Consider the following 68,449-nt stretch of genomic DNA (forward strand, 5'->3'; position numbering starts at 1 on the left):
AGGGTCAGATAGAGAGGGAGTCACAGACTGAAACAGGCTCCAGGCTCTGAGCTGGCAGTCAGCACAGAGCCCAACGCGGGGCTCGAACCCACGAACCGCGAGATCATGACCTAAGCGAAAGTCGGACGCTTAACCGACTAAGCCACCCAGGCGCCCCTAATGACGCTATTATTTTTAATTTAATGTTATGTATAGCATTTACCATGTGCCAGGCACCAATATAAGCACTTTGTAAATATTAACGCACTTAATCTTCATAGCAGTTCCATGAGATGGGTACTGTTATTGTCTTCATTTTACAGAGGAGGAAACTGAGACAAAGAGGTATTAAGTAACTTGCCCAAGGTTGCACACTAGTGCATGAGAGAGTCAGGGTTTGAAGCCAGAGAGTGGAGCTCTAGGTTCTGTGCCCTTATCCACTCCACTATGACCCAAGGAAAATGTGGGCCAGGGGAGGCTCCTTGTGTTCCACTTACCTTTGGGAACTTCTGCCACCTACAGATGCCCTGTTATAGATCATCTGTGGGGAGGAGGGGGCAGACTTTGCCTGCAAGACTGAGCCTTCTCCACTCCCCTGTCACGGGGTCTCGCTTCCACACCTGCTGGATGGGGCTGACTGCTGGGGAGGTTATTTGTCCTCTCCTGTCTCCCTGTTTGCTGTGTCCCCAGGAGCCAAAGATATCCATGCATGTTTCACATAAAGGGCCTCTGTTTACCCTACCAATGTCTCTGAGGCTGTTTTTGTGCCAAGCCCGAAGGCCCCCAGAGATGAAGCCCCCACAGCTCTCTCTTCATGAGTGTGTTTGTGGCCTGAGCTTGACCACTCCCTAGAGTTCCATTGAGAACCTCTCTTCAGACGCTACACACATTCTTGTGGCTTTAACGGGCATGCATATGCTGGCTCCAAAATCTGTATCTCCAGCCCCAGATTTTCTCCTGAGCTCCAGACCTCTGAATCCACTTCTAGAGGTACCCTCCAGAACATCCCCTCGTAGGGGTCCCGTAGATACCTTAAATTCAACATGTTCTGAACAAGATGCATCGTGTCCCCTTGGGAATCTGCTAAACTAGCTTCTGCTCCTGTTTCCTCTCCATGTAGGTTGCACCTAGTCATGTGTGCCATAACCCTGGTCTTGAATTTCATTCTAAAAGTGATGGGTCACACAATTTGTCAGGATAAGCTCCCTAAAAATACTAGAAGAAATACGGGCAAAATCCTTTATAACTCTAGGCCTTTCCAACTCCAACTCAAAATTCAGAAGCTATAAAGGATTAATATATTTGTTTACATGAAAAAAATTTGCATGGCAAAAAAAAGACCCACATCAAAGCAAAATCAAAAGACAATAAACTAGGAAAAATATTTGCAATTCTTATCATATACAGAGGGTAACCTATTTTTTCTCTCTACTGTTTAAAGAGTTCCTCATATTGATAAGAAAGACCAACAGTTCAATAAAAAAATGGGCAAAGAACATGACAGTCGCAAAAAAGAAAATGCATAAGGCCTTAAACATGTGCAGATGTTGAACTTCACACATAATGAGGGAAATGAAAAGACATACTGAAATACCATTTTTTTCTTTTATTGCATTAGCAATAACCCATGTCTGATCCCCCCCCCAAAAAACCCCACAAAACAAACAAGCAAACAAAACCATTCTTTTGGCAAGACTGTGAGGAAACAGGGACTTTCACTCATTGTTAGTAGGAATGCAAAATGATACAACCCAGACGATATTTATCAAAATTATAAATGTAGATATACTTTGTTTTTTTTTTAATATTTTTATTTATTTCTAGGGGAGAGAGAGAGAGAGTGTGAGCAGGGGAGAGTCAGAGAGAGAGGGAGTCACAGACTGAAACAGGCTCCAGGCTCCGAGCCAGCAGCCAGCATAGAGCCCGACGCAGGGCTCGAACCCACGAACCTCGAGATCATGACCTAAGCGAAAAGTCAGACGCCCAACTGACTAAGCCACCCAGACGCCCCTAAATGTAGATACACTTTGAATCAGCATTCTCAATTTTGAAAATCTATCGGAATATCTAGCTGTATCGGTTAGCTATTCCTTCTGAAGAAACCACCTTAATGTTCACTGGCATCAAACAACAATGATTTATTGCCTCTCCAGATTCTAAGGATGGTCAGGTGGTTTTTCTGCTGATCTTAGCTTAGATGACTCGAGTGGTGACTGTCAGCTGACACCACAACTGGGTCTGGATGGTCCGTGATGGCTGTCACACTAGTCTGAGACCTTAGCTCTAAAGGCTTGGTCAACTGGGATGGCTGAGCTGCTCTCTCCACATGATACTTCACCCTGAGCGTGTGTGTGTGTGTGTGTGTGTGTGTGTGTGTGTGTGTGTGTGTTCTAAGTAAGTTTTACACCCAACGTAGGGCTCGAACTCACAACCCTGAGATCAAGAGTTGCATGTTCTACTGACTGAGCCAGCCAGGCTTCCCCCATCCTGAGTTTCTTCATAGCATAGTGAAAATATGTGAGAGAGAGTAACAATAGAAGCTTCAGGGTGTCTTGAGGTCCTGTTCAGAAGTTGTGCAATATTCTGCCATATTCAGTTAGTCCAGGCAAGTCACAAGTCTGTGCCAACTGCAAAGAGGGAGAAATAGAATTATATTTCACTATGTCTACCATATATGAAATGACATATACATCAATGTTAGTCATTGGATATTGTTTGCAGGTGTGTCCATCAGTAAGTAAGCAGCTGTCAAAAAGGATGAGGATGCACATTATGTTCGTCAAATACCAAGGTGTAGAATGAGTATATCATGCTACTGTGGTATAAGAAAAAAAAAAAGTGTGTGTGTGTGCATGCGTGTGTGTGTTTATTTGTATCCTCAAAGAAATCCTGGAAAGTTGTGTAAGAAACTAATAAAAGTTGTTCCCTACAGATGTTTCCTGAGAACAAGGTGGTGAGCATCAGTGTCAAGAATAAGAATTTTCACTGTAAGCCTTTTATATTATTTACATTTTTTGAACCATATGAAAGTATTACCTCTTTAAAAAATTTTTTAAATGTTTATTTTTGAGAGGGAGAAAGGGAGGGCAGAGAGAGAGGGACGCAAAGAATCCAAAGCAGACTCCAAGCTCTGAGCTGTCAGCACAGAGTCCGATGTGGGGCTTGAACTCACAAACTGTGAGACAGTGACCTGAACTGAAGTAGGACACTTAACCAACTGAGCTGCCCAGGAGCCCCAAGTATTACCTATTTTAAATAATTGTATCAAAGAAAGAAGGTATCTTTGAATAATTTCAAACAGAGGAATATGTCTGTCTTAGCTTGGGCTGCTGTAACAAAACACCATAGACTGGCCAGCTTAAACAACAGACATTTATTTCTCACACTTCTGGAGGCTGGAAGTCCAAGATCAAGGTGCCAGCAGATTTGGCTCTTGGTGAAGAGTCTCTTCCTGCCTTGCTCCATCTTCAGCAGAGAAAAAAGAGGAAGCTCTGGTGTCTCTTCCTTTTCTTAAAAGGGCGCTAATCTGATCAGGGTCTCTACCCTTGTGACCTCATCTAAACCTAGTTACCTCCCGAAGGCCCTACTTCCTGATACCATTACAGTGGTGGTTATGGTTTCAACAAATAAACGGGGTGGAGGGGGGTGCAGACATTCAGCCTGTAGCAGAATACTATGATCAAACTTTCATTTTACAAGGGTCCTGCTGGTGGCCATGTTCAGGGCCACCACACATGGCTGTGCCTGTGGGCACTATGGGAGCTATCACATAAGAGAGGCACCAAATACATCATAGATATCAATATTTATTACAGTTGTCTGACAGATGGAGTAGAGTGTCATGAGGAAGGGACACCTTTTTCTACTTGCACACAGATGCAGTAAGGTTTGGCAATAGCCCTGGCTGTGTAAAGGTTGATTGGGAAATCAGGAATCACCTCCGGCCAAAAATAATGAGACCTGGAAGTGGGGATGGAACATCCGTTAAAGAGACAAAGTCTGTCAGACATGGTTGCAGATTGGAAAAAATGGTGAGGGAGTAGGAGAGTCCTAGCTCACTTCTGGATATCTGACTCTTGCTGTATGTGGAGGCAAGTTTCCTGGAATAAGAGAAAGTATTTAAGATAAATTGCCTTTATAAATCACAGCAACAGACTTTTAGGAAATGTAAAAAATACCATTTATAGACATATACAGTGCCTAAGTAAACCTTTTTTTAAAATGTTTTTTGTTTTTATTTTTTGTGGTTGTTTTTTTTTTTTTTTCTGAGAGAGAGAGACAGCGCGAGCAGGGGAAGGTCAGAGAGAGAGGGAGACACAGAATCCGAAACAGCCTCCAGGCTCTGAGCTGGCTGTTAGCACATAGCCTGATGCGGGACTCGAACCCATGAACCGCGAGATCATGACCTGAGCCGAAGTCGGACGCTCAACCGACTGAGCCACCTAGGCGCCCCCTTAGCAAACCTTTTTAAAATATGTTAATGTCTTCTGTAACAGAACATTTTAAATTTTATCAAAATATTTTTTAAAAATCCAAAACTAATGGATAGATATACCATGTAAATGAATAGGAAGACTCAATACTGTAATGACATCAGTTCTTCCAAAATATATCTACAAAGTCAGCACCGTGATCCAGTCTCTGCTGCGTGACGTTGACTCTGGTTTTGAAGGAAAGAAGGGCTGGCGTGACTCCCTGGGGAGCCAGATACTAACTGGCTAAGAGAATGTTTCGATAGTCCAGAATTTCTGCCTGGATTGGATCCCAGCTCTTGCCTCGAATAAATCACTTAAACTCTTTGTGCTTGAGTTTCCTTGTCTGCAAATAGAGATAATAGCAGTAGCCTCAGATGGTTGTTGTAAAGATGGAATAATACAAATAAAACACTTTAAAACAGAGCTTGGCACATGATAAGCACTATGTAAGAATTAGCTATTACTATCACTACTATTATCAATATTATGAACGTAATATTCACTTTACAGGTTCACGATGGTTTGAATGGGCAGTGGTAATAGGGCAAGGGATGTGCAACTAAACTCCAGGGGCCTAATCCATAAAACCTGAAAGTTGGATGTGAGGGATGGAAGAACAGGATAACAATGCTCTTTCACATCTGCCTGAACTGAGATTTACTTTTTCTTTTTGTTTGTTTATTTATTGTGAAAGAGACAGAGAGTGAGAGTGCAAGCGGGGGAGGGGTAGAGAGAAAGGGACAGAGATCCAATGCAGGCTCTGTGCTGACAGCAGAGAGCCCGATGCAGCGCTCAAACTCATGAACCACAAGATCATGACCTGAGCCAAAGTCAGACACTTAACCGACTGAGCCACTCAGCTGCCCCATGAGTTGAGATTTTTTAGTTACAAATGGCTCCCATGCTTGTTTTCTCGGTAAATCCTCACTGTGCCTGGGGGTTGAGTATTACAGCCCATTTTACAGATTTGGGACCTAGGTCTTAGAGAAATTACCTCCAGGGAAATAAGCAGGTTGATGTTTTTTTTTTTTTTTAAATATTTTTATTTATTTCTAGGAGAGAGAGAGAGAGACAGCGTGAGCAGGGGAGGGTCAGAGAGAGAGGGAGACACAGACTCTGAAAGAGGCTCCAGGCTCCGAGCTGGCAGTCAGCACAGAGCCTGACGCGGGGCTGGAACCCACGAACCGCGAGATCATGACCTAAGCGAAAGTCGGACGCTTTACCGACTAAGCCACCCAGGCGCCCCAGGTTGATGTTTATTTTGCTAGCACCACAGCATAGTCCTGACACAAAGGGTAGAGTCTCAATAAATACTTACTGGTTAATAGATGAAAGAGTCAAATGAATATTCATTCTTTTGTTGCTAAGCACAGCAGGTGTGATAGATAGGCCCTGTGCCAGGTACCATGGGGAGGCAGAGATTAATTAGATGGGGTCTTTAAACATGAGGCACTCAGAGTCCAGTGGGTTGATAAGCTATGTATAAATTTCTCCACCTGAAGTACCGAACCTTGTAGGACAGAAAGTAATCCAAGCCCACTGCAAAAATAAGCCTTTGTTGTGTTAATCACTGAGATTTGGGGGATGTTTGTTATGTAGCATAACCTAGCCTTGGCATTGCCGAGATACAGTGTTGTTCCCAAGCTTGACTAAAAATAAGAATCTTTAGAGGTAGTTGCTAAAAACACAGATTCCTGGGCCGCCACACAGATCCACTGAATCCGAATTTCCAGGAAGCGTCCTGGTAATCTGCATATTTAACAGGCTTTCCCTTCATCTTCAGAAGGGTCAAGAAAAACTGAGCAGCTAAAGTCGAAGGAAGGGTAGGAGTGGGTCTTGGGCATGTGAAAGGGAAGGGTGTTCCAGAGGTTAGGAGGAACATGAGAAAAGCATGAGGTGGGAAAATGCAGGAGATAGCTTGTGACTGGAATCAGGTATATGAGCCATGGTGGTATGTGCTGAAGTGGGAAGTCAGGTGAGGAAGTCTGGGCTTTATCTCACCAACAATGAGGAAGTAAGGAGGCCTTCTGATCAGCGGCTGGGCTGCTTATACTGATGCTTTAGAAAGGCCAGTCAGGCAGGGAGACTGCATAGGAGACTGGGGCATGGTGCAGGTGACCCACTTCACCTGGGGATACTGGGATGGCTTTAAGAATCACTGAACAGGGGCGCCTGGGTGGCTTAGTCGGTTAAGCGTCCGACTTTCGCTTAGGTCATGATCTCGCNGTCTGACTTCAGTTCAGGTCATGGTCTTGTGATTCTTGAGTTCAAGCCGTCTCGGGCTCTGTGCCGACATCTCAGAACAGATGGAGCCTGCTTTGGATTCTGTGTCTCCCCTTCTCTCTCTCTCTGCCCCTCCCCTGCTCATGCTCTGTCTCTTTCTCTCTCAGAAATAAACACTAAACATTTTTCTTTTAAATAAAAAAAAAAGAATCACTGAACAATAAGAGGAATTACAATTGTTGTCACATCATGCATTCCTGTGTCCATCTTTAGCGCCACAGCCAGATTTGAGATGAACACCTTTCACTCATTCATTTACTTAAATAGTTGGGCACCTTTTATGTGCTGGGTGCCATAGTGTCACTGGAGAGCCAGCAATGAACAAAACAAAAGTCCCTGCCTTCATGGAACTTTCTTTGTCTTTATGCCTGGGTAAGGGAGTGAAGGCATATACCATTCACTCATTCATTCATTCATTCAAATTTTTAGTGAACATCTGTTTTGCACCTGACCTTGGTGGCCAAGGAGAAGTAGACATGAGTCAGGCCCAGTCTAGTCTAGTGGGGAAGCTGACTCAGCCCACACCTCATGAGGTTGTTTGCCTAGACTGCTGGGAGAAGCTTGGAAGGATGGGAAGTCCGACTATTCAGGAAGAGACAAAACAGAGCACTGGGCAGAGGAAATGACACAGTGAAAGACTCCAGGGTGTCTGGGTGTGATTAAGGCTTGGGGTCTGTGGCCCAGGGAGGGAAGTGATAGGAGAGATGAGGTGAGGATGGTGGGATTCAAATGCCAGGGCAGCTACTGAGTGTAATCCGGGAGGCCATGGTGGGTAGTGGAGTTGTTGGTGCAGGAGATTGATATTATCACATTTATTTAGGGGACAATCACGCTAACACCTGAGGAGAAAACTGGACATGCAGGGAAGAGACTACAGGTGGGAAGACCAGAGAGGAGGTGTTAGGATGGTCCAGGTGAAAGCCAATGAGGGCCTAGACTGACCTGAGGGCGTGGGGGAAATGAGGAGGGAGAGGACCCAGGGGACAGCTCTGGGTTTGGCAGTTGAGGGAGAAGCTATAACATTGTGGTTTTACAAGAATAGGCTTTGTAATCAAAAGATGTATGCAAGAGCCCCAGCCCTGTCCTTTATAAACCTTGTGAACTTAGATCCATTATTTAATGTCTTGCCTCAGTTTCCTGATCTGTATACTTGGGATAATGGCAGTAGCAGCTACGTGGTTGGGAAGATTCTAGGAGCTACTAAGCATAGCACCTAGGACATAGTGGATGCTCAGAACACGGCAGCATTAAGAGGATAGGGGAAGGAACCAAGGTCAGGTTTTAGTCTGCTTCAAGTAACTGGCTGATGGAGGTGCCATCTCTGATGGAGAACACAGGAAGGGATGCTTTGGGAGGAGAAGGCAAGGCCACCACAGTCTTGGAAGTTCCATCAAAGCCCTGGCCTCACTCACTATAACACTATAGTTATGGATCTACTCATGTTTCTGATGACATTTTGCACCTCTGTGTCCTTGGTGCCCAGCTCAGTGCTCAGGCTTGTAGTAGGTGCTGCCTTTGAGGAGGAGGACCTGGCTTGCAGGTATAGATGTGAATACTGTAGGCAAGTAGGTGCAGCTGACCCTGGGAAGTGAGAGGGTAAAGAAAGAAGAGAAGAGAGCCCAGGGCAGGGCCCAGGGAACCCTGATGTAGAGGAGTTGTGAGGGAAAGAAAGGATCTGGAAGGAGGCTGGGAAACAATACTGGGGGCGTGGGGAGGGGGACTGGGCATGGAAGGGAGGAGGCAGGCTGGAAGCCAGGGAGGGGAGGATTTCAAGAAGAGAAAGGTCTAGGCAAATTATGAAAGAGCTCAAATGTCCATTGACTGATGAATGGATAGAGGAGACACACACACACACACACACACACACACACACACACACACACACACACAGAATGGGCTATTACTTGGTGATCAAAAAGAATGAAATCTTGTCATTTGCAACAATGTGGATGGAACACCAATGTATTGTGCTAAGCGAAATAAATCAGTCAGAGAAAGATAAATATATGATTTCACTCATATGGGGAATTTAGGAAACAAAACAGATGAACATAGGGGAAGGGAAGGAAAAATAAGATAAAAACAGAGAGGGAGGGAAACCATAAGAGACTCTGAAGTACAGAAAACAAACCAAGGGTTGCTGGAGGCGAGAAGGGTGGAGGGATGGGCTAAATGGGTGATGGGCATTAAGGAGGGCACTTGTTGGGATGAGCACTGGGTGATATATGTAAGTGATGAATCAATAAATTCTACTCCTGTTACCTAACTTCGATTTAAATTAAAAGAGAGAGAGAGGTCATCAGGGTCATATGTCACTGAAAGATCATGAAGGGTAAGGCCTCTGACCAGTGTTCGATGGATTTGGCATCAAGGAGGTCATCAAGTAACATGGCAAAAGCAGGTTCAAGGCCTGTCAGGGAGCAAAGCCCCATTGCAGGGGTGGAGCAGTTGATGTGATGTTAAAATATGGAGATGTGGGGGGCGCCTGGTGGCTCAGTTGGTTAAGCTTCGGACTTCGGCTCAGGTTATGATCACACGGTTTGTGGTGGGTTAGAGCCCCGCGTCGGGCTCTGTGCTGATGGCTAGCTCAGAGCCTGGAGCCTGCTTCAGATTCTGTGTCTCCCTCTCTCTCTGACCCTCCCCTGCTCACGCTGTCTCTCTCTCTCTCTCAGAAATAAATAAAACATTAAAAAAAATTTTTTTAAAATATGGAGATGGGGAGAGGAGAGGTAGGCATCAAGGAGAAGGACCCAGGGTATTTGGACCCTGAGGTGTACCCTCATTCCCCTCCCAATAAGGACGAATTTCGATTTCAACAGTCAGAGCCATGTAAAGATAGGCCAAGAATTCTGGTAAGGTAGTGAGCCCCCTGTCCTTGGAGGTAGACAAGCAGAGCTCTGAGATCCACCGCTGCCCAGAGATTGTCACAGAGCCGGCAAGGCTGTGCAAAATAAACCCCAAAACAAACAAGTCCCTGTCCTTCCAGCCTTGGCTGATTCCTTGCATCACAAAAGCCACCTAGAGGGTCAGTTTTGCTATTTCTAGTGTCCAAAGGACCTCCTGCAGGGACACACACACAGAGAGGGTCGTGCACACGCTCACACAGATACTCACAGACACCAAACATAAAATCTATCTATATCTCCCGTGTAAAGGGATCCACAGCTCCCCTCCCCGGGTTATTTATTCCCTTAATTCATTCCTTTACCCCCTTTCTGCCGNGGGAGGTGCTGGGACATGGGGGCAAATGATGGGGCCGGAGGTTGGTGGCAGGGGCACCCCAGTATCTAGGAGGCACCTGATGTCTCCAATGAACCTGCATTTTGGGGACAGCGGCTGGAAGAGGTTGGAGGCCATTAAGACTCAAGGGGGCAGGAGAGATTTCAGGGGCCTTGGATACCCACATTCCCAGGAGAGCCCTGGGGTCGAATCTGGGGATGGGAGAGAGTGATGAACATCAGGAGAGAATTGGAGGGTACTGTCACCCCCTGAGCAGATTTGCGGGATTAGAAAGATGGGGGCGGTTACTGGGCCAGGCTGAGTCTAGCGGACCCAGATTTGGGGGGTGCTATGGGGAAGGACACAGGTTGGGACAGAGATGCCAACACCTGGCAGTGAATGAAGTGGATGCTTGTGTGTGCACGCGTGTGTTGCCGCCTGTGGGGAGGGGGCGCCCCTCCGAGACAAGGAGGGAAGTGGTGGCCTCAGGAGACAGCCAGAGGGCCAAGGCTGAGGTGGGGTGACCCCAGAGGTGGGAGATGGGGCTGCAGAGGAGGGGGGGAGGAGGCTCCGGGCACAGGGCACGGAACTGGGTTGTGTGACACGGACTGCTCTGCTGGGGGGAATTGGGGCATTCTGAACAGTCAGGGGCAGGTTGATGTGGGCCCCTGGTCTGCAGGCCTGAAGAGGCCCAGCTCCAGGAGTCTGGCCAGGCAGTTTGTGTTTGGGTGTCAGGGGGAGGAGGGCAGCACTGATGTCCGCAGTGAAGGCTGCCGTTTGGAGGGACTGAGGAGTGGGGGCTTGATGAGAATGGTTTCTAGGGTAGGAAGAATGTTGGGGGATTTGTAGAAATGACCTGGGGGTCGAGGAGGCAGAGCTGACAGCCTGCTGTGTGCTCAGGGCCTGTGGTGTGATGTTCCTAAAGTACTAGCCCCCGGCCATGATGTATGCTGATGCGCTGGGTCTTTTTCAGGAGGAGCCTGTTGGTGGTTCCCTGCTCCCAGGGTTATTACCCCATTTGACAGATGAGGAAACTGAGGCTTGGAGGTAGCAGGAACTTGTCCAAGGTCACCAAGCAAATGGGTGGGAAGATCAGACTGGAATCTGGGTTTCCAGTCTGGCAAGTTGACATGTGTCTCTGGTTTTTTTGGTCTTTGAAACAGAAGTCTCAACACTGGGGGTAAAAAGCTCTGTCTTTGGAGAGCCCCCTGGATATGCGGGTGGGAAACCAGATTGCAGAAAGACCAGAGGAAGGGGCTTGAAGATAAGTGACTATTGTCTCTGGGGAAAGACGGGTTGGCAAATGAGAGGGAAGGAGAGAGTGGTGGTTGAATAGGGAATTTTGAAGGTTTCTTTATTAAACTTACACTGAATATAAGGGTCAGGCATCCAGAAAATGGCAATAATAAAAATAACCAACCCCCTAGTGCCAGATCTTGTTTTGAGTGTTTTATTCATATTTACTCATTTTGATCCTCACCTCACCCCTGATCTGATCCCATTTTATAGACAAGGAAATTGAGGCCCAGAGAGATTAAGCATCAGGGATCAGGGATATGGATCATGGTCACATAGGCAGGAAAGGGCAGGCAAGCAGCTGGCTCTGAACTCGATGGTACCCTAAACTCCTCTTCTCTCACCGCGCAGTTTTCAAAGCAGGTTGCCATCTGTAATCCCGTTAGACCCTCAGTGACCTCCTGGTAAGGTATGTAGGCTGAGAAACTACCTCATTGTAAAGGTGAGGACACTGATACCCGGAGTGGTTAAATAACTTGCCCAAGGTCACACAGCCATCAAGCGAGGAATGTGAATTTGAACCCAGGTCCTTTGCTGCCAAGACAATTCTATCACTCCCGAACCCAGAGAAATGGAAAGCAGTTGAGGTGAGGTAGTGGTGAAATTGTGGTATAATTAGAGAGAGGGAGGGAAACTCCAAGTTAAGGATGGAAGGGGAGACAGGGCATGGAGTCCTCTTCCGAGTGGGTGCGGGAGCCCCTGCCCAGAGGCCTGGAGGCCTGTCTGCTGGGGCTGCAGGGGGTGAGCAGTGGGGGGTGGGGTGGGAGGTGGTATGGAGGGGTAAAGGGAGCTGGGTAAGGGCTGGTGGCTCTGGTATTAGTCACAGCTCAGAGAAACTGGAGATTTGGGAGGGGGTGGGTGGGGTGGAGAGAAGCCGCCAGATGTAAGGAGTGCAAGGGTCTCCCCACCAGAGTTGAGAGAGAGGAGACTGGGAAGCAGGAGAGACCGAGCAGGGTGTGGGAGGCCCGGTTAAGAGGTCTCTGAGATGTCGAGAGTGATGGGGGGCAGTGGTGGGAAGGGATCTCAGCTCAGGGGACCTGATCATCTTCCCAACAATACGTTCGAGTTCCCCAGGGGCTCTCAGATTTGTGTATCAAATACCCAGCGAGGGCAGAGACTTGGGAGTCAGACTGCCTGGGTTCAAATCCTAGCTTTGCTACTTCCTGTGTCACCTTGGGTTAAGTTTCTTAACCTCTCTGGTCCTCGGTTTCTTCGTGTTTGAATTGGGAGTAACAGTAGTACCTGTTCACAGGATTGTCCCAAGGATTGAAATTAGGTAATATCAGAAAGTACCAAGAAGGGGCCTGAGCACAGCAGTGCTCTGTGAGTGTTTGTTATTCCACAGTTAACTTGCTTATTTCCCTTGAACTTCATAGCAGCTCCCTGAAATGGGCAGGATGTGACACCGAATTTATTTTGGAATAGATTGAGGGCCAGAGAGGCAACTGGACCAAGGTCATACAGCTGGTAATGGCAGAGCTAGTGTTGAACCAGGGTTTTCTGCTTTCCAGTTCACCAAGCACCTTTGGGCATGAGTTCGGAGGCGCTGGGCTGGAGTGGAGGCTGCGGTGGGGAGTTAATCGGCTGGATTGTTGTCCCAGGGTCCAAGGAGCAGGGCCAGGGCCAGGGCTCAAGAGGAGAGAATGAGAGCAAGTGGTTGGAGAGGAGGACTGAGGAGAGAGAGAAGCCTGTGGGGTTGCATGGTGGACTGNTGGGGGCTGTTAAAGGACAAGTCACACATTCTACGGGCAGGGACTGACTCATCTGTGTAGCACTCAGGTATGGGATAGGCACAGTGAGGGTAGACCTGAAATAAGGAGAGAGCAGCCCAATGTGAGAGGGCAGGGACCAGGAGAACCCCGGTGATGGACCACCGCCCCCCAGCTGCACAGGGCACATTTCTGCTGTGCAAACACAGCAAGTTCACCGCTGCTTCAGGGCCTTTGCACTTGCTGTTCCCTCTGCTGGCCCCCCTGTTTTGAACCCTCTTCCCTCTGCCTGGACCGCTATTCCCTCTGACCTGAATCCTGTGTCATCAAATGTCACCCACCCCCGGAAAGGGCCTCCCTGACCATCCTGTAAAAAGTCACCCCGATAGCCGTTTCTCCCTCACACCGGGTTCATCTCCCTCCTTCCCGTTAATACAGTCTGAAATCGGCTTGTTCATTCTTCGTCTCCCCCCAGTGGAACGTCAGCTCCTTGGAGGCAGGCCCTTCTTCCTGTCTGGTCCACCACTGTGTTCCCAGCAGCAGCCAGAGGACTTGGCTCAGCTCATACATAGCTGCTAGGTGAATGAATGACTCAGTGGGGCACAGAGAGGATCAGGAAGGGAGTAGGTGGGTAAGGAGGGGAGGGCAGAGCGGCGAGGTTGGGGTGGGAGGGCGGAGAGGCCCAGTCAGGGAGACAGATGGACAGGAGCGGGGGTGCGGTGGAGAGAGGCTGCTGCCTCTAGATCAAATGATGCCTGCACCCCTGAGGAGCGCGTGTGAGCCTGTGTGTGCGGTGCGCATGGGTACGTGTGTGTGTTTATGCACACACACGCACACACTCCCTGGCTTTTCTGTCACCCAACACCAGGCTCTTTCTGCCTCTGTGCTAGTCACCTTCTTACCATCTGTCTCTGGTCTCTGACCTGCTGGCTCACTGTCCCCCTCCTTCCATCCACGCATCTGTATGCGTTGTCTCCCCACGCCAACATACACGAGGGCCCTTGTATCTCTGATGGGGAAAGACTGAAGCCAGAGACTTGGATCTGATGCTCCTCATTCCCAAGGCAGTTCCAGAAGGTGCCCAGGACCTCTGCACTCTGTCACTTAATCCCTTCAAGCACTTAAGGAACTGGTAAGTAGGAAGAGCAGAGAGCTCGAGTTCAAATCCATCTGCCACTCTGTCACCACTCCATACAGCACCCGCTGGATAATCTAGAGCAAGTCACTTAATCTCCCCGTGCCTCAGTTTCCTCATCTGTCAAATGGGTATAAGAAGAGTATCTACTTCATGGAGTGGTTATAAGAGACACTTAAAGCTCTTTTAACAAGGCCCAGTTCGTTGCAATCAGTGCATATGTGTTAGATTTCTTATCTTTATCTTGCATACAAGGAAACTGAAGCTTGAATTGTCCGTAAAGTCGATCGAGTGCATGCGATCATCTTCTTCTGGGTGATCTCATCTGCCCGTAGCCTGCATTCTTTTAGGCTGGCCAACTTCATCCAGAAATGGAAACTGTGTTCATTAGTAAACATGCACGTTGCAGAGCAGGGAGGGCCCTCAGTCTCCAGCCTGCCCTTTTTGTAGATGAACTGGGGCTCAGAGAAGGGCTGAGATTTGCTTAGGATCACAGAACAGGGCAAGGGACGATAGAGCTCCTGGCTTCCTGTCTGGGCTCTTCCTGCAGCCTGGCCTCCTACTGGGTTTCTCTCCCGGCCACAGGAGTTCAGCAGTACTGGGGACGCAGCAGAGCAGGACAGAGGGGACAGAGCACCAGCAGTTCAGGCCCCACGTCTGGCCTTATTGGCTGTGAAGCCTTAGGCAGTTCAGGCCACCTCTCTGAGACTGTTTCCTCATCTGCAACATGGGAGGGGCAGCAGATAATAGCCGACCCTCAGGAAACACTGCTTCTCTCTGGCAGCATTAGGCATTTTGCCTGCCTGGTCTCATTGCCTCACCTGCCCAGCATTTGGAGTAGACGTTATTGCTATTCGGCGAATGCAGAGGCTGAAGCTCAGAAGGCGGAAATCATGTGGCCCTGCAGCTGCTAACCTGGGCAAGTTCTTTAGCCTCTCTGGTGCCTCGGTTTCCCCATCTATAAAAGGGGGCCATAATAATATCTACCTCAGGAGGCTTTTGTAAGAATTAAATAGACAAATGTACACAAAGGGCACAGAACGGTGCCCAGCTCATTATAACACGCTGTGTAAATGTTTGCCATAACTATAGTTATGCTAGCCAATGGTCCGTATAGACTTTAAATAAAGATTAAATGAGATGACAAGAATATAAGACCTATATAGAAGGTGTTACTATAAGATAATCTTTTCCTAGGATTTCAGGCACAGAGCCTCACCCAGATTGGGTCTTGGCAGGCGCTGACCAGAGAGAGAAAATCGGTGGTGGCAGAGTTGGTGGAAGGAGGTGGCCTGGTCTCAAGCCTTGGAAGGGGCTGTGGGGAAGGTGTATCTTAGCTGCCGATGATTTCCAGCCTGTTCAGGCTGGGTGCCCTTGGGCAAGTCACTTCCCTTCTCCCCCTCTGACCTCCCATTCCCTCATCTGTGAAATGGGGACAATGATATTTGCTCAGCCTTTCTTTCAGGGCTGTGTGGTGAGGATCAAAAGGGATTATAGATGTAAAAGTGTTTGTATACTGTAGAGGATTATTAGCTCTCAGCTCTCTGTAATTATTATACCACGGAAGTCATCCTTGGGCCTCTAGCTTTCTTCCTCTCTCAAGGACAAGCAAACAGGCAGCCAGGGATGCCCTAGGGCAGAATCTAAGGGAACTGGTTCTGGGAACAACAAGGGAGAGGGAAATTAGACTTTAGAAAATCTAAAGTCAGTATGGGGAAGAGACAGAGAACAGGAGAAAGTTCCCAGGCACCTGAGCCAGAGAGATGCCTCATGACCGGTGGGCAGCTGGGCAGAGGGCCGAAGTCACAGAAGTGGCAGAGGAATGGCTTTGGCTGTAGGGGAAGGAGACCTTGAGGGGCAGCTGGCTTGAGGACACAGTATCAGGGGAAGCCAGGGGGCGGTCCTCAGAGATGAGCTGAGCACCCCAGAGCCTCTTCGGGCCAAAGTTTATCGGGACAGCCCTGGTCTGGTGGAGACGTGAGAAGCCTGAAGTCCTAAAAGAGTCCCCGAGCCCAGCCTGGTGTTACCCCTCCTTCTGAGGGCATCTATGGGCAGAGACAGAGGAGCTTCCCTTTCCCAGTGGATGTTCGGGATTGTCTGGAAATTAAATGTAAGTGCTGAACACATTTTCTGACATGGGGTGGGGCCCAGCGTCTGTGGGGAGAATCCCTTGAGTTCCATTTGGGCAGGAAGCTGGGGTGGCATCGAGAGCGTGCAGCTGGAGGGCTCCTCCCGGTGCTGTTGGGGCTCTGCTGATTCCGAGTTCACTTGGCTGCCTAGATTGCATCTAGGTCCCATCTGGCTCTGTCTAGGTTCGATCCGAGCTGTCTGGGATCTGTCTGCACCGAGTCTAGTTCGGTCGGAGCCTGTCTGGTTTCTGTCAGGTCCTGTCTGGGATCTGCACGGACCCTGTTGAGATTCCGTGTGAGCCCTCATCCTTAGATCCCAACAGGCTCTACCCCAGGTGGACACTTTCGGATCCTGTCTTGATTTCATTCAGGCTCTGGTAGTCAGGTTCTGTCCTCTTTCAGCTAGGTTCTTTCTGGAAGTCAGGGTGAACTCTGTTTAAATTTCTACCGGGACCCATTAGGGCTCTGCATGTAATTAAGCTTGACAGGCTCAGCGTTTGTCCTGAGACTTCTGTCCCAAGCAGAGAAGAGTCTCAAGCCCAGAGTGTGCAGCGCTGGGGAGCCCACTCTGTCCCAGCCCTGAATGAGCGCGCAGACCTGAGGCTCCGAGAGGCACAGAGGGCCCTCCCCGATGTCCCTGGGGTGCCACACGTGACAGCAGGCAGCTTTGCTGTGGGGCCGTGTGTGGGTGAACGTCAGCATGTCAGTGTCTCTCCGTGTGGGTGTCGGTGGGCCTATTTCTGTGTGCCTTGTGTGTCAGCCCTTCTGTCCGTGTCACTGGTCTGTCTGGCGGTGGCGGTGGCGGTGGCGGTGTGGGTGGGTAAATCCCTTTGTGTCTCTGAGCCCTGGGGGTGGAGGGCTGAGCAGCTGCAGGTTGCAACTGGGAAATCCAAGCAAGTGAGAGTAGGTGGGTGTGAAGTTGGGAGAGGCTGGATGAAAGAAGTGAATACGCTCGAGGGGCAGAGCAGCTGAGGGGGTGAGAGCAGGCAGCCGGAGGAAGACGCGGGGGGTGGGGGGGGGGTGCTGCCTGTGGCTCTCCTCCAGCCCTCCCTGGGCTTGACGGCTTGCTCAACTTGGTGCCCGCAGCTGGCAGTGAAGTGACCTTGCACAGGGGACGTGGCTGGCTGGGTAGACGCTGGAGGGAAAGAGAAGGGGAGCAAAGTAAGGCCTGGGCAGGAGCGGCCGGGGGGATAGTGGACGGGGTCAGGATCCTGGGCCTCCATTCCAGGCCCCTTCTGGGAGCCCAGAGCCAATTGTAGCAAGGCTGACATCTAGCCGGCTCACGTGATACGGGTTCATAGCAGCTGTCCTGAGTGTCACCCACCTCCAGGGTGACTGGGCCAATTCTACCCTTGAGAGGGTGCCTTTTGCTAATTCCCTCCACCCTGTCCTTTGAGCTGTCAGCTACCTGGCTTCCTGGACCCCGTGGCACAAGAGAACCAGTGTTTCGTTCTGATTGCTTGGTGCCCTTGTGTGTGACCTGCATATGACCTGCCCCCTGCGTCTGACCTCTCCTAAGACCTCTGCTCTGAGCCTAGAGCTGGGAGCATCCGACTCGGGGTAGGGACTGTTCATGGATTCTGCCTCTCTTGCCTCCCAGGCGAAAGACAGTGATGATGAAGAGGAGGTGGTCCATGTGGATCGGGACCACTTCATGGATGAGTTCTTTGAACAGGTAACTGAGCTTCCGATGCTCTCAGAGCCGGAAGCTGGCCCCCAGCCCACAACTTCCTTCGCCCTGTTCCCGTCGCTGCTCTCCACTTCTGCGTCCCCTTGGCCCTTAAATCTGGCCCGTTTACCTGAACCCTGACTAAGCGCCCGGGGCCCCTTGTCTGGCTCAGCAGCTTGGCTGGGTATAGCTGATTTGCTGCCACAGGTGGAAGAGATCCGGGGCTGCATTGAGAAGCTGTCAGAGGATGTGGAACAAGTGAAAAAACAGCACAGTGCCATACTGGCCGCCCCCAACCCAGATGAGAGTGAGTGCTGCTTCTGGGTGGCTGTGAGGGGGATGGGGCTAGACAGTAGGGGAGTCAGGTGGGGGGTCTGGGCTCCTGTCCATACATGTCATCCTTTCTGGCTCTCCCTTCAGAGACCAAACAGGAGCTGGAAGACCTCACTGCAGACATCAAGAAGACGGCCAACAAGGTTCGGTCCAAGTTGAAAGGTGAGGAATACAATCCCCAGACTAAGGAGAAAAACAACTGTGTCCTCATTGGACCAAACATGCCTTTCTATAAGGAATGCCTCCAAATTTCCAGGACCCAGATTCCTAAACAGTGAGAAAGCACAAAACCCCAGATTTCCCTCCTTGGTCCAGATTCTTTGGAGAAAGAAACATGAGAAGGAAATGAGGGAGAGGGGGGTTTTTGGTCCAAGTTACGTCTGCGCTCTGCTGGATCCATCAGCATGAAGGTCCACCAGAAAATACCGTCTTCTGAGTGGCTTTAGTTTCATTAAATCCTTATTTCTCCAGAACAGGTGCCGGGCCTAGCGCTAAGCACCCAGTAGGTGGGCTCAGCAAATGCTTCTGAATTGGTATCGTCGGCTCAGGACAGATTGGACTGTGTGGCTGACATCAGGAGCTGGCAAGCTTTCAGGAGGGACCTGCCAAATGCTTATGTATTCGCTCTAATTTAAGGACTTGGGTGCTGGTAATAACCACCTTCCCTCAAAGCATTGTGGGTTGGGAACCTCCTTGTCTGCTGGTGCCAGGGGAATAGCAGTGTTACCGTGAGGTGGTAATTCAGCATCAGAAAACATTTGTTAGGCACCTACTTTGTCTGAGGCACATTGCTGGGCTTTGGGGAAGAGGTGCCTTATCAGATGCCTGGCCTTGAGCGTACTAACATTTGTCCAGAGAGATGAGAACGGAGACTCCATGCCTTTCCGGAGTCAGTAGGAGATCATGTGTAAGCCTCCAGTGCTGATCTGTGAAAATAAGCCCTTTACACTTATGTGCTGGAAAGGACAATGACCCAAACTGGGAGCACATTAAGTACAAATCCAGACAGACGGAGTTCAGCTTCCATCATCAACTCATTCCTCCCGTCAGCTTTCTCATTGGTGCAGTAAGAAAAACAGAAGCAATTTCAAAACAGGCTTTTGTTTTTGTTTGTTTGTTTGTTTTTGGTAGCAATTTTTTTTTTCCTAAATGAAATCTTACAGAGAATTCCCGTATATACAACATGTAAAAGTCACGCTGTTCTGGATTCACTGTGGTTGGGAGACCAGGGCCCTACCTGCCTCGCTTCCCCCTTTACTCCTGGCAACAGTCCTTGAAGTTCTTTCTCAGAAGCAGGGTTCCACGGAACACCGTTTATTATTTTTTTTAAATGCTTTATTTCTGAGAGAGAGAGAGAGACAGTGTGAGCAGGGGAGGGTCACAGAGAGAGGGAGACACAGAATCTGAAACAGTCTCCAGGCTCTGAGCTGGCAAGTCAGCACAGAGCCCGATGCGGGGCTCGAACCCACGAACCGTGAGATCATGACCTGTGCCGAAGTTGGAGGCTTAACCGACGAGCCACCCAGGCGCCCCTCGCAGAACACTGTTTAAAAATCCCTGGGCTCAAAGATTTCTTTGGGCCCGTTGAGCTCTGACCAAGAGGTGGGTTCCATAGATCATGAATCCAGGAACAGACCAAGAAAGAACCCAGGAAAAGTAGCAGTGATGTAGAGAAGCTGACCTTCCAGACCTCTAGAAAAAGAGAGAAAATTTTCTTCTTCTCCCTCTTTCTCGAGCTATTTGGTGGCATGAGCTCGGGCTATGTGTGTGACCTTGAGTGAGTTGAACCCCAGTTTCTAGGGTGAAACAGGGACTGAATTTCTAGGATTGTTGTAAGAAGTCAATGAGATCCTGTAAGAGACCCCTTACTTCAGGGTTTGGCTCCAGCCCCAAGTCTGACAATAAGATCCCAAGTATGGGCCAGAGGGTCTGACATCTGACATCCCAGAGGGTCTGACATCCTTGAACACACGGTGTGTGTTCTGTGCTTTTCCAGCAGCAGGTGGGCCAGAGGTGTCACTCGGTCACTGTACCCACCATTGCTGGCAGGGGAGCATTGGGGTTGCTATTCAGCCCCATATCTCCCCCGCTGCCAGCAGAACAGAGAAGTGATGTTCTCAAGAATGGCCTTGGAGGCCCTTCCAGGTCTGGAGGGCCTGGTGATTCATCCCTGCTGCATTTTCAGAGCACTGTAGATCTTATCACACACAAGCTCTTTTTTAGAAAATCTGAATGATAGATGTCAGAAGTGCATGATCCAGAAGCAGGAATCCCGGCTAATCTGTGCACTTTTCCAGAACATCCTTTAGAAGTGGGAATTCTCAAAGTAGGGATCACCTTGCAGGGCTGGGGGAGAGCTATTTTCCATTGGAACATCCCTCCCTCACCCTAGGATTTTGGAAGAAAAGGGCGGCCACTAGAACCTGACCCACCTGGAAGTGCCTGCCTTCTGCCAGAAACACCTCAGGATGGGTTCCTGCCCTCTTTCCAGAGGCCATAGGAAATGGAGAGTTCTCCCCACACTGGAGACCCTCCAGTGGACTGGGCCCACACCCCCTCAGTGGGGTTAAGCACCAGTTACAGCTGTGGGACTTTCCAAGACCCAACCCTTCCTCCTGAACAAGTAGCCCCTTTCTGTCTGGTGACCCACGGACCGCAACCTCCCCTCCTACCTGCCTTCCAGACCCCCTGAAACGTCTGTCCCTCTAGTCATCCGCCTCCTGCCCCTGCCCCTTGGATCCTCTACTGTCTGCCCTCGCCACGGGTGTGACATCTTTTCACAGACCTGGGGCCTGCCTCGGGGTGTCGACCCTTCCTACGTCCCGGACCCCCGCCCCACATGCCCCGGGTCTCCCGCCGGTCACTGCACCCTCTCTCCCGTAGCGATCGAGCAAAGCATTGAACAAGAGGAGGGGCTGAACCGTTCCTCCGCGGACCTGCGCATCCGCAAGACCCAGGTAGGAGGCGGCAGCCTGGCGGGGCGGGGACCGGATCGGGCGGGGGAGGACTCCAGGTGGGAGTCCGGCGAAGAGATAGTGGGCGGGCCCGAGCCGTGCCAGGCGCTGGGCGTGGCCAGTGAGGAGCCTGGGCGGGGTTATAGCGGAGGGCGGAGCTGGGCCTTAGCTCCGGGCACTTGCGGGGACCCGGCTGGTTAAGGAGTTGGATGCGGGGCCCCGGAGGCGGGGGCGTCCAGGAACTGAGCAATTGCCTGCGGTTGGGATCGCGGCGCGAGTTAAAGAAGGGCCGTAGGCCAACTCGGCTCCTCCTCCGTCCACTGCCTCCTTGCCCCCCTCCTGATGTGTCTGTACCCCTACCCTAGCACTCCACACTCTCCCGGAAGTTCGTGGAAGTAATGACCGAATATAACGCGACCCAGTCCAAGTACCGGGACCGCTGCAAGGACCGGATCCAGCGGCAGCTGGAGATCAGTGCGTGTGCCCCCTTTCAAAGTCCCCAGGCTTACCCCAGCCCTCTTCCAGGCCCTTCCTCTCCCTGGAGACCTTAAGGCCAGGTGGGAGGGTGGGCTCCTGGGTCTCTGCCCCAGCCCACTACTTCAGGCCCCTAGACTGGCCCAGTCCCTGAGCAGGGAGGGCTTTCTCCCCACAGCTGGAAGGACCACGACGAACGAAGAACTGGAAGACATGCTGGAGAGCGGGAAGTTGGCCATCTTCACCGATGATGTGAGCCCCGGGTGGGGGTGGGTCTGGTTTTGGAAAACTTCCCTAAGCTGAGGCTGAGCTAAGGTCCTAAGTCTACCCTGGGATAACAAAGAGTAGGAAGCCAGGACCTGGAACTGGGGAATTCCATGGGAGCAGAGCAGGAAGGCACCCCCATAAAAATGGCCAACATTTTGAGTAGCCAGACACTGTTCTAAGCCCTTTACATATTTACCATTACCTGCTACCTCATTCAGCCCTCACCATCACCCTTCCGGGCAGCCAAATTTCACCGATGAGAGATTAAATAACTTGCCCCAGGTCTCAGAATCAGGATCCGGACCTGCGGTCGCCTCTCAGGACTAGGGCTCTTCAGTGATAAGATACACTCCTTCCTCCTGCAGTGAGTGGGCCATTTCACCAAATGACTAATTTGTGTACATGTTGACACATTTTTTAAAATACCAGTTTTACTTTTGCTGAAGTTTTGCACCCTATCCTTGTCATCTTCAGTGTGAGTAGATGGGCTTCCCCACTGTAGTTCTTCTTTCTCTTTGTAGACTTTGCCTTGGCCTGCCCAGTTCTGTCTCTCTGCTTCTGCTAGCAGAGTGGCTCTGGCTTAGATTTCTAGACCAGAATTCAAGTATGTTCAGTGACTATCTAGCAGTTTTCAGCAAATTGTTATTTGGAGAGCTGATCTTTTTTACATTAGCTTTGAGCAAATTGATTAGGGCCAGTTAACCTGGAGCCCTCCCAACAGCTCTGCCCAGGCTCTCTGAGAACGGAGGGGAGCTTGGTGGGTTCTAAGAGGGTAGAGCTGATCCCTGCCAACAAACCCACTACCATTGCAATGGAAACACATCATTACAATGCAGGGCAGTTGGGATCTTGCCTGAGGGATGCTGAGCCTGCGGACAGGCCCAAGGTTAACTACTGGAGTCAGGGAAGGATTCCTGGGGGAAGTAGCATTGAGCTGTGCTTTAAGAAACAAGGAACATTTGGACATGGTGAGATGGGCAAAGGGCCCACTAGACAAAGGGCACAGATTGAACAAAGACAGGGAGAGTGGACCACTTGCCCAACAGCCATTGAATGATTTTGGCTCGTAGAGGATATGTAAGAGATGAGGGCAGAAAGGGAGACTGAGCCCTGGCTAGGGTAAAGGTGTGTAGCTTGTGGTGGTGGGGAGTGGGGAGGATAGTGGTGAGCCCTGGAGGGTTTTAGAGGAGAGGAGTGGCTCCATGAGGTCTGAACACTGAGCAGTTTGGGAAGAGAGTGGCCTGGCTCAAGCCTGGTGTGTGTGGGGAGGAGGTATATCTGATTGACGGTGGGAATCTCTTTCTCCCCCGGACTCTTTTTTTAAAAAATTGTTTTTTATTTATTTCTGAGAGATAGAACAGTGTGATCAGGGGAGGGTCAGAGAGAGAGAGGGAGATACATAATCTGAAACAGGCTCCAGGCTCTGAGCTAGCTGTCAGCACAGAGCCTGATGCGGGGCTCGACCCCACTAACCGTGAGATCATGACTTGAGCCGAAGTCGGATGCTCAACCGACTGAGCCACCCAGGCGCCCCTCTCTCCCCCTGACTCTTGAGAGCTACAGGGCATTTCTTTATTATTCTCCCCCCGCCCCCACATCAAATGTCACAGGGGCTCCAGAGTGGGCACACTGCCTTCTCCTCTGGGCCTCATCTCCTACTTGCTTTCTCTGCTGTGTCCTCCTTCATTACCCAGTCTGCCTTTGACCCAACAGGGTTCCCCGGTACTAGTGGTGGCTCTGCACCCCCCTCTCTCTCTTCCCCGGGCTTCCCAGTGTGTGTGAATCCCAGGTAAAGTGGTGGGCTTAGGTCAATTTTTATTTCTTGTATCTTAACAGGCCTCTTTAGGGCTTACTGTGTGCCAGGGACTGTTCTAATCAGTGTATATATATATTAACTCACTTAATGTTCACAACTGTGGGAAGCAGGCACTGCTACTATCCACTTTCTCTAGGTATGGAAACCGAGGCCGAGAAGAGTTAAACAATTTGCCCACAGTTAGAGTTAGTAAATGACAGTCGGATTAGAACCCAGATGCTCTGGCTGCAGAATCCAAACTTATGGGGGTGAAGGGTGGTCTGCAGCTCCTCCCCTCTGCCCCTCACCCCCATCTCCCTAGATCAAAATGGACTCGCAGATGACAAAGCAGGCACTGAATGAGATCGAGACGAGGCACAACGAGATCATCAAACTGGAAACCAGCATCCGAGAGCTGCATGACATGTTTGTGGACATGGCCATGCTTGTGGAAAGCCAGGTACTGCCTTTCCCGCACACTCTAGGAGCCTGCCCTACGTCCAGCCCAACCCCTACCCCGTCCTATGCACATCTCCTCTGCAGGGTGAGATGATTGACCGCATTGAGTACAACGTGGAACATTCCGTGGACTATGTGGAGCGAGCTGTGTCTGACACCAAGAAAGCTGTGAAATATCAGAGCAAGGCCCGGAGGGTGAGCTGGGGCAGGTGGGCCTTTGGGGCAGGTGGGCTGGAGCTGAGCGGTCGGGGCTGGGCTCAGGCCAGGGCTGAGGTGAGTGATGAAATCCAGAGGGAGGCCTTATCTCTGGCTCTGACCTCTTCCTTTTTCTGTTTTCTCTCCCCTCCTCTTTTTCCTCACACCTCCTCCCCCATCTTTCCCCACATCTGTCTGTCTCTCTTTATCTTTCTGTCTCTCTCCTTCTTCTTCCCTGTTGCCCTTTCTGCCTGCAGAAGAAAATCATGATCATCATTTGCTGTGTGGTGCTGGGGGTGGTCTTGGCGTCATCCATTGGGGGGACGCTGGGCTTGTAGGCCCCCCACCCCTCTCTCTCCCAGACCTTTCCCCCACCACATTGGGAGCAATACCCCCACCACCCCTTCCATCCCCTGCTCCAGGCTCACCCCACAGACAGACCCAGGCAGCCCCCCCTTCCCCCCCGTCAGACCCTGGAGTCCCTGGACCTCACCCCGCCATGGACCACCCCTGCCCCCGCACGTAGATAGCAGCAGGCGTGATTACACATGCACACCAACATGCATGCCGCCGGCACATGCTCGAGACGTGTGGACACCCCAGCGTGTGTATGTACGTGTGTAGATATGTGTAGAAGCACCAAATCACCCTTCTGGCTCCCCGCCTCAGGTCTGTGTCTTCTGAGCTTCCCCCTTTTGCTCAGGTTGCTGTGTGTAGACTGTGGCCGGGTATAACACAGCAGCCCACCAAGCCCCGCTGTCTTCTGTGAATAGGTGTGTGTGTGTGTGTGTGTGTGTGTGTGTGTTTGTGGTCACAGATCCACAGACACACAATTTGTGTACATGGAATTTTGTGTTTGAGTGTTTGAGTCCAACACAGTAGCACCTCTTCCACTGATCCCCGCCTCCCCCGTGTCTGCTAGAGGTAGGGTGGGTCGTGAGTGTGCAGATGCTCACACTCATATGCCCAGAGGATCCAGGTGGGCCCAGATACAATAGGCCATGGCAGACACCCCAGTGTGATGTTGAGCAAACCTTCCTGGCTTCGTCACCACAGGGGCTGGCATGTGTCCCACGGAGCGTGTGTATGCGTGTGTGTGCATTGTGAGCCTGTGGAGTTTAGCCAAGGTGAGTGGATGCAGGTGAGTGGAAGTACACACGTGTATACATGTGCATTTACCCCCGCAGGTAATGTGAGGAATACGTGTGTGTGTGTGTGTGTGTGTGTGTGTGTGTGTGTGTGTGAAGGATGTGCCTGAAATGTCAATAGGTCTCCTCAGGCAGAACCCTCCATATTGTGCACTGGACACCTGTGTTGGGTAGACACAAAACATCTATATTTCTGTGCCGTGTAGACTACCTCTGTGTGAGAATGTGTGTGCATGTGCGCACTGTGTGTATAGAGGCTTTCTACAGAGCGTGTTTCTGCCCGCCTGTGTATTATATGCACACACACGTTCGTCTGTAAAGACATGTGCTCCGTCCAGGTTTGTTTATCCAGACAGTATTTGCCCTCCCCCTCTCTCCCCAGAGCTGCTGACCAACATCTCGTGTGGTCACACGCTGTCCCATCAACATTGTGCAACTGCAGCTTCCTGCCCTGCCAGGTTTCAGAGCCCCTGTGCACACGTGCCCACACGCCTGTCTTTCTCTGTGTCTCTGTCAGAGGGTAGACCTTTGTCCGCGAGAGCAGGTACACCTCCGTGTGCTCACACTTGCCCAGGCTGATGAGGCCTAGTGCAGGTGGCCCACTCAGGCACGTACGTACACACTGGAGCATGCATGCTAGCACGGGCATGGTGCCCATCCAGGCTGCACCCACTTGCATGTAGATGCCACCTGAAAGGGCTATTTGTGGGAAATGTTACTGACGGGGTGAAGGTCAAGGGCCGCCCCGGACAGACTGAAAATTAGAGCATTCCTGCCTTCCATACATTTACCTCAGAACTGGCCAGTGCTTGTCCTCACTACTGCATCGGATGCTCTGGGCTCTGCCTCAGGGACTGGAACTGTTATTTCAGGAATACTGGAAAGGCCAGGGTGAGCTGAGTCCCAGGACCCATCCCCTGCCAAAGTGTTGGCAATAGCTGTCCCCACCCTTGCCAATCCCCTGGGCTGAGATTGAAGGTGAGGCCCAGGTCCGAGTTTCTGAGGGTGAAGAAAGGGCCGGCTCCTCCCTCACTGTGTAGACAACACATGCACTATGCATGGGGGTTGGGGGATGAGGTTGGTGGCGGGTGGGAGGTGCATGAGCAGAGGACCCACATATATAGGATTGAACACACAAGTTCAGAAGTATGCCCTGCCCCAGGGTTGGGGATGTGTGTGCAGCTTGTTTCCCAGGGTCCCACTTCATGTGAAGTGGTGTGTGTGTGTGTGTGTGTGTGTGTGTGTGTGTGTGTGAGAGAGAGAGAGAGAGAATGAGAGAGAGAGACAGGGAAACAGACACAGGGAGACGATGCAGATGTGACCTCTGGAACACAATACCCCTCCCACCCCAACCCAGCTCAAGTAGCTTGACCTCTTCCCTACTTGAGCTGTGTGAGCCCTGCCTGTGTGAGGCCAATATACGTAACCCCCAAGGTGGGCTCTGTAGAGGGGAGCCTGTCTGTCCCTTCCAAGAATGTCCTTTAGGACAGGCGGTTTGCCCCAGTGTCTGATTACAGCCCTCCTGCTCCCATCTCAGGCTTCCCTGGGGGACATCAGAATAGGCCGCAGCACCCCCGCCCTTTTTCCTTCCTGCCGCCTAGCCAGGACACCCTTGCAGCCCCCGTGTTTCCGGATTTCCTGCAGCCTTGGGGCCACAAGAACAAGGGTGGAGCCATGGCTGGAGTGATGCTGTTGCCTCCTTGAGTGGTATTAGGCCCATAGCTGCCCGTCCCTGGGTCTCCATTAGACCGGAGGATCCCCGAGGGTCTGCTGTGCCCCACCTTCTGCAAGTCCCACAGGTCATATGGTGCGTTTGCTTACTGGCTGCTGTTGTCTGTATGTGTCCTGGAATGTTGTCTGGGGGCTGGTGTCTTTTGCATGTTCTCGGACGAGTGTGTGCTGCTCACCCTCCACGCACCTACAACCACCAAGCCCATGTGTGCCCTGTGGGTGGTCCTGGGCCTGGCCAGGGCTCGCTGCTTCCCCGTCCCCTTTCTCCCTAGCCCCACCTCTCACGAAGCACACTGCGTGTCCATCCCATGTGCCTGTGGGTCGATGCACGCTCTTGCCACGCCTTGAGCGTGTGTACATGATGTGTTCTATGCATTCACCCTGTCCCCGCAGCCTGCCCCGCAGAGGACAAGATGGGTGGCCCCCCGGCTCCCTTCTTCCCCCCACCGCCCCCTGCCCGCTGTGCAGCCGTGTGCGTTGGCGTGTGTTTCCGTGTCGCTGGCGTGTCACGTGATGTAGCCGTGTTTGCTGACATGAGCCCTTGCCCCTTCTGTTTCTCCGTTGGTTTCTAGAGCTCTTTCCCTTTCCTCCCCAGAGGGGACAGGACTCCTGGGGCCTGGCTGGGGGCCCAGAGCCAGGCCACCCTCTCCTGTTAGCCCTCAGAGTCCCATTTCTCTCTATTGGTGACCAAGTTGCAAATGGATAAAACACAGGAAAATTCTGCCCTGCCCCCTGCCCTGCATGTNACCCCGGGCCAGGTCAGGCCCCGTGGGACGGGAGAAATAGCAACCAATCCAACAGCGGGCGTGCTGTGTGCTCACTTCCTTCTGTCCCCACATGGGACGGGCGCCGTGGGGAGTGGGGAGACATGGTGGGAGGCGGGAGGGGGAGCTGAACAGGCAGAAGGGCACAGGTTTGGATAAGGAGCTTTAATCTAGAGCTTGGCCAGGTACAGCATTACTGGGGCGTCCTCAGGCAGAGATCGAACGGTATTGCAGGAACTAATTTGGGTGGAGGGGTAGGAAGAAGGGAAGATACACAGATTTGCTTAGGCTTCATTGAAGAGAAAAGAGAGCCATCCAAAAGTGATAAATGTTTGAAAATAATGGGAATATGACCCCCAGGGAGGGCCAAAGGTGGTGGGAGGAGCCAGAAAATATCTTCACTCTGAATCCAGGCCTGAGGGTCACGCCTGGACATCAGAAAGCCAGCATGAAGCCCATGGAACTCCTACTCCCTTCCTGCTTGAAAAGCCAGAGATGGGATGGTGCAGTTGAGAACATCAGGGGAATCAGACATTCGCCAACCAGCCATCAGGCCTGGGTTGAGAGTGAAGACACGCCTGCCCCAAAACCCTGCCCTAGAGCTTAGAGGCAGCAGGACGTGGACTGAAGGCTCATGGATTAAAAATGTGGAGAGCTGTACAATCACCAGTGTGGCACCAGACCCCTCCTCCAGCTCTAGAATGCAACCTTCCCTCGCCACCCAGGGTCTGAGGGCTCTGGACCAGGATGGATGTGCCATGCTGGGCTCCAGGCCCCAGCTCCGCCGTTACGGGGCTGAACCCTTCATGGCCTGTATCCAGCGGATGGTGCGGGTCCGGCTGTCCTCCCATGAGAATAGGGGCTTGTAGCCAAAATGACGCTGGGCCTTGTTGGTGCTCACGGTGAAGGTGGTGTTGGCCACGGCCAGCGTATAGGGGTTGAGCAGGGGGGCGTAGAGCAGCAGCGGCCGCAGCAGCCACTGCAGCAGGACGTTGAGAGTAGCCAGGAGCATCAGCAGCCAGTAGGGCACCAGCAGGCGGGTGTCCACCAGCCGCAGCCCACAGGGGCCCAGGAACTCCATGTTGAAGTCCTCGTAGCTCTTAAAGGGTGATTCGTCATAGCAGAAGTACACCTGGCCGCCCATCAGTGCAGCTCGCTGCTCCAGCTCCTGGGCTACCAGCACGTGCATCCAGGCCACGTTGCCTGCCAGTGGGGGAGGGGAGGCGGACGTGCCCCTGAGTGCCCTGGAGACCATGCAGATGCTGCTCTCTCCTGGGCCAGCCCGAGTCCAAGCCAGCCCCTCTTTGGGCTCATGTAGACGTGCCCACATAATCACGGCCCTTGTAAAGGCTGCTTTCTCCTCTGCCCTGTAGCCACTTGCCCTCCTGGGCCAGCCTGCATGGATGCTACTTCTTCGGTTGGCCCTGTGTAGATGCTGCCCCTGTCCTCTCCTGGGGAGAGGCTGCTGCCACAACTGCAGTCCTGTCCTCAGCCTGTGGCATGTTTTCTACGGTAGCCTTCCCAACTCACACAACTGCGGTTTCCTCTGTGGCCTGTGCAGACAGCACGTGCATCTCTGTCTGCCCTGGTCCACATGTGGCTCACCCTTTTCTAGCCAAGGCACACACACACCACCACCTTCCCCCCCCCCCCCTGCACCGGGGCCACATGGCTCCTGCCCTGTTCTTAGCCTCCCTGCTGTGTAGGCTGGGCCTTACCCACATAGACCCGGCTGTGCTCCACAGAGGCTGGGATGGCCCGGAAGAGCCGACCCCCGAGACGAAGGCCCTGGTGGTAGAAGTCCCTCATGATCTGGTGGCCTTCACCGTAGATGCCAGTGGGACGCAGGGCACATGTCACCAAGGACAGTCCCCCATGGACCTGGGGACAAAAGGCAGGCACAGCTAAGAACTAGGACCCAGTAGCCAGCACTTTGCCCTGGCCTCCTCAACCTGCGGATCGAAGGGAGGGGCCCAGGGCAGGATGCAAAAAAGTCCTGCTGGTCCTGGCTCTGCCTCCGACTGGGAGCCCTCCGCACCCCACCTTTGTGCCTTTTCTCCTGTCTCACCTTCCTTCCATTGGCTTCCAGGACCAGCTGCTCAGCTTGGGCCTTGCTGCAAGGATAGGGGTGTCTGTGTATTGCTTCATATGGGGTGTCCTCATTGCCCCTAGTTGAGGAAGAGGGAAAATTCTTTTAATGTTTATTTATTTTGAAAGAGAGCAGGGGAGGGGTAGAGAGGGAAAGAGAATCCCACGCAGGCTCCATGCTGCCAGCACAGAGCCCGATGTGGGGCTTGATCTCAGGGTTCGTGAGATCACAACCTAAGCCCAGATCAAGAGGGCACTCAACCAACTGAGTCACCCAGGCGCCCTGGGGAGAGGGAAAATTCTTAATGCCGAGGGGAGATGGGGCTCTTAAAATATTGAAGGGAATCTCAGCTTGCCTGTAGAAGGGGTGGCGTTTGATGTTGGGCCCCACAACTTCCATGCTGCTTGTGTAGACCAGGAACCGTGTTCCACTCTGGACACAAGCCTCAATCACATTCTTTGTGCCTGGGAGAGGTGGTGGGGAGAGGAAGGGTGTACCCAAGCTAAAACTTCCTCCCTCTGTGTATCTTTCCCACCGCCCCTCCCCCCCCATTCCCAGTCTGGGTGAGGGCCTGTGGCTTCCTTCCCCAGGTCCCACAGCAGGTCAGTGAGGGTTGCTGACCTGCCATTACAGGGGCAGGAGTGCCCAGAGGACAGGTTTTCACAGGAGGGTCACAGAGTCAAGGCCGAAGAGGGGGTGGGGAACAAACAGCCACCTCACCCTGCACGTTGACCTCATAGATGGTCTCGGGACTGGCCCTCCCAAACACATCCACCAGTCCAGCTGCGTGGATGACCACGTGGGCTCCAGCCACAGCCGCTGCCACCTCATGGGCCTGGGTCACATCCCCCTGGATGGCAGTCACCTTCACGGGCCCTGATAGGGATAGGGGCAGGCAGAGGCAGTGTCAGAGCTGGGGCCACCGGCCAGCAGCTGGGTTTAGCCTACACCCTCGGGAGCCACATGTTCCCAATGTGACTCATTCATCCCATCCATGTGCACTGGAAGACATAAACAGGCATCATCTTTTCCACCCCGGCAAAGGGAGTCCACCCGCCACCGCCCTTCCCTCTGCACCGTGATCACCTGTCTTTAGCTCCTCCAGCCAGGGACCCAGGTGCAGGTCAAAGACCCGCAGCTCATAGAGCCGGGGTTCCCGCTGCAGTAGCATCCGCACTATGTGCTCCCCCAGGAAGCCGCAGCCACCTGTGACCAGGTACACCAGCTTCCGGGTCTCTGCAGAGTCTGCCATGCCTGGCTGGGGAGAACCGGAGTTGCCTGCCATCACCTACCCCAGTGCCGGCAGCACACCTGTTACTAGACAGCCTCTGGCCTAGGGGACTAGATCAGCGACCCAGGGGGGCGGGGACTGCTCCTGGAGCCTGCAGCAGACAGGCTAATCTGCCCTCTGACTGCAGTTACTGAGATAAGAAGGGGGAGGGCTCGGTGTTTGAGAAGGGCTCAGGGTTTGAGCTGGAGGGGGAGGTTCTGGGACAAAAATGGAGGGTAGGAGGTAAGGGGCTGGGGAGGAAGGGGGAGGGAGATGGGAAGGACTGCTAACTAGGGAAAGGGACCCCTGGGCCCTGGCATCACCTTTGCCTACCTGCAGCCACGGTCCCAGGGTGCCCAAACTGGCCACCGGAGGGGCGGTCTTCTCTCGTGCCTGGGCCAGCCGGCCAACACACCGTCCCCTTCCGCTTGCTCCTCCTCCCTCCTAGCCCATTCCAGGAACAGACACCAGCCCTGCCTCCACCCCGGAGTCCCCCCACACTCTTGCCATAGGGCGCCCCCTGGTGGCCACTCTGCCATCTGGTCCCAGCAAAGAACTTGGGGAAGGGGCTAGGGAAGCCAGAACAGGCTGGGTGGCTAATGGAGGATGGAGCAGGTGGGGTGACCTCATTCCCACTGCATGGTGTCAGTCCTTCCCTTTTGCTGGATTTCCCAGGATGCCAGAAACCCAGCAGCAACTGTGGTTCTGGGAAGGGAAGGGAGGCCTGGCCTTGGCCCAGCTCTGGCTGACCTTGGTGGGGGATTTCTGGATGACTATTCCAGCCTATTAGGTGACCCAGAGCAAAAGTGGTTGAGTCTGCAGGTCTGCCCACCCCAAACTTCAGGCCATCCACTTTTCTCTCTCTTCACTTGCACCATCCTCTGTCCTAAACCCCCCTCCCCCCTCCCTACTCTTCCCCAAAGATTATTGACCAAGCACTTTTGTACAATAAAGTTTAATCACAATTATAAAAATGTGGCGTTGGGTTTGCGCTATTAACATATGTACAATCCAGCCCAACAGGAAGGGCCTGCCCCCCCCACCATCCTGGCCTGGTGGAGCAGGAGCTTCCAGACACCAGGGTGGGAGGGTGACCCACAGGGTCTGGCAGGAACAGAAGATGAGGCAGGGTTCCAGGCACGGAGTCCCTAGGACTGGGGGCACAGGGCCCCCCCCCAGGGGGAGAACATGGCCACTGCCCCTAGAGACCCCTAAACTGGGGAGGGGTGCACGCAGGGCACAAAGGGGAAGTCCCCATTAACACAAAGCAAGGGGGCTATGCAGCCCCCCCAAAACAGGATCTGTACAGGCCGGCACCCCAGGTTTCCACAGGAAACAGCTGCTGGCAGCTACAAAACATTTACAGCTTCTTCTCCGCAAAGAAAAAAAATTAGGGGGTGGGGGGGCAGGGGCGACAGGGGAGGCGGACGTTGCCTCAAGGGACTGAGGCTCCCTTGCTGGGCTCGGGGCCCCCCAACCCCATATTTGGAGATGGGGGCATGTGGGCCCTGCTGAGCCCACTAAGGCTGGGGGGCTGGGAGCTCAGGGCACCAAGGGGAATAAATAGGGGCGTGGGCACCAGTCCTGCCCCACCTCAGTTGAGGGAGCCACGGCAGCTCTCGGTGCCGCACAGACAGGGGATCTTGTTGTCCTCCAGGGGGAACTTGTAGTCATAGGTGATCTCCTCGTCCACGCCGATGGGCTGCTTAGAATAAATCACAATCTTCTTCTGGGACTCGATGGTGATCACCTTGGCATAGCAGTTGGGCTACAGGGGGGGAGGGCAGTGTCAGCCGTGGCCGCCCTCCACCTCCACGCCCATCCCACCCTGGCCCGGCCCCCTGCGCACCGTGCAGCAGTGGTTGATGAACCTCGCCAGGTTGCCGCACTTGGTAGCATCGATGATGGTGTCGTGGTCCACCCGGAACAGGTAGCTGCTGCCGATGCCCTCCTGCACATAGCGCTTCTCCCGCATGTCGGCCACCATCTGGTAGGACGGGGCGCCGCCATGGTCAGGGTGCTGCGCCTCAGCTCCCTGCCAGACCAGGCCTGACCCCACCAGTCCCCGTGAAGAGGATCGGGACAGTCTCTCACCTACCATCCTGGGGGCCACATCACCCTGTCCTGGACATGTAGCTCTTCTCTGGCTCCCGTCTACCTGAGGCGACGATTCTCTGACTGCTTCCAGGAGCCCTCCTTCTCATGGCCACGCCAACCCTGACGCCTTTGGCTGCCACTGCAGGAGCAGTGGCCACTGGCTCCTCAAGGAGCATCTGCCTGGCCCCGGTGGAGCTCCCAGTGTGCTGTGGGGCCAGACCACTTCCCAAGATGACAGTGGCCATTTCACAGGCTGACCCCAATTCCTCTCTTCTCCCAGCACCCTCTCGCTCTCCAAAACAAGCACCCACTGGCTGACACCTGTTACCATCAGGGCCTACATTCTTGTGCTATTTCCCAGGACATGGGATGATAAGGCCCCCTGTATTTGCTCCTTGGGTGATCTCACTCTCTCCTAGGGCTTCAGCTGCCGGGAAAGTGGTGGGGACTCCTCCCAAACTTCCATCTCTAGCTCCAACCCACCTGTGGAGCTGCTGGACGCCTCCTCTAGCTGTCCCTGGGGCCCTGGGACTCCCCATGTCCCAAATGGAACTCACCCGAACCACAGAGCTCACTCACTCCCCACCTCACTGCCAGGCGACCTGCCCTACTGCTCAAAGCAGCACTGAGAGGTGGCCTCACCTCCCCCTCGCCCTTACTCTCCAGAGCTAACTTGCTGTCTGGTCCTGCCAGCTACCTCGGACCCACAGACTCTGGTTACCTTGGCTGCCACTACTCCGGGCCACCTGGGCCTACTGGGATCTCCACGACAGCACCCCCAATAGTCTTCGCCTCTAGCTGTCCCTTCTCTCCCACTGCGGCCAGTGCTTGGTGCTTCGTGGCGGCTTCCCTCCCCTTCCCACTGGCCCCAGCTCACCAACATGGCTCCCAAGCTCCATGGAGATGCCTGCCTCTCTAGGGTTGTGTCACGGTGACCTCTTTGCCCTAAGACTATCCTGCCTTTTCACGTGCTCCCCGGCAACTAGGAGCGCCCTTCCCCTCATCTGAGTCTGGTATTTCCTCATTATCCTTCAGCTCCTGCCTTAAACATCACTGTGCGCCCATCACTGCTGCCTCCCTGAGCCCCTTTCAGATCAACCGAAGGCCATCCTTTACTGCAGTTGTTTGTGCGGCGCCTGTCTTCCTCCACTAAACTGTGCGAGGTGCTTAAGAGAGAGAGAATACTGGTCTTGTTTTCTTGCTGGATCACCCACCATCTAGTTTACTAGCACCGTTACTAACTGTTGGAGGATGGAAGGAAAAACAGAAAGAGGCAGGCTTCACTGACTACGCCTTGGAGCCAGAAGGTTATATGGGGCTTTACCCAGAGATTGGATGGCTCTCATGCTAGCATCCCCCCTGACTGGGGCTGGGTTTGGGGCCTCACCTGGCGGATGTTCTGACCCACGTATTCGATGACCATCTCATCAGCTGCAATGGGTTCCATGGCAAACAGTCCCCACTCATGGATCCGGCTCCGGCCGAATCGGAGCTTCTTCTTCCGGAACTAGAGGGCAAAAGGCAGGCTGTGCTGCTGGGCACCTCCCTCAACCTAACTCCTTGCCTTTCCTGCAGACCTCTAGGGCAGGAGGGTTCTCTGGCCACTCACCTCCATGCCCACCCCTAGGGGACTTCATGATGCTGCCCTCCCACCAAGCCTTTCTTCCCCCAAGTCCCTGCTCTTCACCTTGAGCTGGTTTAGCTTTAGCAGATCACTGTCCATGATGGCAGAGGTGCCGATGGCACTCAGCAGTCGCCGCTGCTCAGACCGGCGCTCCGAAAGCACACGGTTAGTCCCCTGGGAGAAACAGGACAGAGGTGAGGTAAGCGACAGGAGAAACCATGGGAAGCAATCCCAGTGGGCTATATACCAAGGCAGAGCCTTACCTGAGTGTCTGCTCCTTCCAGCTGCCGGGCAGAAACAGGGCACACATCCAGGTACCTGTCTTTCTCCTTCTTGCTGATGGGGTAATAGCCTTCACTTCGGGCTGAGCCTGTCTGGTGCTCACGGGGCCCGTCCTGGGGTCGCCGCTTGCGTTTTGGAGTGCTCAGGTTGGTGAGTGCAGGGTGTTAAGGAAGAAAATGGGCTCCTGACTGGCCAGACCCCCAGGGGCCCCTTCCCTCTGTCTCCCCAGTCCCAGCCCAAGGAAAGGGTGACAGATCTTAGCTGGAGGTCCTGAGCATGTTTAGTGTGAGGACAGAAAAACAGAGAGAAAGAAGTCTCAGATCCCACATTATCTACCAGAAAAACTTAGGAGGTAGAGAAGGATCAGGAGACAGAGAAAAGGGCGGCCTGAAAGCCAGAGGAGAAATACCCAGGCTGAATGTGGCAGAGAGAACCAGACAAGGAGGGAGATAAACAGATGCTGGCTGCAATCTGAGGGAGACATTACCCGGTTGTGCGATCCCAAGGAAGCCTGCCCCCACCCCTGGGGTCTGCCTTTCTGTCTAGAGTAGGCCAGCCTCTAGGGCCCAGGATATTGGTGTGATGGACCCAGTGGGTGTCGTTAAGCCAGTCAGCCCCGCTTGTCTGCTGCAGTAGCCGCTCGTATGTGAGCCGCAGGTAGCCCATGTCTTCCAAGTCCAGGCCTGAGTTCCAAATGTCATACAGGATGGTCATCTGCTCAAACTCACTGCGGGGCTCGAAGGTGGNGGCTACGACGCCGAACGGCACCCTCCCCGTCGCTGCTGCTGCTGCTGCTGCTCTCAGATGATTCAGACTCCTCCTCCTCCTCCTCCTCCTCTTCGCCTTCCTCTTGTTGCTGCTGCTGCTGCTGCTTTGGCTCCTCTGCCTCAGCCACCACCACCTCAGGGGCCTCCAGGACCTCATCCGCTGGGGAGCTGAAGAGGGCTGCAGGGGCAGGAACCGGCTCCAGGGGCCGAGGGGCCGGCGTGGAGGGGGGCGGCTTGATGGACAAGGCATAGTTGTGCTCCAGGAGGATGTGGCTGAGCAGGGGGCCTGGGCGGTCCGCCTCATCTGATGTCTCTGTGGCCTCAGAGTCATCGCCAGGAGGCAAGGCGGCTGGCCCACGACGGGCCGGGGTCAGGGCCAGGTCGGCGAGCACTGCCAGGTCCACTTCTGTCCCTGGCTCAGCTTCTTCCTCCTCAGTAGAGCGGCCTCGGCCTCCAGCCCGGCTCCGACCTCCTCGGGACACCTCCTCGGGCCAACTCTTGACCAGGGACGCATGGTCCAGGGGCAAGTTTCGAATGGTCCGCTCCACGGCCCGGGGAGCTTTGCGGGAGACAGGTCCAGGAGACTTGATCTGTGGTGGGGCAGCTGGGGGAGGCTCTGGGGCCGGCACCTCCTCCACAGCAGAGAAGGAGACTGTTTTCCGGCGTTTCTTGGGTGGGGGCAGGAGGGGGATAGGAGAGGAGGGGCGCTCGTCAGGGCGGGGGCCTGGGGCTNGTGGAACCTGGGGAAGGAAGCACACAGGGTAAAGGAGAGGGTCAGCAACTTGGGCCACCATCATCAGATGAGAGATTCCTCATGGGCAGGGCACTGGCTGGCCTCACCGAGGAGACCACATCCAGGCTGCCTTCTGACAGGCTGCATGGCTCCCCTCCACTGCCAGCAGACACGGTGCTCACTCGGCAAACACACCGCTGCCTCACAGCTGCCACGTCCTCAGCACTGTGGGCTCTCGTGGCAGGAGATTCGACAAACATTCACTGAGCACTAACTCCTAACAGGCGTGGGAAAAACGCGTCAAGCAGACACTTTCAAAACCCTCACAGAGCTTAAAATCCAATAGGGACAATGACAGGAAACAAATGTACAGCCCAAAATGAAGAGTCGGGATGGGGGCTCTAGGGAGACAAATACTTAGACTCTAGCCTGTTTACCAAGACTGGTGGTGACTGCCTGAACTATGTCCGAGGACTAGGCACACAGGCCACGGGCAATTCCTGCCAGCAGCAGTGTGTAGAGGATGCAATTAACCAGCTCTGAATCAAAGTATCCATGAATTCAACTACAATGTTCTCTGTCTAGTGGTGAAAAAGATACAATGTAAAAAATTGAAACTTTGTACTAAAATACTGCATAAAATTTGTTTCCTCCCCACTCCATGCCAAATTGCTCTAGAGATTTGCTAAAGTGCACAGGGGTTAAGAAGACTTCTCTAAAGAAAGTGAGGGTGAAGCTGAGATCCTAAGGATGGGGGGTGGCCTGGGGAGGGGACACGGTGTCTTGGGCAGCTGGTGCTCTCTCTCCCCAGTCCACCAGACAGGGAGCACATCCTCCCTGTTGGGGGTCCCAACAGAGGGTCTGAATACAGCTCAAGATATACACATTTCTCTAAGGCAGACCCCATCTTAAAACTGACCGTCTCTCTTCCTAGGTTTCAGCCACCTGAACAGGCACGGCCTTTCAGACCCCTGACCCTTCACTTACGTGGCTCCCTTTGTTTGGAACGCCTCTCTCCTGCGCATTGGGAAACCTCTGGTAGTAACTTCCTCTCAGAATCAGAAGGGCAGTGCTTCCCAAGTGCCAGTCTTTTTAGTCTGGCAGCAGCAGATTAAAAGCTAACATTTTGTGTCAAGTACCAAAGTAAGACTTTAATGTATGTCAACTACTCATTTCATTCCTGACAACTAGCCAGTGTGATGGGTACCATTATTAAACCCAGTTTACAGATAAGGAAACTAAGGCAGAGAGAAGTTAATAACTGGCCCAAGTCACACAGCTCCCAAACAATAGAACACAGTCTTCACTCCAGGTAGCCTGGTTGAATCCTGTGCTCTTATCCACCCCCCCAATGCTGCTCTGGACATCCTGCAGTGGGACTCCAGGGTTTCACCTCTGGCTCTAACACTCCCAGAACTAAAGGGCAACCAGCTCCAGGCCTGACCTCAGCAGGTGTGATCAACGTGTCCACTGCCTAACAGACGTTCCCCAACCAGGCACCGCCAGCAAGGTTCTCAGCCTGCTGTCTCCTGAGACTCTGTGCAGCATCTGGGGTCTCAGCCAGCAGTGAGCCGCAGGGTGGCCCCAGGTGTTCGTCCGAAGTCCTCCAGTTTCTCCAAGACTTCTTGCTTCTTCTCCTCTTTGCTGTTTTGGGGCAGCCCTGCCTCTGACCCATCATTCCAACCTAGCTCACTGTGCCCTCTGGAAGTGTGACTCTTGAGGGAACAAATTCCCCTCCTGGCTCAGCTTCTTCACATAGATTTCTCTTCTGCTTCCTGTCCTAAAAGAAACCTGGCCATGGCTTTCATTTAGGGAGACAACTTCTGGGGTACCTGCCCAGTCTACAACTCCCAGAAGGCAATGTTTCTGCTACATGACCTGCCTCACTCACTACCCCCAGCCATCATTAACTGATGACAACCTGACCCGAGCCAGCCCAACCAGAAACTTCCTTGTGAATAAGGACCTCAGATTGGACCAAGTTTCTCTGTAGAGTGGTCATGTTCTATTGGAATAGAGAAGCAGGGTAAGCCCATTTGCAGGAGAAAGGAATGAACCAGACCAGAAGACAGAAGAAAGGGGGCGCCTTAGTGGCTCAGTGAGTTAAGCATCTGACTTTGGCTTGGGTAATGATCTCACGGTTCATGGATTCGGACCCCACGTCAGGCTCTGTGCTGACAGGTCAGAACCTGCAGCCTGCTTCAGATTCTGTGTCTCTCTCTGCCCCTCCCACACTTGTCCTCTCTCAAAAATAAACAAACATTAAAAGAAAAAAAAGAAGAGAAGAAAAAGGGGAAGAGGAGGAGCGAGAGGCGGGAGAAGGAGAAAAAGAAGAAAGGCAAATCCGAAAGGGTATCCAGATTCTGTCTGTGGGTTCTACCAAACAAGCCCTCTCTTGCCATCAGGCCATATAACCTCTATCCAGCTGTATCCTGGGAACTCAAATATCCCTATCATTCTCTAAAAGCCAAGGGACCTGGCTCTACCCTTCTCTCCTCTCCCATTTCTACCATCTACCTAAGGGACTCTCTTTTTTCCTTTTTTTTTTGAGAGAGAGTGTGAGAGAGCAGGGGAGGGGAAGGGAGAGAGGGAAGGAGAGACAGAATCCCAAGCAGGCTTGACATTGCCAGCACAGAGCCTGACACGGGGCTTGAACCCACAAATTGTGAGATCATGACCTGAGGCAAAATTGAGAGTCGGACGCCTGACTCAGCCTCCCAGGCACCTCACCTAAGAGACTCTGATATCTCACCCATTCACCCCTCTCTAGTGCTTTCCTTCATTCATCCTCGGCCAGCCTCCACCTCTACCTGACCTTGTTATCCCAGGAATGGTGCCACCTTTGACGCCCTGCCCTCTGATCACAATTCCCCAGGTCCCTTCAGTTCACTGCATAGCACTGCACCTACTCAATTTCCCACCTTCTAGCTTCCTCTAGCCTGTCACTCTCCTAAATGGGCTGCTTTCCTTCTCGTGCCTGCCTGCAGGGCTCTTACTCGTCTTCTCCTTTCACAGCACTTTCCACCTCCTTCAGCCGCCACGGCCACCCTGTGTGTAGACCTCCAATCCTGACTCTGCCTAACCCTGACCTGTGCTCCATCCTCTTTCACCCGACCCCCAGTTTCAGCAGGGCATCTGAGCTGAGCCCGGGTCCGTTTTCATCCTTACTCCCCTCTCTCCTTCCTTCCCAAAGGCTCCTCCTCCACCCATCCCGTCATGCTCAGAAAATGCCCTTCTTTCCTACTGCAGAAAGAAACAAAAGGCCCTCAGGCATGAAATCCCACATCTTGCCTCCCCAATTACAGGTGGAGGTGCATCAGACCTACAGTCCACCCCGCTACCCCCAGATACGGCTTTCTCTCCTGGCCTATCTGCCCTTACATGCTTCAGTCTCACCTATTTTGGAAAACTAAGCCTCCATCAACCCTGCATTCTCTTCTTGTTGTCTCTCCAAGCCCAGATGGGCAACTCTGAGCATCTCACTAAGCTTTAATTCCACATCTATAAAGTGGGAGGAACGGGGATGGAATGAAGACTAAATAAGACAAATCTGCAATGTCCTAGGCCTATAACCTGGAACACAGGAAGCACTCAAGAAATGTTAATATTATTATAGCCTGTCAACTCTCTCCTTTTTCACAAGGGTAGTCTACCCTTTCAGAAGGCTGGTTATCTCTGTCGCCTGCCTTCACTCCTTAACACCCCGTAACACAGCTCTAGTCTGATCTGCTCTATTGAAATTGATAAGGTCCCTAGTGAAACCCTAACTGCCAAATCCAACAGAAGCTCTTCCTATCTTACAACCTTTCTTTCGGCCTGTTGATATACACCACTCCCTCCCTTTGAAAATTGAGCGTCCTGGTTTCCTTCCCATCTCACTGATAGCTCCTATTTGGCCGTCTCTGGCTCCCCTTTGCCCACCTGTCCCTTATACCACTGTAAGGTGCCAGCCCCCCTCTTGTTCTAGGGCATATCACGTCGTTCTAGGGTATACAAGTGTATTCACACCCACACATGCACTGCTCCCAAGTATGTTCCTCATTTCCAGCCCACTGGTTCTTTCCACAGCTTCGAATCTATTGATCCAACAGCCTGTTGGGTGTTTCTTACTGGGAGGTCCCAGAGGCATGTCAAAGTCAACCCCAAAGAAACACATCAGCTTTCTTCCTAATTCTGGTTCTCCTCCTTGACTTCCCCTGCCCAGGAAGTAGTTTAACTAAGTGGTTCTATCTCCTAAATTTCTCTCAAATCCTCAACCCCACTTCTGCTCCCTGCACCTCACTCATAACCACTCTTGCTTTGGTTCATGCACTTCACTTACCTGCATCCCTTCAAACCCTTATACGGGTCACCCTACCTCCTTCCTCACCTCTCCAAATCCCTCCCCTTCCTGCCAGAATGATCTTTCTGGCAAAATGCAAAACTGACCACGTCCCACCCTACTAAGATTGATGCCCTCTGACCACCAGCTCTTTTGCTACCTATGGACTCAGGAGAGGCTAGGAGAAGTGTTTTAGGATTAATGAGAGCCTCGACTCTTCTTGTAAGGTCTGCACCAGTGCTGGGACGTCTTCACGTGGTCACTGTCCATCTCAGACCATAGATTCTCAGTAGGATCTGAGAGATGTCTGAAAGGCCATGTTCATTTATGAAGGCTCTCTTGAAAACTGACATAAATTTCATCCTAAGAACACCCTCCAAGTTACCACCATTGCTTGCCTTACTTACTAACTGCAGTAGCCTCTTAATCTCCCTATACAAACTCTGGCTCCTCTCCAAATTTGTCACCGCTGCATATTTTCAAAACACAAATATAATCATGTCATTGCTCTGATGGCATTCCACTGTCCTCAAGATAAAGACCAAATTCCTAACATGATCTACCCATTTTGTACGGCCCAACCCTTGCTCACCTCACCGGAAGCCACCCCAGCTTCTCCTCACTCTCCACCATCCAGAATGCTTGTTTTAGGTCTTCCAACATGCTGTCTGCTCTGCCCTCCGGGCCTTTGCACATGCTAATCATTATAGCTGGCTGCCTGCTTTGCCTTGATTTCAGCACAACAATGCTTCAGCAGAGACCAGCAAAGACTTCTCCACAGATGTAGCCAGGTTCTCAGAGTACTCTATTGTAGTGCTTATCAGTTTGTAACCACAGATTTCCTTAGGTATTTATCACTCAACTAAACTCTCTCTCCCTATAAACCATTGGCTTCAGGATGGTGAGAACAGGGCCTGTTGTGCCTACCACCGTATCCCTTGCAGCTACTGTAAAGTACAGATGACTCTTGAACAACACGAATTTGAACTGTGTGAGGCCACTTATATACTTGCTTTTTTTGGTAAACACAGTAAAGTATAGCAAACGTATTTTCCTTAAGATTCCAATGACATTCTTTTCTCTAGTTTACTTTCTTGTAAAAAGGTAGCACATAATACACGTAACCTACGAGATATGTGATAACCCACTACTTATACTATCAGTAAGATTTCCAGTTAATAGTATGTTACTGATAGTTAAGTTTGGAGGGAGTCAAAAGTTATAGGTAGATTTTCAACTGCACAGGGGGTTGGCACCCCTAACCCCTGCATTGTTCAAGGGTCAACTGTACTCAGTAAATAAACATCTACTGCCTGAATGAAAAATTCACGCAGAAGGACAAGTTAAGTGTATGTGCTATGAAATCACAACTGAATGTACAAATCCGCAAAGGAAAGCAAAGATAAAATTAACTTCCAAGCCAATGCTGTTATTAGTTACTTTCCACCTATCTGTCCTTTTAATCACCTGCAAGTATGCACTACGCATTTAAGGCAAAGGCTCAAGAAAAATAGGAGGAATTTGTTAAATTGGGAATGTTTTCCTTAATTAACTTAAGAGACCAGTCTATTTTCCTGATCAGCCAAACACCTTTGCCCTGGCTCTGTACACCGTTCATGACAGCACAGCTTGTACGTGGCCGTAAATGTCTCCAAGGGAGGACTGACAGGAGATGGTGCTTTTGTCCAACCTGCACGTTTTCAAAGTCACATACTGGTACATAATTAAAAAATGCTAACCTGTCACTGTTCTCGCAAAGACAGACACATAAACAGAGACCAAATGAACTGCTCCACATCACCTACCTGCAGGTCTTGCCGGAGACTTCTCCTGTTCAGGGAGAGGTGTGACTGGGGAGCCTGCAACCCGCTCTGGCTCGGGCTCTTCCACAGGTGCTGGCAAGGGTGCGGGGACATCCCTGGGGGGAGGTGACGTTGAGGGTATGGTTGCTGGCTGCTCTTCTTCCTCTTCCTCTTCCGAGGAGGACTCAGATGATGAGGAGGAGGAGGAGGACGATGAAGAGGAAGATGAGGAAGATGAGGAGCTGGATGAGCTGCTGCTCTCGGAGTCCGACGTGCTATCATTTTCACCATCTGAGTCGGCATACAGAGAACATTTGGAGGACGAATCGCTTTCCCCGTCCTCGCCTGGAAATCCAGAAGGGACAATCAGGCGAGGTGGGAACACCCCTCCCTTGGTCAAGCCACAGATTCATTCTGACTCGCTACCAAGGACAGGTTAGGCACTGTGCTAGGTGCTGAGAAGTCCAACCCTCAAGGGGCTGAATAAGCACACTATTTATGTTCACAGTGAATAAACCTCAGTATGAAAGGCTAGGGGACCAGGGCAAAGGGAAGTCCTGGATTCTGTCTGGAAGATCCAGTCAGAGAAGGGATCCCTGTGAGGGAGATGCTGAAGTCAAGAATGACAGGTAGAAGTACACTAACCAGGGGTTAGGTGCCTTACTCGGTTAAGCGTCCGACATCGGCTCAGGTCATGATCTCACAGTTCGAGAGTTTGAGCCCTGTGTTGGTCCCTGTGCTGACAGCTTGGAGCCTGGAGCCTGCTTCAGATTCTGTGTCTCCCTCTCTCTCTGCCCCCCCCACCCCCCGCACTCTGTCTCTTTCAAAAACAAACATTAAAAAAAAAAAAAGCAGTACACTAAGTAGACACGAGGACTGAACAGGGATGTCAAAGGTGAGGGAAGATAAGACACCTGGAGACCAGTAAGCGGTCTGCTTTACCTACCAAAGCTTTTCCCAAAGTGGGTCTTATAAATGCTGCCTAGACGACAGACTCATAAAAACGACTGTAGAATAGAATCATCTTTAAAAGTGTTAGGTGTTTTATGCCTCTGGGAAAGGGGAATGCGCTAGAAGAACTCTGTAAGAAGTTAAGAATTCTGAAGTGTTTGAGGAACACAACTGGATAAATTAGAATAGACAGTGCTGGTGGCCAGGGATGGGTCTGGAGAATGGTGAGATGGAGCTGAACAGGTAAATAGGAGCTAGGTTATAAATGGTCTGAAGTATCAGTCTAAGGAATCATCTTATAGAAAATAGGGGCTAGAAATCGACTTTCTGCAGGGAAGTCACAGGGTCAGGTGTGCACTGGAGAAAAGAAAATTCATCAGCAGACTGGAAAATGGATTGGAATGGAGGAAGAAGGATGGAAACAAAGACAGGGAAATCAATCAAAACTGCTGCACACTCTAAGTGAGAAAGACAGAAACAGCAGGAACAAAGGCAGCAAGAAGTCCATGAAATACTAAGGTGGTGAAACTGACAGAAAGCAGTGACAAAGTGGATACATAAGTCTGCTCCCTCAGAGTAGGTGACCCTGCCCTCTTCTTTCCTGAAAAGACAGGCTCTCAGATCATCATTCTCCCCATCTGGCCTCTGCTGAAATGGCACCTCTCAGAGGTGCTCCTTCTCCAAGAGATCTAGAACAGCCCATCTTCCCCCAGCTCCCCCACCCGGTACTCTCTACCCCAGTAACCTAGTTTCTCTTCTTCAATGTATGTATCACTATCTGAGGTGCTACTATTTGTACACTTGTCAAGTCTCCTCCTCCCCTCCAACCCATCACAAGTTCCATGAAAGATATATCCCCAATACCCAGAACAGCACCTGGTACACAGTAGGGGCTCAATAGAGATCTCTGAACAAGTGAATGAGAAGAAAGACTAAACCATGTATCCAAGAGTCAATGGATGTGGAGGAAGGTGTGCAACTGAAAAGCAGAGCCGTGTCTAGTGATGAGAGCTGAGGGGAGAGGACAGGAAGGACAAGCATGGCTTGGTGTCTGGACCTTAAAGGAAGAGCAGTGCTCAAAGGAAGAAAGGCATGGTGTGGTAGTATCAACAGCTGGCAGGAGAAGATGGACCACTTATCTTGGGGGGCTGGGCAAGTAAGTACGTTCTGCTGGGTTGTCTTCAGAAGAGAGCAAAGTTTTCAGTACAGGAGGTAAGCAGAAGGGAGTGTTCTGGGTATCGGATTTACTGTTTACAATGGGCCAAGCGTTCCAAAGGATGGAGCTAAAGGGCAGCTGCTTCTGGGAAAGGCAAGAGTGGCCAACAAATCTAGCACAAAATTTCTGTGGACTCAGGGAAGGGCTAGACAGGCAGCTGAATTCCTTCTTCCCCGAGCCAGAATTCTACAGTGTTTTGTCTGTACCTACCATCTGATGCCTCTGTCTCCTTCTTTGCAGTATCCATAGCTTCCTCACGTTCTTCATCTTCTTCATCTTCCTCATCATCTTCCTCATCCTTAAAGAAAAGGACAAACAGGGACTAACAGGAGAAAGACAACTGTCCTCCAGGAGGCACAGCTACCTGGGCTCCAGCCCAGAGAGAAGGTGACTATGGTGACAGGAGCTCAGGAAGTAGGCTTTTGGCAGGGACCGGGTGCCCCTCACCTTCTCTGAGGAGGACTCCTGGGATGCCTCCTCCCCCTCACTGTCCAGAGCAAAGGACTTGCGGTGCTTGCCCTGGGTCTTGTTTCGCTCTTCATCTCGTTTTGGGGGCTTGGTCCCCGGACGTCCCGGCTCTCCAGCCTCCTTCTCTCGCTCAGGGTCTAGGCCCAGGTGAGTGGCAGTTAGGGTAATTTACCATCAGCAATAACAGTTCCTGTTCCCCTGGCCTCAACGGAGCTTTGCACACACCACCTCTGATCTTCCTGACAGTCCGACAAGACAGACCTCATTTCACAGACAAGAAGTCGAAGCTCAAGAGAGAAAACCCAAAAACCTCAGAGCTACCTAACATTTTACAGAGTTTAAACATATCACACCCATGTTACCTTTCATCCTTTTCTGGGTTGGGTGGAAGAGAGAAAGGACTTGTTATGCCTGACCAAGAAAATAGTACTAAGGCCAATGGGTCTCCAGGGAAGCAAATCGGACTCAATAAGGAAGTTTCCTAGCCATGTAGGCTGTCAACCAATAGCTCAGACTTAAGCAAACTGGGAGGGAGGTTGCAGAAGAGCTTTAGATGGGGAACTTGGGTAGATGACCTGTTTAACCCTGAAATCCTACGATTCTAAATGTTGAAATTATTTCTATTTTATAGGGGAAAATTGAAATACTGAAAACTTCAGTCAGCACGCCAGAGTGAGAACCACAACTAGAATCCAGGGATGACCCCATCTTGAGCGGCTCACACATCTCAGAACTGCTTTCGTTCAACCCAGCACCAAAACCTCTATTTGGGTACTTACCCTCTGACATCTTCCCCCTTTACCCCCGCTTCTGGCTTACCTATCAGAAGCTAGCACCCTTTCCCCTTTCTCCTACTATCTGACCTCCCACTCACCATCTTCATCCTCCTCAGCTGGTGTGGAGGGCCGGGGCCTCTTTTCCTCACTCGCCTCTGAAATTTCCGAAGGCTCTTTTCGCTTTACCTGGGGCGTGGGAAGGGACACAGCCTGTTTAGAACTCAAACTCTCATTGTTCCCAACCACCCTGCCCCAAGGAAGGGAACTCCCACCCTGCTCTCTCCTCCCTAGTAGGAAGACCAGTTCTGGGTACCTTGAAAGAAGGCAGCCGCAGGGCCCCTCGCAGCCCTGACCCAAAGGCGAAGGCCTCGATGCCCGTGGTACCCCCACTCTTGGCCCAGTCTACGAGGGACAGCAGGCCCGGCTCTTTGAGTTTTGTCTTCTCTTTATCCTCCTCCTTGGCTTGCTGTTTGGCTGCGTTCTGGAATGGCTGCAGGCAGTAGGGGGACTGAGCCCCAGAACCCAGGCGCTCCCTCCTGCCTCCTGCCTGAGAACTACTCCCAGGTCCCAGGAATACAGAAATGCATCTACTCACTCCTCTATTTGACACAGAGCTACACCACACCTCCCTTGCACCAGCCCCTGCACAGACGTTCCTTGAAGTCTGCTCATTCAGTCCATCCCCCTTTATCATTCCTACTCTACAAATGGACACATTGAAGACTAAAGCCCAGAGAGATTTAAGGGCCTTTCTGCCACAAGCATGCAACCAACAAAGCCAGGACAAAGCTCTTCTCTCAGCTTATGGCTCTTTTTTTTTTGTTTTTTGTTTTTTGCGAGCGAGCGAGCAAAAGGGAATACCTTGATCAGGTTCCATGCCCAGCGTGGAGCCCAATGTGGGACTCCATCTCACAACCCTGAGATCATGACCTGAGCCGAAATCACTAATTGGACACTTAACCCACAGAACCACCCAGAAGCCCCTCAAGCTTATGCTTTTCTACTGTTCTGTGTGCCCCAATTCTCCTGCCCAACTAGTGTGCCCCATCAAGTGGCCACACAGTCTCTCTCTCCACTTGCCTTGATTATCTCTATTTTCTACTTTGAGCTGTATAGCCTGAAAGTCTACTTCCTCCAATAGGCCCCCAGGTTTCCCCAGTCCCAAGCACTGGCCCTCACCTTGGCCTTCTCTTCCTTGCTCTCCCACCACTGGTCAAAGGCTCCAAAGGCCACATTCTCCACCATCTTGCGGTTGAGGTCTCGCTGCATGATGCTCTTCATCTCTTGGACTAGGGTGGCCAGCACACGCCCCACGGTGCCTGCTGATGGTAGGGCCTTGCCCTCTGCCAGCTCTGCTTCCTCCCTGGGAGGTAGCCGGGCCTCTTCTCCAGAGACTGAGGAGGAGGGCAGGGGCTCGGCTGCCATGGGCAAAGGCAGGTGGTACGCCTCCCGGGAATATGCCCCTCGGCCTTCTTGCCCTTGTGTGTACAGACCATAGGGTAAGCTGTAGGCTGCCTCTTGGGGGGGTGGGAATGGGAGGAAGGCCTCCCCAAAGGCCCCACCTGGGGGGCCAGCTGAGGCAGCAGTCAATCCCTTGCCCTGCCGCAGCTGATGGAGCCGAGTTAACATCTGGGTCTGCATCTGGAAGGACATGGGCATCCCTCCCCACTGAGCCCCAAGTCGATCCATGAGCTCTAGGGAGTTCACAAAGTCATAAATGTGGGGAGGTGGTGGAGGAGGTGGGGGGTACTCAGGGGGTGGTGGCCCATCAGNGCGGGAGGGGGTGAGCCGCCCCTGTCATCATCGGAGATCTCCATGTCCTCTCCAGAAGAGCACGGAGAAGCCTGTAGGAGTGCAGAAAAGGGTCACGTAAAGCTTTTGCCTATTCCATGGGCTTTTCCTCAAATCCCTGTTCTCTTGTCTAATTCCCTCCCCTACCCCACCAGGCCCAACCCTGCCTCCCAGATGCCAGTCACCTCTGCTGGCTAACCCCAACCTCACCTGGTTCTGTCCGTTGGCCTTGGGAGACTCCCGGGTAGCCCCTGTTTCCCCACTCCCTGTAGGTGCCACATCCTCAAAATTAGCTGGGGCTGGAGGGGGTGTGCAGGGCCCATGACCTGACCCAGAAGGCACCTCACTCCCTATGTCTCTAGACCCAGGGCCTGTGGTGCTGTTCTCTTCCTCTTCCTCTGTGTCAGAGGCCAGGAAAGAAAACTTGGAGCGCTGCTCCTTCAGCAACATCTCAATGCGAGAATCCAAGCTGCTATGTTGAGCGAAGGGCACACTCTCGTTGGTGGTCTCTGGGGCCGGGGAGCCGGAGCGGGCGGGTGAAGCTGGGCGGGGGGAGGTCTGGGCTTCTTCTCTCTCAGGGCTGGGGCCCCCCCCACCCCCGCCTCCACCAGGTTCTGGAGGCTCCGGGGGTGGAGCTTCTGAGGCAGGAGGCCGGTAGTCCTGGTCAGCAGGCCGGCTGGGCTCAGGGGGCAAGTAGGAGGTGTAGGAAGGTGGGAAGCGCTCAGCTGCATTTTCAGCAAAAGATGCCCCAGGGGGCTCTTCCCGAGTTGCCCGGCGGGGAGGGTAGGAAGCATGGCGTTGGTAACGATTCCAGCTTTCATAGTACGCTGGGTAGTTTGAGTCAGTACCACGAAAGTGAGAGGATGAGGACGAAGAGGAGGATGAAGAGGACGAGGACAACGAGGAGGAGGAGGAGGAAGATGAGGAGGAGGACGAGGCAGTGGCTGCAGTGGTGGCGGAGGCAGCTGCAGAGGTGGTCGTGGGGGCTGAAGATGCAGAGAAATGGCGGCGGGAGAAAGAATCTTGGTAGCTGTTCTCTGACCGCCGAGGCTTGAAGGAGGTTGAAGTGGTGCTGGAGAAAGAGTGCAGGAGGAGTTAGCTAGGTTCAGCTCTGTGGGCCCAAACCCCAGTGTCCTGGTTCTCAGCACCCAGAGGCCCTCAACACTGCCCCCAAAGGAAGATCTAAATGCTGTTGGGTTTCTAGCTAGACAGTGAGTTCCCTGTGGACAGGGATCTGTTGGCTGAACCCACAAGAGAAACCAAGACAAAGTACTCCCAACTCCCTTTTAGGGAGACTTCGGGTGCCTTCTTCCTAGTGTCAACTCCCAGAATCTGGGGGTCCCAGACGGTGTTTACTCTGCACCTGCTGGAGTAGGCAGAGTCCTGAGAGTAGGGGGTGCTGCCCCGAGATGTGTAAGGGGTTCCTTGGGAGGACTGAGGGGTGAATTGGCCAAAGGAAGATGGGGTGTCTTGTCGGCTGCTGGAGAAGCTTGTGTCCTGGGAGCAGGGGGTGCCATTGCCAGGAGTGCCCACCCCAGCAGAGCCTGCCGGGTAAGCAGCTGTGTCAGAGGAGGAGCGGCGGCGGGATTCAGTCTGCAGGGCAAAAATAGAGCACACAGAATAGAAGACATCAAGTACCATATGACAACATGCCCTTCCCCAAACCAAGAACCTCAGTTCCCGGTCTTTTGTAAGCATCTTGGCATCTTTTCTTGGCTCTTGCCATCCTTAATGGCAGTCCAGAACCTCCCAAATGCTGCTCCTGGCACCCAGGCACTGTGCCCACGTGGCTAGGACTGGGGCAACCACAAGCTTCTTACCGTCTCAGTGGCTGCACCAGAGCCTTGGAACTTCTCGCTCAGGGCCTTGCCCCCGGTGGGCACCGTCTGAGGGGTGTAGGAGCCGTTGACTATCAGTTCATAGTATTTCATTCGTTGTTGTCCTAGAGGGAGGAAAATAGGAGCCATCAGAGTTGGATAGAAGAAACAAATCCTTCCTTCTTTGGCTTTTCCATTTCTTTTTCAGGCCTCAAGTTTCCTATAATTTCTTGGGAGTCCCGGGTTCAGGAATTTCAGTTCTTCTGCCTTGTCTCTATCTTTGGGACCTCCTACCTTATCTCTACCTAACAATACTACAAATAACATACCTAACGGCACTTCAAAATCTGTAAGTAAGCATCTCTACTTACATATTACTAAGCTGGATGATCACCAGGGGAGAAAAGCATCAGTACCCCTATTTTATAGGCTCAAAGAAAATTGACATGCACAAAGTCACAAAGTTGGTCACTGGCAGACTGGAATTCAAACCCAGGTCGTCTGATGCTAGATCCCACCACGCTCTTCATCCTATAAACTAAAGGTTGCAAAATGGCAGCCTGAGGGCTAAATCCAGGCCACATCTGTGTTTTATGTGCCCTACACAATCACTTACAAATTTAGGGGGGGAAGGAGGGTGCAGCACTTAAAAACCATGAGATTTCACACAAAAAACTAGATTCCTGGCTTAACATAAAAACATCATTTGGCAACAGTAATTTTCATTCCCACTTGCAAACTGGCTAATACCAACTAATAGCCATCTCCTTCAGATGGCACTGTACTTCTAGAGTCCCCCACAGTCCCCCACTCCTCCCTACCGCTTCTTAAAAAAGAAACTCAGACTGCTTCACTTACCTATACAGGTCTCTCATTCTCGATCCAAAATTTAAAACCCCCAAAAACTCAAAACCAAGCATTTTTTGGAATTTGGTCTCAAAACTTGATCTGAAGTGAACCTATTTACTAGGTTTTATGAATGCTATCTAGTATAACCTTTCATATATTTTCTTATAAATACATTACATGCTAGACTCTAAGATGCTAACCACACACACATAAAACACATAAAACCCACAACCCCTCTGTAAAATTCCACCTTCACAAACACATATGGCCCCAAGAGTTTCAGATGAGGAGTCATGAACCTGATCATTCGCCTGGCCCCAACAGGCATTTGCACGTAGTCTCTGCTGGAACCCAACCTTAGGCAGTAGACAAGAGAGCCCTCACCTTTGATGTCGAGCTGGGCATGGATGATGTTGCCCATGACGGAGGTAAGGTGGAGGTTTTTGACCGTTTCCTTGGCTCCCCGAGTGCTAGTGAAGAGCACGCGGGCCAGGCCCAGGTGCTTGCGAGTACGGGGGTGAAGAAGGATCTCTACCTCTTCCACCTCACCATACTTTCGGCACATATCCTTTAGGAAGGTCTCCCGCACATTGTCATTCAGCCTCGCGAAAGTCACTTCCTTCAGTGGGATCTGTCCGATGTAGAACTCATCCAGCTGTGAAGAGAACAGGAGTCTTGAGTCTAGGATCTCAACACTGACTACTGTTCCTTTGCCCTTTGGGAAACTTGGTTCAGGAGGACTGGGAAACACAGGCAAAGGAATGGGGAAATGGGGCCCCAACAAGTGACACATCAGCCTGACCCCTCTCTGCTCTGAGCTCTTCTCATCATAGAATAATGCAAGAACCAAGAAAAGAAACATACAACTGAGCAATAAATATACATGAAAGAAATTAATTGTATGGAATAATTTACTAGTTCAGCTTTTACCATGGACCGGGCACTAGAAATACAAAGATGAAAAAAAAGATTCCTGTTCAGAAATCACATCAGTCACAACAGGACACAAATGTCAGCATAAGCATAGACAGGGTGTCTGGGAACCCAGGGAAGGAAAGTGTTGTTCAGAGTGGAGGCAGGGAAGAATTCATAAAGACGGGGTCACTCCTATTAGACTTTTTGGGTAACAAGAGTTCAAGAGATGTCAAGGACTTGTTAAGACATGAGACTATAAAACAACTTGACATTTCCTAGATACTGCAAAATAGGTAGTAGAGTGGAACACAGATGTACCGTCTCAAGGCAGGAGATGAGGCTTAGCCAGATCTATAATCATATGCGCCAATGCACAAAAACATGGGCTTGACAACAAAAATAATGTAAGGGTCAAACAAAAAAGACAAATGACAGGAGCATTTGTGGTGGAGCATGAAATGGGAAAAGAGAATGGAGGCAAGAAACCCGGTAAAACGAATCCAGGAGTTCTGTTAAAAAAATCAGCAATGGAAATAGAAAAATTAAGAAATTATGTTCAGAAAAAAGAGTCAGCAGGACGTGGTGACAGATTATGTAATAAAGGAGAGGACAATCATAGGATGGCTCCCAGGTTCCTAGTTTGTGCAGCTGAGTAGATGGTCCTACCTATCCATCAGTAAAAGGAAAACGGAAAGGAAACCAGGATAAAGGAGAAAAGAGAACTTATTTTCAACCTTTTGTGTTTGAGATGTCTGCGGGGCCTCCAGGTGGAGCTGTCCCTCTACCAAGCAAGAGACTGAACTTGGTTGGAAACAGAAATTTAGAAATCACCCATGTTTTAGTAACAGTCAAAATTGTGCATGTGAAAGAGACCGTCCAGGGAGAATACACAAGGTGAAAAAAATGGAGTGGCAACCTTACACATGTTTATTTAATAAAAAAGAATAAAGAATTAGTGAAGGAAACCAAGACCCACTAGTTTTCAAGGGCCAGTCTAAGGCCTGATGAGTATCCTGCCTACACAGCGGAAGAGGAATATTTTGAGGAAACAAGATGAAGGACCAAGGAACCAAACGAGGGGTGAAGAGCAGAGGACTCCAAGGATGGGAGTTCCTGGCCTTGTCACTCCCCTTAATTGTTGAGAAACTGGCATATCACACCAGGGCACTGTCATGCTGTGACACGGAGTACACAGTGATAGGTAGAGCAACTAAATGTGCCTTTACTTCATCCTTCATCCTTTACTCCTGCTTGCGACACCGCACCTACACCTTTCTAGAAGATAAACACAACTCCTCTCCAGAACAACTCAGTCTCACAGCCTCAGAGATTTTAAGACTTGGCTGTGATCCTTTCATAGGAGAACCACTTTTATCAGGTTATGTTGAGACAAAAACTGCCAGGATGGATCCTCCACACCTCCCAAGGGCCACCAAACCAGAGTCTAACAGACACTTACCTTAAACTTAGGAACTGGGAGGGAAAAGTCTCTGTTTTTGGACCTGACATGGCAACGGGGGTCTTGGAGGTCTTCGACCGGTATATATTTTGAGTCCTAGGAAGGAAAGCAGGAACAGAAAGACAGCTCAAGGTGAAACCATGCTGTTGAGGTCCAGGAAGCCCATCTGGAGACCCACATGCAAGAGCTGAGTTCTGGTTGCCCACTTTAAGGGGACAGGCTATGGGTATGGGAGTCCAGGGTGCTGAAAAGAGGTAACACAGGAGAATGGAGCCTGGCGTTCCCTAGATGGCAAGGCCTGGGGCACTCACGTTGACACTGAAGTGGACTCCATCATAGCGGTACACCTTTTGAGAAGGCCTGCGCAAGGCAGGGTCCAAGGCAGGATCCACGATGAGCTTGTAGTTCCGCCACTGGAAGCTCGGGGCTTTCTGCCCATCTCCCCCACCTTCCTGATCCATCTTTGCTCATTTACACTGTTAGGAAAGAGGAATACGCAAGGGGGTTCAGGACTTAGGCCTGACTCCCTTGCTGCCCCTCACCGACCAGCCCAGACTTAAGGTCCTCTCATCACCCCAGTTTCCACACCTCACCATGACCCGTGGCTCCCCCAGGTTTTCCCTCAAGTACCCTCTTTCACAACACCCCATTCTCTCTCCACCTCCCAACTCTCCTCTCAGGCCCCCAGGCCCATCTCGCGCCCCCTTACCTTCCCGCTCTGCCTAGCGCGCGCCCCACTTGGCCTCAGAGCAAGACCCCTGCCCCGCCCCCTGGCAGGCCCNCGGGCACAGCGTCTACATTCGCACTTTCGCCACGGGTGCCTCCGGGAGACCCACGGGGCCGAGGAAAGCGGCTTCGCCTCGGCCGGCGCCCTTTAAGGCTCGAGAGTTGCGGCCTAGGGAGCCTGGAGATTGGCCGCATTCCCCGGAGAGTGGGCTTCACCACGACTACCCAGCTGCTCCGGCTTGGGGTCCTTGACGAATCGGCGGCGACGAAAGTAGCGACTAATCCCTGAGGAAAAGGGGGCGGGGCGGAGGGGAGGAGGCCAGCCCGAGCTGGGGAGATTTGAGTGGCGCGTTGAACAGGCGCAGATTCGTCAGGCGGGCGGGGCGAATCGGTGGATGGGATGCGCGCTCCTTTGCTCTTCTTTCCTGCCCCTTCCTTGTGCGGCCACAGGCCTGAAGGGCTGCAGATTCGCCACAGGTCCTGTGGTCCTGGCCTCAGCTGTCGTCTCCCTTCACCCGCCTTGGTGGAGTCAAGAAAATAATGCCTGGTTAGCCAAGCCCCGTTGGCAGAGTTGGCCACTTTTTCCGGATCTTTCTTACTAGCGGAGCTTAGGGGATGCCCAATTCCGACCCCTGGGAAATGGCTACGGCCCAGAGCTGCTCTCGGAATCCGATGAGAATTTCCAGCCGAGTATAGAGAGGCCCAGGTAATTCTGATGGCGGGCCTACCGAATCTGCGGATTCTCCTGTGGGCGGGGCCAACGCGCGGCGCGCAGAGGGCGTGGCCAGGGCGTGTAAAGCCCGGCGTAGCGGGGGCGCTTCCTGTAGGACCCACCGAAACGGTGCGGGCTGGGAGGGGCGCCCAGGAGGTGGAAAAATACAACTAACAGCGGTGACTCAGGCTGTTTGCCTGGCGTCGCACCCAATACCGGGAATGCTTTCCTCTCTCTGTCCCCCTAGCTGTTTAAGATGCCCATTTGACAGATTGGGAGACTGAGGCAGAAGGTGCCGCATTTTACCTATAATCGAGCCACCATTCGTAATTAAATTGGAGGCTACCTCAAAGTTCTGTGAAAAGCCTTGGGGAGGGGGGCTAAAGGCCTTAGAACGGGTCTTGTGAAAAATAAACTAGTACCTACGGGGGCTAGGCTGGGCTAGTCGATTCTCCAAGCACCTTGCTCCCAGTGCCCCCAGCTTTCAGCCGCGGCGAGGGGCTATGCTTCCGTGATCCCACCGCTGGAGGGCAGCACCATCCCAGGCGTTAAGGTCGCCGAGGCTGGGTACCCTTTTCTTTAGCTTGGACGCAGGGCATCCTGGTTTCTGGGTAACTGCACTCCCAGAAGGCCCCTCTGCTTGAGCTGAGGATGCTTTAGGTTTCAGACTTCTCTACCTACATTAGTCCCCTGTGTGACCTTGGGCAAGCCATTGACCTCTCAAAATTTAAGATTCTTTCTCTGAAAAATGGATGTTCACTCCTGTCTCTCAGGACTGTTACAGGAGTCAGAACAGTACAGGAGGGGCGCCTGGGTGGCTCAGTCAGTTAAGCTTCTGACATCTGCTCAGGTCATGATCTTGCTGTTCATGAGTTTGAGCCCTGCATAGGGCTCTCTGCTGTCAGCGTGGAGCCTGCTTTGGCCTCTGTCCAGCTTTCTCTCTGCCCCTCCCCTAGCTCATGCTAGCGCTCTCAAAATTAAACATTAAACAAACAAACAAAAAAAAAAAACAGTGCAGGAAAGGCCTCTGAGGCCTAGTTCATACAAATTCACAGTTTTAAGTAATAGAAAAAGAGAAAAGAGGGACTTGACCAAGGTCTCCTGCTAATACAGGAGCAAGGGTTAGAGTCCCTTAAATTTCTGAGGAAAATTAGGCTTACATGAAAGCCTAATTTTTACATGAAAACACTGGTGATGAGAGCAGATTCTCTTGCCCCAGTTGAAAGGTATTGATTGGCTTCTTTTCTCATATGAGACAGGAGATTTCCCACGTTATGGTAAAGGTAGTCCAGGTTTTCACTGGTTTTGGGGCAAGATCATCTACTTTGTCAGACCTGTTTCCTTATCTCTGAGATGGAAATGGTGAAGACTTGTCTCTTGAGGTCGTTGTGAGGGTTAAATGAGCAAGGTTATCACCTTGCTCCTAGTATGTAGTAGTCACTCAAGAAAGAAACTTACATCAAAAGAAACTTACTCTAAATCATCAATGGAAGAGATGGAGACTCAGGAAAAAAGTGCAAAAAGTTTTAGCCTTGGAATAACTCAGTCTCCAATCAGAAGTTACTTGCCTCTGTCAGCACCAGAAGGGGATCGTATCTGGAACCATTCTTCCCCCACTCCCAGGTACACTTGCTTCCACCTTAAGAATAAGTCACCTGATGGGGTGCCTGGGTGGCTTAGTCGGTTAAGCGTCCAAACTTAGGTCATGATCTCACGGTTTGTGGGTTCGAGCCCCGCGTCGGGCTTTGTGCTGACTGCCAGCTCAGAGCCTGGAGCCTGTTTCAGTCTGTGACTCCCTCTCTCTCTGACCCTCCCCTGCTCACGCTCTCTCTCTCTCTAGAAATAAAAAAAAAAAAAAAAAAAACCTTAAAAAAAAAATAAGTCACCTGATCCCAAGGAGGCCCCCTCTTCACCCCACTCACAGCCACAGGGACATCTGTGAAACACATTTTATTATACAAAACAAGGTGCATCAAAAATTCAGTGTCAGAATAGCTCTGTATTCCAAGGGCTAGTGACTGGACCTTCTCCCTTAAAACCTCTTCACCCTCAATCCTTACTAGAGTCAGGTTGGGCACACAGGCCCTCAGTCTCCAAAGATCTCCAGCCCTGGCCCAGGGGAGTGAGAACCAGACGCAGAAGCTTAAGTGTGGGTCTAGGGCAGCGGGGCAGGCACTTGAACCTCCAGAAATAGAGAGGCTCCTCTTAGGAAAGATTGGACCTATGTCTGGGTTAGAAACACCCAAATCCTCTTCGGCAACTAAAGCAAAAGTGTGGAGCCCATCAAAATCTGGAGATGGGGAAAAGCTTTTCCAAGATGCCAACCGTAGATTCTACAAAAATAAAGCAAGGGTTCGCTACGTTCTGAGGCGGCTGGGTGGGTGTGTAACCTTCTGACCTCCACATCCTGTACAGGGTTAAGTTGCTTAGGGTCAGCACCAAAGGTCTGACCAGGGTCTCCCTGCCTCCCCTTGAGTCTTGGACTAAAGACCTACTTCCTCCTTTGCTCCTCCCAGCCCAGGTGTAGAGACTGGGATAGACTGACAGGGAGAATCCCTGGGAATGTAAAAGCTGCCCCAAGGCCCAGCTCAAAAGACCCTGAAAGCAAGAATCTGGTCTCTACCTGGGAGTGGCCACAGGAGTGGCTCCGGGCAGGGGCAGGGAATGGGGTCTGTGGACCTGGGTCCTCTTGCAGACCGGAGGGAGGCAGTGTTTACAGTAGTGGTTAACATCAGCCTCACACAGCCTGCAGCTCCCCCTGCAGGCGACTCAGCTCCTCTAATTCCTGCTTGTGGCGGTCTGTCTTATGTGCCACCAAGGAGCGGTAGAAATGCAGGGCAAAGGCCACGAATACAAGCCCCACAGGTACCATGATTGCTGTGGAGGCCATAGCGGCTTGCCAGCCTGGCCCGTGGGCTCCTCCACCAACACATGCTTGCCGGGGTGGGCAGGCCTCAGATGGCACAGCCTGTGATAGAGCTACAGAAGTAGAAGATGGCTTGGAGGCTGGACTAAGGGAGGTGGTCACTGGTGACAGAGTCCCAGGCACCTGGGAGGCAGGTACCAAAGGGGCTGGTGTGCCCAAGGGTGCCCCAATGGGCACAAACTTGACCCAGCCAACCAGAACAACTTCAGCGAGGAAGAGGAAGGTGCCCAAGGCAGTGGAGAAGCCCCAGGCCAGCTCCACATAGCGGTGGAGTCGCTGGTGTGGAGACTGGTGGACAGAGTTGAGGTTGTGGATGTTGCTAACGGCTTCTATGTGGGGCAGCAGACAGGTGGAGACCATGAGTGCAAAGAGGTGCACAGCGACTAGCACGGTGGTGCAGGCACTAAAGGCCACCAGCAGGCCTGGCGGGTATTCGTGGTTGCTCTCCAGCTGTACCTCCACCATGGCCACCTGTGGGGACAGAATAGAGGGTTTTTTACCTGTTGGTATACATTACCAATGTATCCGTAGGACCTAGAATGGTACCTGGCAGGAAGAAGGTGCTCAGTTTCTGTTGAGTGTGTGAATTGGTACCCTCGGTAAGGCTGTCCTGTACTGGGCTTTGGTTTCTGCACCTGGCTTTCGAGGGGGCTGGATGACACACTCCTGGAAATCTTACCTTGATATGACAGAAGGGCTAAAAAGCAGATTCTGGAGCTGGACCACCTGGGTTCACTCTCAGCTCTACAAGCTGTGGAGTCTTGAGCAAGTGATATAGTTCTGTGCCTTAGTTTCCTCATGTGGAAAGTGGGGGTTGATAATAGCACCTACCTGCCTTACAGGGCTGTGAAAATTAAATGAGATAATGTACGCCAAGTGGGAAGAATGGTATAAGCTACACAGTAAGTGCCAGGTAAGTGTGTGTTATTATTAGTGTTATTAACGGTTATTAACACTAGTGTTCTTAACACTGATAACAGCGTTATTAACACTAAAGTCTGGGGCGCCTGGGTGGCTCAGTTGGTTAACTGAGCCGACTTTGGCTCAGGTCATGATCTCATGGCTCCTGGATTCAAGCCTTGCATCAGGTTCTGGGCTGACAGCTCAGAGCTTAGAGCCTGCTTCAGATTCTGTGTCTTCCTCTCTCTCTGCACTTCCCTTGCTTGCACTCTCTCCCCCTCTCAAAAAATAAATTAGAAAAAAATTAAAAACATGGGGCACCTGTGTGGCTCAGTCAGTTAAGCATCCGACTTCAGCTCAGGTCATGATCTCACGGTTTGTGGGTTCAAGCCCTGCGTCGGGCTCTGTGCTGACAGCAGCTCAGAGCCGGGAGCCTGCTTTGGATTCTGTATCTCCCTCTCTCTCTGACCCTCCCTTGCTCACACTGCCTCTCTCTCTCTCTCTCTCTCTCAGAAATAAATAAAACATTAAAAAAATTTTTTTAAATTAAAAACAAAACAAAACAAACACTGAAATCTAAGGCCAGTGTTTGCAAATTGGCATACCATGAACCCAAGCCAACTTTGCACATATTTTGCTTGGCTCATACATGGTGTTTTTTAGGGAATTAGGTTGCACTTTTAAAACTCTAGAGATTTCAGGGCATCTGGGTGGCTCAGTTAGGCATCCGACTTCAGCTCAGGTCATGATCTCACGGTTTGTGGGTTCAAGCCCTGCGTCGGGCTCTGTGCTCCCAGCAGCTCAGCGCCTGGAGCCTGCTTCAGATTTTGTGTCTCTCTCTCTCTCTCTGCCCCTCCTCTGCTCACGCTCTATCTCAAAAATAAACATTAAAAAAAAAAACCTCTGAGATTTCATATAAATATCCCTATTTCTGGATCTTCTTTGAAAATTTGGAAGATCTGGTTACACTAGCCCCACATTCCTGCATGACAACTATCAGCTGGAAGTGAATCATGACGGCTCGCTTTGGATAAGTCATGGGGTCTCCTGCTATCCACAGTCCCCACACAGCCAACCTGGGGTCCATATTATCTGCCTGTCCTTTGCAAACATTTGCACTGATGATCTTGCTCTAGGCTTGTATAAATTTGGATTCTAGAGCCAGACGACCTAAGTTCAAGTTCTGCCACTTACTTGCTATGGGATCCGGGGCAGATGGCTTAACATCTTTGATCCTGTTTTCACATCTGTAAAATGGCCATAGTAGTGGTACCTACTTCATAGAATAATAAATGTGATACACGTAAAAGCTCTTAGCACATTGCCTAGTACTGCATGACAGTGTAATACAATTTGTATGTTATTCTAACCCAGGCTACCCAGATACCAGAATCTGGATCTTTCCCCATGACTAGTTCTTGCAGGATCCATTCGATTGCTCTGGGGCTGAGGGAAAGAAGAAGGTACAGAGCCTGGAGGATGGTGGTAGGAAGACAAGGCTAAGTATTTTGGGAAATTGGGCCATGGTGAGTGTTAGCAAGTGTTTTCCACGGACAGTGATCTGGGCCAGGTCTAGTCCTGGTTTCTCCCAGAGCCTGACCCAGCCATGCTCTCCCCTGGCAGGACTGAGGCCAGTCTGCCCCCAGAACCTACTCATCTGGTCTTTTGATCCTGCAGAGAAGGTCCTGGTGCTTAAGCTGTCACCTCAGCAACATGCAAGTCCAGCAGCAGGCCGGATTGTCCCCTTGGGAACAGACTGGACCATGGAATGGATGGGGGTGGGGAACCTCCCTCAGCTAGGTCCGGGAAATTGCTTCCTTCCCTCTGCAGTCTGTACAGGAGAAAGGGAGCCACTTCCCTGTCCCTAGCTGACCCCACATCAGGAAAACTGGACTGGCCTATGGATACTGGGCCCCTGTATAGAAAATGATAGCACTTGGATGACCCTTAAGGATAGACTTTTCCTCTCATCACTCAAATAACATAGGCTATGGTAAAGAGAGAGAGGCAGAGACTAACCCAAATCACCTAGTGCTGTGACTCCTCTATCTCCATCTCCATATGATCCTATGAAGACTCTCCTCCAGCTTACTTTCTTCTTCCTGTCATGATGGTGGGGGAATCTCTGGACTAATGGAGTCCAGTGATCCTGGGCCCTAGTTCATTCTGTATCCTTCATCTGCTGAGTACTCTTGGCAGAGGCACTGCCCCATTCTGGACCCTGGCTTCCATGCCTCTCCAATTAACAGACAGGCTGAGCCATCTCCAAGGAGTGTCTTGCTCCGACATGCTGGGATCTAGAGTTTGATGACAAGAATCAGCTCATCCTGGGGCGGGTACTTGCAAGCTACAGAGGGCGCACCCTCCATGATCTCACAGTTTCCCACTGGACTACGAGGCGGAGGATGCCTGTCCAGGGTCACACAGCTGGCCGCAGGCTGGGAGGAGCCAGGGTTTGTGTCTGCTGACTCCTCCTGACCCTGAGATTCCCTGGCCCCATTTCCTCCGCTGGCTCTGTTGGCTGATATCATCCTCCCACACCTGCAGTTTATCAGTTCCGAAATCACATATCAGCTTCCTAATCTGCTTCTTTCCCCAGCAGCTTCCTCACAGGCATCCTCTCTGCTCAAAGCTGTCCTGCGTTACACCAAGCACTCTTTGTGATTGCTAGGGACTGGCCGCCCTCCTTGGGACGGGGCCGCTTTCAGTTGGGTGACCATTTTATTCAGTTTATTGTCTTTGACCCTCCCAGCCCTGTTTTCATAGCTTCCACCAAACTCTGATATGCCTTTGAATCTCTCACGGTAACCTAGTAAGGACTTCTGCCTGGGACCCGTGCTCCTTTGGGACCTCTTTGCCCCACCCCTGCATGTATATTCCGTCTCCCGCATTTGTCTCCCCTCAGGACACCTTCGGGGCTTGTTTATCCTCCCTCTGGCCCGGCTTATGCTCGGAGTCTATTTACATACACACCACACGCACACGCACACGCACACTCATTAAAAAGGACTTGAGTTATCCCTTGGGACCGTATTGGTACTCCTTTACCTCTTAAAAACCCCTTCCCCTCTGTCCCGTCTCCCGTGGGTACCCGTTTACTTCGTCCACTACCCCATGCCCCCATGTGCCTCACCCCCACCCTGTGCGCCCCTTCCCTCCCCTCACCATGGCGAAGCCCGAGAGCAGGGCAGACGTGCGGCTGGAGGCTTTGAGCTTGGCCCGGCTGAGGTAGAGGCGGCGCCAGCTGAGCGCCCGTAGCGAGTGCTGACTGGCCCCCATGAGGTCCAAGTAGCCCCGGTGCACGAACTCTCGGTACGTGGCCGAGCCCGCGGGGCTCTCGGCCTCCGGGTTCAGCGGGGCCTGTTCGCCCGCGTCCCCCTCGCTGCCCTTCATCCTGGGGGCTGCAGCACTGGGCGGGCTGGGAGGTCACGGGGGCCCCGAGTCGCCCTGGGGGCCCCAGGAGGGCGGGCCCCGGCCGGCAGAAGGCCCCATCCCACGGCGGGGCGAGCGGGGATGCGGGCGGCGGGCTCCCACGAAGAGGCGGCCAGGCGGAGCAGAGAGAGCAGGCGTCTGCAGGGAGACCTAGGGGCCGAAGCGGGACAGCAGAGGCCGAAACCGGAACTGGGACGGAGGCGGAGTCGGGGCGGCCACATGATGGGGTGGAGCCGGGGTCTGTCGGCAACCCCCTGCCACTTCACTATCATCTAGGCGCCGGAACCCCGAGGGGGAGAACGCCTGGGCCCAGCGTGTGACTTGGGGAGTTCCCGAGCCCTGTACCATCGAGGCACACTTGGACACCCTCTAGATGTCCAGACCCCCAATCCCCTCCCCGCCCAAATGGTGAGCTGGAGGAGGGTAAACCTATCCACCTTTAGGGACCACAGGACGTCCAGCATCCTCTGTTCCGGGAAGCTTAAAGGATCGTTAAGACTCCCAGATCCATCCAAACAGCCCCCTTCTCCGGGAGGCCCCAAGGGTGAGCACTCCAGTCAGGCCAGCTCTAACCCCACCCCAACGCCAAAGAGACACACACGAACGCGGCAGCACTGGCTGGAAGATTTTGAGTTTTATAGCAAACCGTATTGTACAGACCCGGGGCCCAGGGGCCCAGCCCGGCTGGGACCCCCATTTGCCCCCGCCGGGCTGCCTCCTCCCCCTCCCCCAAGCGGCCCCATCATCAAGCCTTTCGCCATACCCANTCCTCCCCCCTGGCTCCCCAAGCCCCGCCCCCGCCCTGGAGGAGGGGCAGGGGAGGGCCAAGAGTCTGTTACTAAGTTCCCATGGCAACTAAGAGGGGACATTTCCAGCCTTAGCACTGGCTTTGGGAGGTGTCCATTGGCTGCTATTTCCATGGCAACCAGGAGTGGCAGTTCCCTGGGCAAATGGGATACAAGTTTCCATGACGATGAAAGAGTGGGCAGAGCCAGGCTGGAGGAGTCCCATCTTTCCCATCATTGGGCTGGCACCCCACCCCTACCCCCACCCCAGGTCAGGAGGGGTGGAGCTGCTCAATACAGTAAAGCAAGAGAGAGCCTGGGGGTGGCGCAGTCCAAGCTGGGTGCCCACCGGTCCAGTCTCATTCTCAGTCCAAGCGGATCGGATCAGTCCCCTCACTCCGGCTCCCCCAGGTCCGAGGTTCCCCCGGTTCAAGTAACACTTCAGTACAGATGAATGTTCAAGTATTGTGCGGGGAGGCAGGCAGGGGGCTGGGGTACCCCTCACCACTCCCCTGGGCCGCGCTGAACCCCGCGGGCCCCCACTCCTCGCAATAGCTGCCATTGTCAGTGACGTTCAAGGAGTCAGGGCTGGGGGGGGAAGGAACTGAAATCTGGGGAGGGAGTAAGGAGAGGGGTGTGACCCCCCTGAGGGGGTACTACAGCCCCCACACCTGCTCTTTGCCCCCACCCCTCGCTCAGCCCTGGCTTTCCCCTGTTTCCCCGAGTGCCCCCCATCTCTGACATGTGGATCCCCAATTACTCCTCTGGTTTCCCTTTTTGGCCCACCCCCACCCCCCAACTCCAAGTATCTGGTCTTTGTTCCCTGAACCCTTGGTGNTGCACCTTACCCCCCCTCCCACCATCCCTTTGGCTCAGCAACCCCCAGTACCTCTGACCCACTCCCCCCAGGGGATGGACGATGAAGCAGGTGGAAGGGAGAGGGGATGGGAAGGAGAGACCCCCAGAGATATCAGTGCAGGGGGCAGAGAGGGGGGAGGCTGGCTCGAGTCCCTGGGCAGGAATCCCAAGTCATGAGGTGGGTAACCTGGCCTCCTGGCAGGGAAATAATGAAGGCCCGAGGTCCAGGCTCCTGATGAGTCCTGGGGGAGGGTGGGGGGGGCACCCACCCAGCTGTCCTTGAGAAGCAGCTTCTCCTCTGGGCAGCGGAAGGGGCCAGGGGGCCCAGCAGCTGCCAGCCGGGCACAAGCTTCAGGTGAGAGCTGGCGGCAGGAGCGCAGGTCTAGGCGGCGGAGGCGCGGACAGCGGCGGAACAGCGGGAGGCAGTGGTCCGTGAGGCGGTGGCACCCTAGGGGTGGGGCAGAGGTAGTGAGACTAGGAAGGGGAGTAGGGGGTGGGCACTGGCCTCGGCGACGAACACACTAGCAGGACGGACAGACAGAATGCTTACCAGCGAGATTGAGGTGCACCAAGGTCTCCCGGAGTGGGGAAGTGGGGGCTGTGAGTAGGTGGACGCTGGGATCTCCGACGTGGGCGCAGTGGCTCAGGTCCAGGGCGCTCAGCTGGGGTGCGTGGCGCAGCAGGAGCCGCAGGGAGGCATCTGTCAGCTCCAGGCCCGCCAGCCGCAGCTCTGCTACCCCCTGCAGCCGCCCACGGCTCTCTGTTTGCCCTGGGCAGGCAGGTGAGAGATCAGCACTCCTGGCCGTTCCCGTGCCCAAACCTAGGCATCTAGACTAGCCGTGTCTCCACATCTCTTCCTCACGGCTCCGTAAACCTGCGTCCGAGATAAGAGAGCCTCCACCTGCACAGCTTGCTCTTCTCCCAAACACCCTCACAACCTGACCTCATCTAATCTGTCCGCTGCTCACATCACCGCCCCAGTGAGACCCTCCATGATTACTCCATTTGACTCGGTAACATTCCACGTACTCCTCCCCTTTCCCTGCATTATTTTCCCCGATTTTCTCACCATAGGACATCTTTTTTTTTCCCCCTCTCCTCCTACTAGGAGGTAAGTTCCACCAAGGCAAGAGTTTCTCTTGTTCTTGCTCTATCCCTAGCAATTGGGACACAGGTGCTCAATACATATTCACTCATCCAACAAATGTCATCCCTAATGGAACTGCCATCCCTGACTCCCTTCCTACTTCCCTCTCCTTCCATTAGTAACATCACCTGCTGAATCCCTTTTTCTCCTTCCCAGTCACCCCTCTGGGGTAACACCACTCCTGCCTGAACTCCTGGCCCAGCCTCCTCACCCAGTCCAGTCTCTCCTCTCCTTCCTGGCATCCAAAGAGAGCTGTTCTCAAAAACAAGCAGGACGGCATCCCTCCTCTACCTAAAACCCTGAAGGCACCTCCTTGGTTAGAACATTCCAGTTCCTTTAAGGTCTCATCCCTGTCTCAGTTCCTAACTCCTCTCCTGTGCTCCCAAACACCTGGGAGCCAAATTCCATAGGTGACCCCGCCTCTGAGGCTCTGCCTGTGGATGCCTAAATTCAATCCTATGCCTGGCTGGTGTCTCAGGCTTTTAGGTCTGAGCTTAGAGGCCTCTTCTTCCTTCATCTCCAGGGTAGAAAAACTCATGTCTCTCATCTCTACACCCAGAGCACAGAGCCTGCTTTTCTTGTATTGTATCTACCACATTCCTGCATTACGTTTTTTTGCTTTTTAAACTAAGTGCCTATGGTACCCTAGCCATCATTAACTGAGCACTCAGTGTGGGCTAAGGCGGGCTAGGTGGCAGCCTGCCCCAAGGCCAGTGACTCTTCTGTGTCCCCTAGAGGGCTGCCTAGAACAGTTGCTGGCCCCACCACCAGAATTTAGATAGTCTAAGGTAGGGCCTCACAGTTTCTGTTTATGTTTAGAGAGAGAAAGAGAGCATGAATGGCAAGGGGCATGGAGAGACGAGGGCAGAGGATCTGAAGTGGGCTCTGTGCTGACAGCAGAGAGCCCGATGCAGGGCTGGAACTCATGAACCGTGAGATCACGACCTGAGCCAAAGTCAGACGCTTCGCCGACTGAGCCACCCAGGTGCCTCTGGAGTTTATTTTTCTAACAAGTTCTCTAGTCATGTTGCTGCTGCTGGCCTGGCCTGCACTTTAAGAACCACAGCTGTGGGAGACAACTTCTATGACTATCACTCCTGCTTACAGATGAGAGCTTTGAGGTTCAAATCATTAAGCAGTATGTCGGAGGTCACATGACTCTGAAGTAATAGAGCAGGACAACAGACCAAACATACCACAACACTATCTGCCTCCCAGGCACCAACCTAGCCCGTAGATAAACTAAATCAGATGTCGCAAACTTAGGAAACTAGCCTACACAAGTGTTTTATGGAGTCTGCACAGTGCTAAAAATTTTAAGTTTATGTAAGAGAGCAAGAGCAGGGGAGGGACAGAGAGAGAGAATCCCATGCAGGCTCTGCACGGTCAGCGCAGAGCCTGATGTGGGGCTCGAGCCCACAAACTACGAGATCATGACCTGAGCTGAAATCAAGAGTAGGATGCTTAAATGACTGAGCCATCCAGGCACCCCAGCACTAAAAATTTTCTTAAATTAATGACTAGTGCTACAAAAAGGACATTTCCCTAAAGAAATTTAGATAGAGCTTTTCGTTGAAAAATTATAAGATCTGGCACCACTGGGCTATCCCTTTCACCTGAAAATGATCAGCTGGGAGCTGGGTTGCAAGATGCTATTGCCTGAAGTCATCCACCAAACCCAACCCTTGTGTTACCTGCCAGGCCACCTTTGTGGGCACTTGACTTGGCAAACTCTAAATTCTACCTCGTTTTTGCCTTTAAGGAGTAGAGAGCCTGGAAGGGGGATACACCTACAGGTGCCTTTAATCTCGGGCCACAGCTAAAAGCCATCAAAGGAAAAAGAAGTCACTTCTGGCTCGGGTGGGGAAGTAGGCATCTACAAGGATTTCACTGAGGTGGCAGCATTTCAGCTAGGCTTTCAAGGATTTAAACGTGCAGAGAAGTGAGAGAAGAACAAGCCAGGCAGAGAACAGCGGGACAAAAGCAAGGAAATAGAAGAACTTGAAGTTTTGCTCTAGGAATGCTGCACAGATCCAGGGAGCCATGATAAGGTGGGTGTAACAGACCTTAAGGGCCTGGAAGGTTCATCCTTGGTAGCTCCTGAGGTAGTTCAGGCAGGAGGAGCTGGGGTCAGTGTGCCAGCCAAGCAGCACTTTCTCATTTCATGGACTGCATGGTTCCTAGTGCCCACCCTCACCCCTACCTTCCTGGCTCAGTCCAATTCTGTTAAGAGTGGGCAGTGGGGGGGGGGTTCTCTGGGCTAGCTCGGCCTGTGTGACTTGCAGCAGTCACTCAATCCCTCCGGGCCTCCGGTGGCTTGTCCAGACAGTAAGAGGCTTCTAGATGCTTCTCTATCCCCTTCCAAGGCTGCTGTGAAGGGGAATGGGGTGGGAAGAAGGGAACGAAAAAGTGAACTGTGAAAGCAAAGGGCTGGAGTGAACACAGCCCCTGCCTTCCTGGAGCTTAAGAACCCAGGGAGAGGAAATGGGTTTTCATCAAATCACTTCACAACCATGCAGTGATAGCTGGGAGCAGACTGCTCTCAGAACTCTACAGGAACCCTGATCTCAGTGCACAGCGCGGGGCAGGGTGGGGAGTGGTGCAGATCTTGGAGGGCTTCCCAGAGGAAGTGGCACTTATGCTGAAGCCTGAAGGATGACTAGGTGTTAATTAGACAAAGGAGGTTAGAGCTTTCTAGACAAAGACGACTGGGCAAAGGTCCTGCAGCTGGAGGGACTTTGGCAAGGTGACTGACGGGGCTGAAATGCAGGGACAGCATTAGGTCAGCGGGAGCCAGACCATGCCATGCCTTTGCGACAAAGTATTAGTCTTTATCCAAAGAGCACTAAGGGGCTAAGAAAGATAGTTTAGAGCATAAGGGAGACATGGCCAGATTTGCCCTTCTGGGTGGTTCCCCTGGCATCAGTATGGAGAACAGACTAGTGGGGGCCAGAGACGCTGTTGTTAGCATCCCATCTCCTGGCTAGACCAGGAAGCCTCAGGCCTCAGTGCTCCTAACCCACACCCCTGTTATGACCAGCCTCTGCTCCCAGCACCCTGTGCTGTCAGTATGGGCCTCAGGCCCTACGAAACTGCTTATTCCTGCTTCACACTCCCTGGGACAACCTGCCCCTTTTAGGACCCAGTTCAAATAGCACCAACTCAGGGAGGGATTCTCTCACTGCTCCCCACCCCCGCCCTGACCACAGCCGCTACCCATAACCTTCCATTTCTGAGTCTCTCTCTTCTGCGTTACTGGGGTTCCACCAGGGTAGGGAAGATCTCAGTTTGAGATCTCCAGGGCCCCACACAGAGGCAAGGCCAGAGTATGTGTTCAATAATACAAGCTGACTTCACCTGGGGGGCACCCGGCCTGACTTGGGAGATGACACCACCAGCCCTACGCAACCTTCCAAGTCATGTGGCTCCCTCTTTCTGCTCCATCCCCTCAGGAAAACCAGTATCATGTTATTGTAGGGCAAGGGGGCATAAGGGCCAAATCTATTGCTCAGCCATATATTTACTGGTCCACACATGAATTTTTAAAAAATGTTAGGGACACCTGGGTGGCTCAGTCGACTGAGCATCTGACTTCAGCTCAGCTCATGATCTCAGAGTTTGTTGAGTCTGTGGCAGCCCACTGCTGTCAGCACATAGGCTTCTTCAGATCCTCTGTTCCCCTCTGCCCCTCCCCTGCTCACACTCTCTCTCTCTCTGTCTCA

At 52.4% G+C, this 68,449-nt stretch overlaps 5 protein-coding genes across 10 annotated transcripts in view; 1 reads left to right on the plus strand and 4 right to left on the minus strand.

Moving 5' to 3' along the window:
* The first annotated feature begins 17,831 nt into the window (after window positions 1-17,831).
* Window positions 17,832-27,989, plus strand: STX1B (syntaxin 1B). The gene is made up of 9 exons (XM_077760321.1): window positions 17,832-17,900; window positions 18,102-18,201; window positions 18,315-18,389; window positions 21,111-21,184; window positions 21,547-21,655; window positions 21,834-21,907; window positions 24,040-24,177; window positions 24,261-24,371; window positions 24,629-27,989. The coding sequence occupies exons 1-9, from the start codon at window positions 17,880-17,882 to the stop codon at window positions 24,707-24,709; spliced, it is 783 nt and encodes a 260-aa protein (XP_077616447.1). The 5' UTR covers window positions 17,832-17,879; the 3' UTR covers window positions 24,710-27,989.
* A 175-nt stretch (window positions 27,990-28,164) lies between these two features.
* HSD3B7 (hydroxy-delta-5-steroid dehydrogenase, 3 beta- and steroid delta-isomerase 7) lies at window positions 28,165-31,803 on the minus strand. 3 transcript variants are annotated; one of them, XM_077760323.1, is made up of 7 exons: window positions 31,707-31,803; window positions 31,190-31,361; window positions 30,824-30,979; window positions 30,459-30,567; window positions 30,083-30,182; window positions 29,733-29,895; window positions 28,165-29,217 (listed from the first exon to the last, which is right to left on the minus strand). In XM_077760323.1, the coding sequence occupies exons 2-7, from the start codon at window positions 31,353-31,355 to the stop codon at window positions 28,802-28,804; spliced, it is 1,110 nt and encodes a 369-aa protein (XP_077616449.1). In that variant the 5' UTR covers window positions 31,356-31,361; window positions 31,707-31,803; the 3' UTR covers window positions 28,165-28,801. The 3 variants fall into 3 exon arrangements, with proteins under 3 accessions (XP_077616449.1, XP_077616450.1, XP_077616448.1); XM_077760324.1 differs by having other exon boundaries at window positions 31,190-31,357; window positions 31,707-31,773; XM_077760322.1 differs by lacking the exon at window positions 31,707-31,803 and having other exon boundaries at window positions 31,190-31,433.
* Window positions 31,804-32,310: 507 nt separating this feature from the next.
* On the minus strand, window positions 32,311-53,712 carry SETD1A (SET domain containing 1A, histone lysine methyltransferase). The gene is given in 22 exon segments (XM_077760325.1): window positions 32,311-33,141; window positions 33,223-33,360; window positions 34,858-34,977; window positions 35,158-35,268; window positions 35,358-35,530; window positions 35,952-36,124; window positions 36,126-36,873; window positions 38,377-38,413; window positions 40,180-40,198; window positions 42,999-43,344; window positions 45,377-45,464; window positions 45,614-45,771; window positions 46,509-46,596; window positions 46,724-46,900; window positions 47,590-48,182; window positions 48,185-48,254; window positions 48,412-49,273; window positions 49,565-49,794; window positions 50,022-50,143; window positions 51,252-51,522; window positions 53,242-53,337; window positions 53,553-53,712. Coding segments are annotated over 22 exon segments (4,944 nt in total). The 5' UTR covers window positions 53,703-53,712; the 3' UTR covers window positions 32,311-32,967.
* Window positions 53,713-56,614: 2,902 nt separating this feature from the next.
* Window positions 56,615-62,119, minus strand: ORAI3 (ORAI calcium release-activated calcium modulator 3). The gene is made up of 2 exons (XM_077760326.1): window positions 61,671-62,119; window positions 56,615-58,076 (listed from the first exon to the last, which is right to left on the minus strand). The coding sequence occupies exons 1-2, from the start codon at window positions 61,896-61,898 to the stop codon at window positions 57,417-57,419; spliced, it is 888 nt and encodes a 295-aa protein (XP_077616452.1). The 5' UTR covers window positions 61,899-62,119; the 3' UTR covers window positions 56,615-57,416.
* Window positions 62,120-63,589: 1,470 nt separating this feature from the next.
* Window positions 63,590-68,449, minus strand: part of FBXL19 (F-box and leucine rich repeat protein 19) — an 18,416-nt gene continuing 13,556 nt past the window's right edge. For all 4 annotated transcript variants that reach the window (XM_077760328.1, XM_077760327.1, XM_077760329.1 and 1 more), the window contains 2 exons: window positions 64,131-64,349; window positions 63,590-64,028 (listed from right to left, as the gene is read on the minus strand). In XM_077760328.1, coding sequence (XP_077616454.1) covers window positions 63,595-64,028; window positions 64,131-64,349 — 653 coding nt within the window. In that variant the 3' untranslated portion in view covers window positions 63,590-63,594. The remainder of the gene's footprint in view (window positions 64,029-64,130; window positions 64,350-68,449) is intronic.

The sequence above is a fragment of the Crocuta crocuta genome, unplaced genomic scaffold (assembly GCF_008692635.1).
Source record: "Crocuta crocuta isolate KB4526 unplaced genomic scaffold, BGI_CrCroc_1.0 scaffold73, whole genome shotgun sequence".
Taxonomy (NCBI): domain Eukaryota; kingdom Metazoa; phylum Chordata; class Mammalia; order Carnivora; family Hyaenidae; genus Crocuta; species Crocuta crocuta.

Bases quoted from the DNA above. Each gene is read 5' to 3' on its own strand.
- STX1B (XM_077760321.1), top strand. From the start codon at position 17,880: ATGGATGAGTTCTTTGAACAG. The intron at 21,908-24,039 runs GTGAGCCCCGGG...CCATCTCCCTAG, and splicing joins TGGCCATCTTCACCGATGAT to ATCAAAATGGACTCGCAGAT. The intron at 24,178-24,260 runs GTACTGCCTTTC...TCTCCTCTGCAG, and splicing joins CCATGCTTGTGGAAAGCCAG to GGTGAGATGATTGACCGCAT.
- ORAI3 (XM_077760326.1), bottom strand. From the start codon at position 61,898: ATGAAGGGCAGCGAGGGGGACGCGGGCGAACAGGCCCCGCTGAACCCG. The intron at 58,077-61,670 runs GTGAGGGGAGGG...CTGTCCCCACAG, and splicing joins TGCTCTCGGGCTTCGCCATG to GTGGCCATGGTGGAGGTACA.
- HSD3B7 (XM_077760322.1), bottom strand. From the start codon at position 31,388: ATGGCAGGCAACTCCGGTTCTCCCCAGCCAGGCATGGCAGACTCTGCA. The intron at 30,980-31,189 runs GTGATCACGGTG...TATCCCTATCAG, and splicing joins GCTGGAGGAGCTAAAGACAG to GGCCCGTGAAGGTGACTGCC. The intron at 29,896-30,082 runs GTGAGACAGGAG...TTTTGTCCCCAG, and splicing joins TGGAAGCCAATGGAAGGAAG to GTCCATGGGGGACTGTCCTT.